A 72,089-nucleotide genomic window follows, 5' to 3' on the forward strand; every position below is an offset into this window, starting at 1 on the left:
AGTAATGGTGCTTCATATAACATTATCCAGAGAAACAAATGTTAATGATAAATCCCCTGTGATGTTTGTACTGGCTACTGTATACAGGCCACCAGGGCACCATACAGACTTTATTAAAGAGTTTGGTGTTTTTACATCCGAGTTAGTTCTGGATGCAGATAAAGTTTTAATAGTTGGTGATTTTAATATCCATGTTGATAATGAGAAAGATGCATTGGGATCAGCATTTATAGACATTCTGAACTATTGGGGTTAGACAACACGTTTCAGGACCTACTCATTGTCGAAATCATACTCTAGATTTAATACTGTCACATGGAATGTGTTGAAATTATGGAGCCAAGTGATGATATCTCAGATCATTATTTCGTTCTGTGCAAACTTCATATAGCCAAAATTGTAAATTCTACTTCTTTTTACAAGTATGGTAGAACCATCACTTCTACCACAAAAGACTGCTTTAGGTTATCTTCCTGATGTATCCGAATTCCTTAGAATATCCAAAACCTCAGAACAACTTGATGATGTAACAGAAACTATGGACTCTCTCTTTTCTAGCATTTAAAACACAGTTGCTCCTTTACGCTTAAGGAAGGTTAAGGAAACCAGTATGACACCATGGTATAATGAGCATACCCTAAAGAGAGCAGCCCGAAAAATGGAGCGCAGCTGGAGGAAAACAAAACTAGAGGTATTTCGTATTGCTTGGCGGGAAAGTAACCTATCCTACAGAAAAGCATTACAAACTGCTAGATCCGATTACTTTTCTTCTCTTTTAGAAGAAAACAAACATAACCCCAGGTATTTATTCAATACAGTGGCTAAATTAACGAAAAATAAAGCCTCAACAAGTGTCGACATTTCCCAACATCACAGCAGTAATGACTTTATGAACTACTTTGCTTCTAAAATTGATACTATTATAGATAAAATTGTAACCATTCAGCCATCAGCTACAGTATCGCATCAGACAGTGCACTATAGACCCCCTGAGGAACAGTTCCACTCATTCTCTACTATAGGAGAGGAAGAATTGTAAAAACTTGTTAAATCATCTAAACCAACAACATGTATGTTAGACCCTATACCCATGGAGTACCTCAAGGCTCAGTACTAGGGCCGCTACTCTTCCCACTCTATATGTTACCCTTGAGAAATATCATCAGGAAACATGCTGTTAGCTTTCACTGTTATGCTGATGATACTCAGCTCTATATTTCTTTGTGACCCGGTGAAACACACCAATTTGAAAAACTAATGGAATGCATAGTCAATATAAAAAACTGGATGACGAGTAATTTCTTACTGCTAAATTCTGAAAAAACAGAGGTGTTAATTATAGGACCTAAAAACTCTGCTTGTAATAACCTAGAACACTGTCTAAGACTTGATGGCTGCTCTGTCAATTCTTCGTCATCAGTTAGGAACCTAGGTGTGCTATTTTATCGCAATCTTTCCTTAGAAAGTCAGTTTCTAGCATTTGTAAAACTGCATTTTTTCATCTCAAAAATATATCTAAATTACGGACTATGCTCTCAATGTCAAATGCAGAAATGTTAATCCATGCATTTATGACCTCAAGGTTAGATTATTGGAATGCTTTAGTGGGTGGTTGTTCTGCACGCTTAGTAAAAAAACTACAGCTAGTCCAAAATGCAGCAGTATGACCATATTAGCCCTGTCCTATCAACACTGCACTGGCTCCCTATCAAACATTGTATAGATTTTAAAATATTGCTTATTACTTATAAAGCCCTGAATGGTTTTGCACCTCAGTATTTGAATGAGCTCCTTTTACATTATAATCCTCTACGTCCGCTACATTCTCAAAACTCAGGCAATTTGATAATACACAGAATATCAAAATCAACTGCGGGCGGCAGATCCTTTTCCTATTTGGTGCCTAAACTCTGGAATAACCTACCTAACATTGTTCGGAAGGCAGACACACTCTTGCAGTTTAAATCTAGATTAAAGACCCATCTCTTTAACCTGGCTTACACATAACATACTAATATCCTTTTAATATCCAAATCCGTTAAATGATTTTTAGGCTGCATTAATTAGGTAAACCGGAACCGGAAACACTTCCCATAACACCCTATGTACTTGCTACATCATTAGAAGAATGGCATCTAAGCTAATATTAGTCTGTTTTTCTCTTATTCCGAGGTCACCGTAGTCACCAGATCCAGTCTGTATCCAGATCAGAGGGTCACTGCAGTCACCCGGATCCAGTACGTATCCAGACCAGATGGTGGATCGGCACCTAGAGAGGACCTCTACATCCCTGAAAGACAGCGGAGACCAGGACATCTAGAGCCCCAGATACAGATCCCCTGTAAAGACCTTGTCTCAGATGTCCACCAGGACAAGACCACAGGAAACAGATGATCGCTATTCCACATCGGATCAAGTCATTTCAAACATATCATTTCAAACTTATCTTTCTGAAATGATCTGCAGCGCTGAGGTCTCCAGACGCAGAGAAACTCCGCCAGCTGGCCCGCTTTGGCCCAAGGTTTTCGTCGGGCCAAAAAACCCTGGCCGTTGGCCCGGAGGAAGTGCCGACGAGGCATGATCAAGCCCCGGAAGTGACAGTGAAAACGCGACTGGCCTGGCAGGCACTAGCACGCCCGGTTTAAGCTCGAAAGTGGAAACGCGGCTAGTGTATTTAAATTAGCTTACCGAAAACTCATCGCTATGTTATATTAGCCTAGCCTACTATACTGTCTCGTTTGATCCTTTACTGTGTTACGAGGGACAGGAAGAAATGTATGTATAAGCAGCACTTTCATACATATTGTACGTATAGCACTTGCTATTCAATTCTGTAAATGAATATATTTTAAGGAACTATGCATTTTAAATTGCATAGGCTACACATAATTATTGTCCTAACCATCTCCTTACCCAAAACAAAGCCTACTGTACCCGTTGGTTACCCTCATTAAATATTAAACCTAATTTAATTCAATATATTCCGAGTGAACTCAGATAAAGGGGGCCACTTTTTGTAAAATGTATATAGATACGTGCAAACTAAATGTTTTTTCTTCCCTTTTCTTTATTACTTTATATTATATTACTTCCCGCTATAATATTTAAATTTGAATACAGTTCATATATACGGTTTCAAATCAGAATACTGTAAAAAAAAATTAACTCTACAATTTATATAAAAATGTGACTATAACACAAGTACCATTAATTAAAATGAAAACATTTTATATGGTAATCATATGTAAAAAAATATTTTCTGTCTATGCTCTGGAGTTTGCTGACATTACTGCATTTTTTTTTTATTTTATTTTTTTTTGCAGGAACATAATATTGCTGGGAGCTGCATTCAGGACCTGTAGAGAGCCTTGTGGATATGGCAAGCTATGTCACATTTAATCACACAGGAATAGAAGTACTGTAAGGATAACAAAACTTCAGTCTTCACTTTTAAAAGTAATCATTTTTATAATCAGCAATGGCCTTCTTAAATTTTTTAAATTTAAAAACTGCAATTACAGATATAACCAGGACATTGCATTAGAAGAAGCATCTAAAAGTTTCACCACTGACACCGTATCTTACTTAGGACATTTGGAAACAAAAGCTTGCATCTCTCCAGCTGTAATTATAGTGTAAACCGTGCTGCTAGCTGTTCTGCTTTTGGGTGTGTCTGTAGAAACAACTGTAATTTACAGGCAAACACATGAACCCAAATATGAGTGCAATGCATAAAGTTGCAGATTAATAATTTTCCCAAAGAATGCCTTTATAAACAGCACATTGCATTCATATTCTGACCTCATTTGCTTGACTGTATATGGTATGCACCATCAAGGTGTACACTAAATTAAATCTTTTAATATAACTGTCTTATGTTGACAGTTGAATTTATTGAATCAGTTTGAATCTTGAATTTTATTCACACTTATCTTTGTTTTTCTTCATTTGAGAGGTTATCTAAATGTTTATGACATGAAAAAGATGGACTATTGGCACGCCATGAGTTCTCTGCAGGCTTCCGTGCAAGTCATGTGACTGAAAACCAGGAACAATGTAGAATATGAGGTCATTTTATCATGATTATGACAAGACTGTTTATAAGATGGAGAATTTGAGTGGGGGGAAAAAAAAGTTTGTAAGTGACCTAATTTCGCTCTTAGTTATTGGATTACTTACTGAATCAAAAGATACTAGAAACAAAGATATTAAAAGGGATTTATGTTTAAGCGATACAAATACAGTAACTTCATCAATGAGGAGTAATTCAGTGACGCTAATACATTGTATATATTTCACAATAGTTTAACAGCTCAGTAACTGAAATTCTTCAGTAACCCTTGCTTCTGAACCATTGGGCTCTGGCAACAACATCATTGGAGTAGTCTAGTCCAGGGGTTTTGGCATCGATATTCTCATACGAAGTGACTCTCTCCGGACCTTTGTTATAGGCTGCTATTCCACCTGAAACAGACACATAAACCTCAATCAGACTGGTAACATTATATTTAAGAGAATTTAAGATTTATTATTTAATATTATTTTCAAATCATCATTCTTGCACTTCTCTGTTCTCTGATGAATCTAATGTGCATAGTTTCTGAAACAAGACACAGTTTGTGGTTTCTGAGAGTGGAAGTCTATTACCTTTAAAGCATTGCTCTTGTGTCCAATCGGGAAAATTTACTTTAATTTTTTTTATGAAGCCAATGAGTATCTCTGTAGCTTGTGTGACATGTTGCTCACTGTCCCATGCACCAACTGGAGTGTGGTAGCGTTTGTCAACCTGAAAAAAAATAATAAAATAAAATCAAGCTTTAAACCAGCAGAAATATTTAGTAGCACTTTGCATGGATGATTATTGAGACAAACACCCTGAACCATTTATGTGCACTCATACATGTATAAGCCTTATCTTAGGTCTAATAAAATTTTAAATAGAGTAGATTTATAGTTGTAATGAACCTGCACAAGGCCAAAGCCATTGCCTTTGGGTTCCCATCCATTCTTCAGGAGGGCTCCAGCTCTGGTCTCTCTGGATATAATGGCAGCAATCACAGCCGGATCTATCTACTTTGCTTTGCCAACTTTAGTGATCATACTCTTGTATATCTCCACCCGGACAAGATCGTGCTCAGCCAGTTTTTTAGATGCTTCAACCCCTATGGTATATTTAGATCATTTTTAAAAAATATTGTAACATAGTGCTCATTGCATATATTGGCAAATGAAACAAAAGTGCCATAAGTGATTTTTATGTCGTCATGCATTCTCACCCTTAATGGTTAATTTGTCCTGTTTTGCTGTCACCTCTGATGCACCAGTGGTGTCTATTTTTAGGATGTCTCCATAAATGTATGCTAAAAACAACATGGAAAATATCAAGCCCTTTCAAGTCAATAAATAATTATTTATTCAGAATATTCAAGCAGTTTTATCTTATCACAAACTGCTCTTCATTATTGAGACAGTAACAGTCAGCACATGATATTATATGACTTACCCATGATGTTAATGTAGAACTGCTATGTAAGAGCAAATCGCTGAGTCTGATGAACCTTTTCAATAAATCAGACCTCAGCAGGGCCGGATTATATATGATCACAGAGGGAGTGGTTTCTCTGTTTATCTCAGATGTTCTTCCTCTAAAGTGTGGAGAAATGTAAGGTTACAAAATTTTGTATTTCCCTGTTTGTTTATGTCTCATTATTTGAGTAAACCCTATCCATTAATCATGAACGAACAGGTTTATAAGGTGCTTCATACACTTTAATAACGTTTATCATCACTTTTGATGAATCAGCTAGATTCTAGGGAAAGCCCTAACATTGCAGGTGCACGCACAAGAAGGAAGTGAAGAAAATAAAATGAAAGCTTGTGGGAAATCTTAGCACTTATACCAAGGTAAAACCTCCCAAATTTGAACTTCTTTAATAAAATGGTTGTAAGTTTAATAATGGCCACCATAATTGAATAGTTTTGGCAGTTGTCCTCTGAAAAGCAGTTTCAATTAAACAAAAAATAGAGAAAGCCTATTGTGTTATGTGTAAACCAGGTTAAAGAGATAGGTCTTTAATCTAGATTTAAACTGAGTGTATCTGCCTCCCAAACAGGTGTTCTACCTATGTTAGTTAGTTATTCCAGAGTTTAGGTGCTAAATGGGAAAAGGATCTGCCGCCTGCAGTTGATTTAGATATTCTAGGTATTATCAAATTGCCTGAGTTTTGAGAACACAGCGGATGTGGAGGACTGTAGTGCAATAATAGCTTGTTCAAATACTGAGGTGCTAAACCATTCAGGGCTTTATAAGTAATAAGCAAGATTTTAAAATCTTTTGTTTAATAGGAAGCCAGTGCAGTGTTGACAGAACCCGGGCTAATATGTTCATACTTCCTGGTTCTAGTGAAAACTCTAGCTGCTGCATTTTGGACCAGCTGGAGTTTGACATATTTGTGAAAATATTTTTGAAAATATTTTTGTCCCATTTGTTTGATTGGGTTCTCTTTTCCTACTTTTTAGTACTTGTGCAAAAATATGTTTTGGGTCATATCTATGCAGAAATATAGAAAATTCTAAAAGGTTCACAAAATTCTACATGTGTTACACAAAAAGACATATGATGTGAGTGAATAAATGAGTTTTACATCTCCCTCTATCTGTCATGAGTCAGGTGTGAGTTTTTCCCTTTCTCTCTCTCTCTCTCTCCTGTCATTACTGCCACTTTAGCTCAGCTGTTCGCTACTGCAATCAGTGCTTGCACTGATCATCTACACACCTTTTCCTTCTATACTCTAAGGGTGCTTTAGTGCATCCTTGTTTCCTTTCTTTGGTTCCTTTCCTCGTATCTTAGCTCCACCACTTCAGGATGCGAGGGAAGGATGCAAGGAAAAGACGTGAAGATGGAGGACTTGAAGTGAAATGATTTATCCTCACTCCCTTCAGCGGTACTTCAAAGTGTCCTCAGCTGTGATTAAAGGGATCTATCCTTATGTTGTTAAAGTTTGTAAATTAAGACATTCATAATAGATATTAATAAAGCAAGATGCCCTGTTTGAAATATATGACATGCATGGTTTATTTGAAGTTAAAAGGTAAAATATAAATACAAATTAATACAACAGATGTGAAGGGGGAGGAGAATTTATACATGCATCACGTTAAGTTGATAAAAGACTTCCACATAGGATACACCTGTGTTTCCTCGCTCATCGCTCCTCATGAAGCCTCCTCCCTCCTCGATCCTCACCTCCTCGTGGTGCAATTAGAGAATTGAGATGTGCTTCAAGATGCTGTGCTCAAACGGTTTCCGGGTCATAGGATGGAGGACGGAGGAGCGAGGAGACGAGGAGGGATATTGAGAAGCACCCTAATTCTCACTGCTATTTCCTTCTGCCGTTACCTCTGCGTTCTTCCAGATTATTGTATAAGCTAATGTGTCATTAAACATCTCATCCCAAGCTATCCTCATACTTATTGTTAGTTTTGTCTCAGTCTTGTTTGTGCTGTATAGTCCGTGCTCGTCTTACCTGTTCTCCGTACAGTCCTCTTGCTGCCAGAGCTTGTCTGGTTACTTTCCATCTGCGATGCGAGTCTGTTGGTGTGGATCTGTGCCACCTGCTCGCCATAAGCCCTCTGACAAGCCCTGGACTCCTTCTCCCTTTGTGGACCATTTCTGTTTTGCCAGCTGCATTCACCCTCAAGAGCCGGTGCTCGGCAGTCTTTCTTTTGTTCTCTAAGTTTTCTACGGCTCTAATAAACTGTTTGTTTTCCGGTCATTCGCCTCTGGGTCCTCTGTCTCGCCCTGACACTATCAGTGAGAACCACAAGCTTTATCAAGAAGTTTTGCACCTGCATTCAATGCATGCAGACAAGAGAGACATATGGATATGGCAATCTAGGTCTCATTTAATCACCCAGAATAAGAATTACTGTGAAGACATTAACACCTGTAAAAGTAATAATTCTTGTTATATGCAATGGCATCATTTAAAAAAAATTCTCATTTCGATATGAGTAACTACATTTTGTAACAAAGAGGCTGAGGCAGAATGCGAATCCATTTGCAGGAGTTTATTAAAGGAAGATCGTACAATCAGAGTCGTGTTACCAGGCAATGTGTCAATACCGTAATGGCAGTCCGATCTTTCAACATACACAGGGGTTATCCAGTGGGCAGAGACGAGTAGGCAGGTCAACAGGTCAAACACAAACATCAGTCCAATCAAGCAATATATCCAAAGGGGCAATCCAAGAGACGTGAACGAGATAACAGGCAGAATCGTGATCAAACAGGCAGTCAAAATACTCAAGGAAAACGTTCGGTAAGACAGGTTAACTGGCAATACTTCGCAGTGAAGTGACATGCTAGCACATATTAAATAGTCCCAAACAGGAAATGACTGTAGAAGCAGAGGGAGTGGTGAACAGTCAATACTCTGGTGAGGGCTCCCTCTGCTGGCGTGGCATTACAGAATCCCCCTCCCTAGGAGTGCCTCCTGGCACTCGATGCGGACGTCCCCGTGGTCGTGGCGCTGGTCGATCCGGTTTGGCTCGACGGAAGTCCTCCATGAGAGACGGATCCGGAATTTCGCTGGCGGCTACCCATGACCTCTCCTCAGGTCCATAGCCCTCCCAGTCCACAAAATATTGGAGCTGACCCCCTCTCCTTCTCAAGTCCAGTAATTCCTTGACCGTGTAGGCCGGTGCTCCATCAATGTCCAGTGGCGGTGGTGGCTCTTGAGCCTCATGATTGGGGTTAGCATCCGTGTGGACCGGTTTCAGCAGTAAGACATGGAAGGATGGAGAGATATGGTAGTTAGCAGGAAGCTCTAATTTGTATGCGACTTAATTGATTCTTCGTAGAATTTTGAAAGGGCCAACGTACCTTGGGCTGAGCTTCCTGCTTGGTAGCTGCAACTTGAGATCCCGTGTTGAGAGCCAGACCCGTTGTCGTGGTTGGTAGGATGGATGTGGATGACGTCGCTTGTTAGCCTAGAGTTCCTGCAGCTTGTTGTATGCAGACGTGAGCACTGTCTCACACCCTCTCGCTCCGACGAATCCAGTCATTCACAGTGGGGAATGATGATGTTTCGCCAGACCACGGGAACATAGGGGGTTGGTATCCGAGGACACACTGGAAAGGGGTTAGGCCTGTTGACGAATGAGTCAGTGAGTTCTGTGCATACTCTGCCCATGGTAGGAATTCTGACCATCGATGCTGTTCTCTGCTGCAATGGGACCGTAGGTATCTGCCTAGTTCCTGATTTTGACTAGACTTTTAATAGACTTTGTGGAACATAATGGAGGTTAGGAGGGCAGTTGGTAGGAGCTGGATCTTGGATCTGTTCCCTTTGAATCTCCTCCATGATATCCCAAGTGAAATAACACCACTTGCGAGGTAAGTGTCTTAGTTTGTTGAGTTATTCCAGTTCCAATTGATGTGTCATTGATGGCTTTGATCTTGATGGGTGGGTTACATGGTTGGAAGGGTAAGTTATACTTCGTGACGATATCTTCATGAATGAGATTTAATGCAGCTCTGGAATCGACATTGCTGTTAATGAGATGGGCAGCTCTTCATGTTTCAAGGTAAGGGGAAGTTTGAAGGATTGATTATTAGGTATAGACAAGGGTTTCATATTTACAAGAATGGGTTTCTGGGCCTTGTGTGGACAACTCTGGCAACGATGGCCTGGTTCACCACAGTAGAAACAGAGATGGCATCACCATGCTCGTTCACTTTCAGAAAGTTTGGTATAGTTGACTTGCATGGGTTCTTCAGGCGTTCTAGTTTTATTTACAGTCGTGGTAACAGGCGGTATTTCCTTCATATACTTTCCTCGCGCAGTCTGTCTCATCAAATTATCCATCCTAATTGCAAGCGTGACGAAGTCAGTAAACTATGAATTTTCTCCTTTACATACAAGCTCTGCCTGGAGATCGGTGTTAAGACTTTTCTGGAATATGGCTTTTAGGGAAACGTCATTCCACCCACTCTGAGCAGCGAGGGTGCGAAACAAGATGGCGTACTCTGCGGCTGTTCTGTTTCCTTGCGACATTTGTAGAAGTTGAGTTGATATATCCTTGCCCCCTGTGGGATATTCAAACACTTCTTAAAGATGTTGCAGGAAATAGTCAAAGGATCGTCTGAATCTCATGTCAGTATCTCAAACAGCTGCAGCCCAGTCAATCGCCTTCCCAGACAACAAGGACATCATGACAGCACATTTCTTTTCGTCAGAATTAAACTTGTCCTCCTGATTGTCGAAATAAATCTTTACTTGACGAACAAAGCCTCGACATCTATCAGCAGACCCATCTAATTAATGGTAGTGCAAAACTCACCGCTCTAGGTGTGGTTGCTGGAAGTGACTGGATGTAGCTCGTCAAGTGCTCGTTGACTGCTTGAAGTTTACTGAACTGATCTTGGTACCCCTTTAAGACTTCACTTTGATAAGCGAACGCCGCTTGCATGTTAGAAACTTCCGCTGGATTCAGTTGAGGCGAAGTATTCTGTAACGAAGAGGCTGAGGCAGAATGTGGATCCATTTGCAGGAGTTTATTAAAGGAAGATTGTACAATCAGAGTCGTGTTACCAGGCAATTTGTCAATACCGTAAGGGCAGTCCGATCTTTCAACATACACAGGGGTTATCCAGTAGGCAGAGACGAGTAGCAGGCGAACAGGTCAAACACAAACATCAGTCCAATCAAGCAATATATCCAAAGGGGCAATACAAGAGACGTGAACGAGATAACAGGCAGAATCGTGATCAAACAGGCAGTCCGAATACTCACAAGGAAAACTCTTGGTAAGGCAGGTTAACTGGCAATACTTCGCAGTGAAGTGACATGCTAGCTAGCACATGTTAAATAGTCCCAAACAGGAAATGAAATAAAGGGAACAAGACATTGCATTAGAAGTAGTGTCTAACAGTTTTGGCAATGACACCATATCTTAATTTGGACACTTGGAAACAAAGCTTGCATCTTTCCAGCTGTGATCGTGTTGTAATCAGAGCGTCTGAAAACACTAGAGCTGTTCTGCTCTTGGGTGTGTCTGTAGAAACAAGTGTAGTTTACAGGCAAACAAATAAAACCAAAATTAAATGAATGCAATGCACAAAGTTTCACATTAAGCGTTTCCCCGTAGAAGACCATGGCACATTGCATCCGGCATCAACTGCTTGCCTGTATGCATCATAATTAGGTGTATACAGAATTTGATATTTAATGTCTTTGTATGTCAGGGCATTATGTGTTTTTTCATATTAAGAGTTTTCAAGTGTCTTATTCACACATTTATTCACACATCTTTGTTTTTCTCCTTTTGAGAGGTCATCTAAATATTTGGTAGGCCTGTGCATGTTTTGCTCTGCAGGCCTCTATGCCAGTCATGTGACTGAAAGCCAGGAACAATATATGAGGTATTTTTAATGTGAATATGGTAAGATATGTACAGTTCACAGAAATTTCAACCAAGTTTAATATGAAACTTAATATAATAATATTTATCAATATATTATTAATATAATAATTTTAATATAATACATTTAATATTTGAATGGCAAGTCAAAACAGAATGAAACAGTATCATTTCAAAATTCAGCAAATCAGTTAAGTGAACTGCATTAAACTGCACTTAACTCTACATTTTTATTCTCAGTACTAATCATTTTAAAATTACTTATACATACACATAGCTACTTCATGTGGGATTGCAAAATTTTGAATTCCCTTTTTTTTTTCTTATGGCACACCCTAGCTGCTAAAAGATAAATGTACGGGTTTATCAGGTGCTTCATAGTTCATACACCTTGAAAATGGTAATCATATCTTTCGATAAATCTACTAGATGGAAGTGAAAGCACTAACTTTGCAGGTGCAGGCAACAAAGGAAGTGAAGAGTGATAAAATTAAAGTTTGTGGTAAATCGAATTTTTTGTACCATTGTAAAAGGATGCCAAATTTCAAAGTTTCTTATCAAATGGTTGTAGGATTAATTCAGGCCCCCAATAGCCAGAATTTGATACAATTTGGCAGTCATCCTCTGAAAAGCACTTTCAATGAAAGAGCCTAAAACAATAAACAAACAAAAACAGACAAATTTAAAGTAAAACATATAAAAGAATAGACTGAATTTGATGACTCGATTCTAGCATGTATGGTTTGTGAATTATAAGCAATTAGGCATAAAATGATTGTGCCGACTAGTAACAGGAAGTTGTTCTTGCACTTGGCTGAGTATAAGGTAAGAAATAAGACCATTCAAATCTGATTTGTTTGTGCTTTAAACAACTGTAATATGTATCTGGAAAGGCATCAGATATACTGTATTGTATGTGTTACATGAAAAACATTTGGTGTGAGTAAAAAAACAAGTTTTATTTCATCCAAACAATTGCAATACCAAATAAAGAACAGTAAACAATGGTCAGAATGAACAAAAAGTTGAATCATGACTGTTTTTCTTCAGTAACGCTTGCTTTTAAACCACTGGGCTCTGGCAACAACATCATTGGAGTAATCACCGCCAGTGGTGCCCACGTCCATGCGCTCATATGTACGGACGTTCTTCACTCCAGCGTTGTAGGCTGATATTCCCCCTGAAACAGATATTATAGAGATATGAAATCAAGCCAAGAACCGAAATAATATTTTGAATAATGCATTTACTTTTATGCTCTGAGATATACTCAGCCTGTACATTTTTTTTCTGAAAGTTTTGTGAAGTCTTCTAAACTTCAGTTTTTTTATTTAACCAAATTCAGTAAATCAATAAAAATCCTAAAAACAGAAAATCAAGGCCTCGTGTACTTCTCAGTTAATTTTGAGAGTTAATTAAGGTCTTAATGAGAGTTGATTACCTTTAAAGCATTGCTCTTTTGTCCACTGGGGAAACTTTGCTCTGATGTCATTAATAAAGCCAATGAGTATCTCAGTCCCTTGTGTGAGATGTTCCTCACTGTCCCATGTACCTACCAGCTTGTGGTAGCGTTTGTCAACCTGAAAAGAAACATAAGCAACGAAGAGAACAATTTAATATTAACCTACAGCTAGTTAAAGGAAGCGCTGCAGGGGAACTTGTGGTTTGAAAAGGGAAGTCGGGAAAAATCCCCTTTACACAATAAATGAAAAAAGAACAGCATCTACTTTTAATGTGACACAAACAAGTTTTCAGATTTGCACATTATATGGAGGCATGGCTTGCAGTCTACACGCTCTGACATGTTGCATTCATGTGGTTTGAAACTGGCTTGTGTAATTTCTTGATCTCTCCCAACTATCCTATAATATTGTGTGTCATCATTAACTGTTCCTGTTTGCAAAAAGGCCAAAGAATGCAAATTATAACATTTAACTATATACAAAGCAATATAAAACTTTAATTCTTTCTCAGTGCCAAAAATGTTTTGCATGAATTATCTATAATAAGTGTCTCTTTTTAAAGTCCAGATTCAGACTTAACAGCCTATCATCTTATATGTGTCTTATGCACCTCATATAAAGATTATTGTTGCATTGTCTTTTCAAATAGAGTAAGTCAGATCTTCTGACCAACCTGCATGAGGCCAAAGCCATTGCCATGATCGCCCCATCCATCCTTTAGAGCAGCTCCTGCTCTGGACTCTCTGGATATGATGGCAGCAATCACAGCTGGGTCCATCTGCTTTGCTGTACCGACTTTGATGATCTTACTCTTATAGTTCTCCATTCGGGCCAGATCATGCTCAGCCAGTTTTTTGGAAGCCTCGACACCTTTGAATGGAAATTGGTGATATAAATCACGCAATGCATATAACTTAAGTAACTGGACAGACCAGTTAAACAGTCATAGGTCTACCTTTTACGGTTAATTTGTCCTGTTTTGCTGTCACCTCTGATGCACCGGTGGTGTCTATTTTCATAATGTCTCCATAAACACATGCTAGAAAATACATGGTAAGTATCGTCTGAAGGCCTTTAGAAAAGTCTGTAAATAATTTATTTAAAAACATTATTAATGTATTGCTATAATATCACAATATCCTATGAATTAAGGTATTTAGCTCAGGATAATAATCATCTTACCCATGATGACTCAAAATTGCTGGGTACAAACAATACGGAACACTGTACTCAAGTCGTGACTTCGCCCCACTGAATGTGTGAAGTCGTGATGGCAGTGGAACTGGTTTCTCTTTCTCTTTTCACTTCTTCCTTAAGGAGGGACAAGTTCAGTGATGTCATAACTAGACGTTGCGAAATTAGGGAACTTCTGTGCTTTGGTCATATTATCACATCACAGCCAAGCCAGGCTGACACTTGCATCTAGGCTATGCTGAAATTAAAAGCATGTAGGCTTACTGCAATTTTACTATATTTACATGGCTTAAAATGTTATATAAACAACGGTCAAGCATTTAAATTACAGAAGCTCAGTAAGTGATTCACATTGATTCAGTATAAACGCTGCACCTGACTGATAAGTGCTTATGATCATGAAAAGTACTGTTCATTCATAACTGACATCTCGGTTCAGCTAAAAGAATCGACTCACAAGAGTGATTCATTTGGGAATTGAACTATACACCGTGTGAGTTGATTCACTAATAAGAAACGGCTCATAAGAATAATTTGTTTTGGTTATAAGAGTATGCTGGTATCGCTGTATATTTATTATTCACTGGATCCAAGTCAAAAGAGTTGTTTTATTTTTCGGTTCGCACTGTAAGCAGCGCCACGTACAGTAGACAGTCAAGAAAAAAAAAGTGTACTGTGTCTTTAAGGTCAAACCCACCTATCACAGCCAGTCTATGAAAACCAGGAAACAAAACACTGGAAGTAGCTTAACACGTTAAAACATTAAGTAAAGATGAATCGTGATCAAACAGGCAGTCTAAATACTCACAAGGAAAACGTTCGGCAAGACAGGTTAACTGGCAATACTTCGCAGTGAAGTGACATGCTAGCACATATTAAATAGTCCCAAACAGGAAATGACTGTAGAAGCAGAGGGAGTGGTGAACAGTCAATACTCTGGTGAGGGCTCCCTCTGCTGGCGTGGCATTACAGAATCCCCCTCCCTAGGAGTGCCTCCTGGCACTCGATGCGGACGTCCCCGTGGTCGTGGCGCTGGTCGATCCGGTCTGGCTCGATGGAAGTCCTCCATGAGAGACGGATCCGGAATTTGGCCGGCGGCTACCCATGACCTCTCCTCAGGTCCATAGCCCTCCCAGTCCACAAAATATTGGAGCTGACCCCCTCTCCTTCTCAAGTCCAGTAATTCCTTGACCGTGTAGGCTGGTGCTCCATCAATGTCCAGTGGCGGTGGTGGCTCTTGAGCCTCATGATTGGGGTTAGCATCCGTGTGGACCGGTTTCAGCAGTAAGACATGGAAGGATGGAGAGATACGGTAGTTAGCAGGAAGCTCTAATTTGTATGTGACTTAATTGATTCTTCGTAGAATTTTGAAAGGGCCAACGTACCTTGGGCTGAGCTTCCTGCTTGGTAGCTGCAACTTGAGATCCCGTGTTGAGAGCCAGACCCGTTGTCGTGGTTGGTAGGATGGATGTGGATGACGTCGCTTGTTAGCCTAGAGTTCCTGCAGCTTGTTGTAGGCAGACGTGAGCACTGTCTCACACCCTCTCGCTCCGACGAATCCAGTCATTCACAGTGGGGAATGATGATGATGTTGTTTCGCCAGACCACGGGAACATAGGGGGTTGGTATCCGAGGACACACTGGAAAGGGGTTAGGCCTGTTGACGAATGAGTCAGTGAGTTCTGTGCATACTCTGCCCATGGTAGGAATTCTGACCATCTATGCTGTTCTCTGCTGCAATGGGACCGTAGGTATCTGCCTAGTTCCTGATTTTGACTAGACTTTTAATAGACTTTGTGGAACATAATGGAGGTTAGGAGGGCAGTTGGTAGGAGCTGGATCTTGGATCTGTTCCCTTTGAATCTCCTCCATGATATCCCAAGTGAAATAACACCACTTGCGAGGTAAGCGTCTTATTTTGTTGAGTTATTCCAGTTCCAATTGCTGTGTCATTGATGGCTTTGATCTTGATGGGTGGGTTACATGGTTGGAAGGGTAAGTTATACTTCATGACGATATCTTCATGAATGAGATTTAATGCAGCTCTGGAATCGACATTGCTGTTAATGAGATGGGCAGCTCTTCATGTTTCAAGGTAAGGGGAAGTTTGAAGGATTGATTATTAGGTATAGACAAGTGTTTCATTTTTACCAGAATGGGTTTCTGGGCCTTGTGTGGACAACTCTGGCAACGATGGCCTGGTTCATCGCAGTAGAAACAGAGACGGAGATGGCATCGCCGTGCTCGTTCACTTTCAGAAAGTTTGGTATAGTTGACTTGCATGGGTTCTTCGGGCGTTATAGTTTTATTTACAGTCGTGGTAACATGCGGTATTTCCTTCATATACTTTCCTCGCGGAGTCTGTCTCATCAAATTATCCATCCTAATTGCAAGCGTGACGAAGTCAGTAAACTATGAATTTTCTCCTTTACATGCAAGCTCTGCCTGGAGATCGGTGTTGAGACTTTTCTGGAATATGGCTTTTAGGGAAACGTCATTCCACCCACTCTGAGCAGCGAGGGTGCGAAACAAGATGGCGTACTCTGCGGCTGTTCTGTTTCCTTGCGACATTTGTAGAAGTTGAGTTGATATATCCTTGCCCCCTGTGGGATATTCAAACACTTCTTAAAGAGGTTGCAGGAAATAGTCAAAGGATCGTCTGAATCTCATGTCAGTATCTCAAACAGCTGCAGCCCAGTCAATCGCCTTCCCAGACAACAAGGACATCATGACAGCACATTTCTTTTCGTCAGAATTAAACTTGTCCTCCTGATTGTCGAAATAAATCTTTACTTGACGAACAAAGCCTCGACATCTATCAGCAGACCCATCTAATTAATGGTAGTGCAAAACTCACCGCTCTAGGTGTGGTTGCTGGAAGTGACTGGATGTAGCTCGTCAAGTGCTCGTTGACTGCTTGAAGTTTACTGAACTGATCTTGGTACCCCTTTAAGACGTGCACGAGATAACAGGCAGAATTGTGATCAAACAGGCAGTCAGAATACTCACAAGGAAAACTCTTGGTAAGGCAGGTTAACTGGCAATACTTCGCAGTGAAGTGACATGCTAGCTAGCACATGTTAAATAGTCCCAAACAGGAAATGACTGTAGAAGCAGAGGGAGTGGTGAACAGTCAATACTCTGGTGAGGGCTCCCTCTGCTGGCGTGGCGTTACACATTTCCATTAGAAAAACTGCAGTTGACTCCTGTTCAAAGACAACAACAGATATAATTTCTGGATACCTGAAATAAAGGGAACAATACATTGCATTAGAAGAAGTGTCTAACAGTTTTGGCAATGACACCATATCTTAATTTGGACACTTGGAAACAAAGCTTGCATCTTTCCAGCTGTGATCGTGTTGTAATCAGAGCGTCTGAAAACACTAGAGCTGTTCTGCTCTTGGGTGTGTCTGTAGAAACAAGTGTAGTTTACAGGCAAACAAATAAAACCAAAATTAAATGAATGCAATGCACAAAGTTTCACATTAAGCGTTTCCCCGTAGAAGACCATGGCACATTGCATCCTGCATCAACTGCTTGCCTGTATGCATCATAATTAGGTGTATACAGAATTTGATATTTAATGTCTTTGTATGTCAGGGCATTATGTGTTTTTTCATATTAAGAGTTTACAAGTGTCTTATTCACACATTTATTCACACATATTTGTTTTTCTCCTTTTGAGAGGTCATCTAAATATTTGGTAGGCGTGTGCATGTTTTGCTCTGCAGGCCTCTATGCCAGTCATGTGACTGAAAGCCAGGAACAATATATGAGGTATTTTTAATGTGAATATGGTAAGATATGTACAGTTCACAGAAATTTCAACCAAGTTTAATATGAAACTTAATATAATAATATTTATTAATATATTATTAATATAATAATTTTAATATAATACATTTAATATTTGAATGGCAAGTCAAAACAGAATGAAACAGTATCATTTCAAAATTCAGCAAATCAGTTAAGTGAACTGCACTAAACTGCACTTAACTCTACATTTTTATTCTCAGTACTAATCATTTTAAAATTACTTATACATACACATAGCTACTTCATGTGGGATTGCAAAATTTTGAATTCACTTTTTTTTCTTATGGCACACCCTAGCTGCTAAAAGATAAATGTACGGGTTTATCAGGTGCTTCATAGTTCATACACCTTGAAAATGGTAATCATATCTTTCGATAAATCTACTAGATGGAAGTGAAAGCACTAACTTTGCAGGTGCAGGCAACAAAGGAAGTGAAGAGTGATAAAATTAAAGTTTGTGGTAAATCGAATTTTTTGTACCATTGTAAAAGGATGCCAAATTTCAAAGTTTCTTATCAAATGGTTGTAGGATTAATTCAGGCCCCCAATAGCCAGAATTTGATACAATTTGGCAGTCATCCTCTGAAAAGCACTTTCAATGAAAGAGCCTAAAACAATAAACAAACAAAAACAGACAAATTTAAAGTAAAACATATAAAAGAATAGACTGAATTTGATGACTCGATTCTAGCATGTATGGTTTGTGAATTATAAGCAATTAGGCATAAAATGATTGTGCCGACTAGTAACAGGAAGTTGTTCTTGCACTTGGCTGAGTATAAGGTAAGAAATAAGACCATTCAAATCTGATTTGTTTGTGCTTTAAACAACTGTAATATGTATCTGGAAAGGCATCAGATATACTGTATTGTATGTGTTACATGAAAAACATTTGGTGTGAGTAAAAAAACAAGTTTTATTTCATCCAAACAATTGCAATACCAAATAAAGAACAGTAAACAATGGTCAGAATGAACAAAAAGTTGAATCATGACTGTTTTTCTTCAGTAACGCTTGCTTTTAAACCACTGGGCTCTGGCAACAACATCATTGGAGTAATCACCGCCAGTGGTGCCCACGTCCATGCGCTCATATGTACGGACGTTCTTCACTCCAGCGTTGTAGGCTGATATTCCCCCTGAAACAGATATTATAGAGATATGAAATCAAGCCAAGAACCGAAATAATATTTTGAATAATGCATTTACTTTTATGCTCTGAGATATACTCAGCCTGTACATTTTTTTTCTGAAAGTTTTGTGAAGTCTTCTAAACTTCAGTTTTTTTATTTTTTTATTTAACCAAATTCAGTAAATCAATAAAAATCCTAAAAACAGAAAATCAAGGCCTCGTGCACTTCTCAGTTAATTTTGAGAGTTAATTAAGGTCTTAATGAGAGTTAATTACCTTTAAAGCATTGCTCTTTTGTCCACTGGGGAAACTTTGCTCTGATGTCATTAATAAAGCCAATGAGTATCTCAGTCCCTTGTGTGAGATGTTCCTCACTGTCCCATGTACCTACCAGCTTGTGGTAGCGTTTGTCAACCTGAAAAGAAACATAAGCAACGAAGAGAACAATTTAATATTAACCTACAGCTAGTTAAAGGAAGCGCTGCAGGGGAACTTGTGGTTTGAAAAGGGAAGTCGGGAAAAATCCCCTTTACACAATAAATGAAAAAAGAACAGCATCTACTTTTAATGTGACACAAACAAGTTTTCAGATTTGCACATTATATGGAGGCATGGCTTGCAGTCTACACGCTCTGACATGTTGCATTCATGTGGTTTGAAACTGGCTTGTGTAATTTCTTGATCTCTCCCAACTATCCTATAATATTGTGTGTCATCATTAACTGTTCCTGTTTGCAAAAAGGCCAAAGAATGCAAATTATAACATTTAACTATATACAAAGCAATATAAAACTTTAATTCTTTCTCAGTGCCAAAAATGTTTTGCATGAATTATCTATAATAAGTGTGTCTATTTAAAGTCCAGATTCAGACTTAACAGCCTATCATCTTATATGTGTCTTATGCACCTCATATAAAGATTATTGTTGCATTGTCTTTTCAAATAGAGTAAGTCAGATCTTCTGACCAACCTGCATGAGGCCAAAGCCATTGCCATGATCGCCCCATCCATCCTTTAGAGCAGCTCCTGCTCTGGACTCTCTGGATATGATGGCAGCAATCACAGCTGGGTCCATCTGCTTTGCTGTACCGACTTTGATGATCTTACTCTTATAGTTCTCCATTCGGGCCAGATCATGCTCAGCCAGTTTTTTGGAAGCCTCGACACCTTTGAATGGAAATTGGTGATATAAATCACGCAATGCATATAACTTAAGTAACTGGACAGACCAGTTAAACAGTCATAGGTCTACCTTTTACGGTTAATTTGTCCTGTTTTGCTGTCACCTCTGATGCACCGGTGGTGTCTATTTTCATAATGTCTCCATAAACACATGCTAGAAAATACATGGTAAGTATCGTCTGAAGGCCTTTAGAAAAGTCTGTAAATAATTTATTTAAAAACATTATTAATGTATTGCTATAATATCACAATATCCTATGAATTAAGGTATTTAGCTCAGGATAATAATCATCTTACCCATGATGACTCAAAATTGCTGGGTACAAACAATACGGAACACTGTACTCAAGTCGTGACTTCGCCCCACTGAATGTGTGAAGTCGTGATGGCAGTGGAACTGGTTTCTCTTTCTCTTTTCACTTCTTCCTTAAGGAGGGACAAGTTCAGTGATGTCATAACTAGACGTTGCGAAATTAGGGAACTTCTGTGCTTTGGTCATATTATCACATCACAGCCAAGCCAGGCTGACACTTGCATCTAGGCTACGCTGAAATTAAAAGCATGTAGGCTTACTGCAATTTTACTATATTTACATGGCTTAAAATCTTATATAAACAACGGTCAAGCATTTAAATTACAGAAGCTCAGTAAGTGATTCACATTGATTCAGTATAAACGCTGCACCTGACTGATAAGTGCTTATGATCATGAAAAGTACTGTTCATTCATAACTGACATCTCGGTTCAGCTAAAAGAATCGAGAGTGATTCATTTGGGAATCGAACTATACATCGTGTGAGTTGATCCACTAATAAGAAACGGCTCATAAGAATCATTTGTTTTGGTATCGCTGTATATTTATTATTCACTGGATCCAAGTCAAAAGAGTTGTTTTATTTCTCGGTTCGCACTGTAAGCAGCGCCACGTACAGTAGACAGTCAAGAAAAAAGTGTACTGTGTCTTTAAGGTCAAACCCACCTATCACAGCCAGTCTATGAAAACCAGGAAACAAAACACTGGAAGTAGCTTAACACGTTAAAACATTAAGTAAAGATGCTGATGCGATAGTTTTAATAATATAAACTATATTCTGCATGAACATAATGTTTGCAAATTCTTGGATGTGGTTGTTTCTTTTGATTTTACACGTCTTGGAAGCAGGTGTTTTTGCAGTAAATAGCAAACAGTTCAACATTTTGTACTTAATCGCTGATGATTTGAGACCAACGTTAGGCTGTTACTCTGATCCAGTGGTCAAGTCACCAAACATCGACCAACTGGCATCAGTGAGCACAGTGTTTCATAACGCCTATGCACAGGTACCGTATGTTGCTCATCAAAAACATAAATATGCATGATATATGCTATATAAAGCGTTATTGGTAGTGTGCATTTAAGTAACAGCTGCACACTGCTGTTATGTTCTTTTAAAGCAAGCTGTTTGTGGACCTAGTAGAGTGTCTTTTCTAACAAGTCGGAGACCAGACACCACAAAGCTGTATGATTTTAACTCTTACTGGAGAGTTCATGCAGGGAACTACACTACACTTCCTCAGTACTTCAAGTCTAATGGATACACCACTTTATCAGTTGGCAAAGTCTTCCATCCTGGTAACTAATCTACCTGATGTATCGCATGCTCATGTCACAATGCCCAAAATCCTACAACTTGACTTTGCTATGTCTTCATTTTCCCCCTTCTGATGTGAAAGATGACCTGGGAATTTGCTTTTGGATGTCATATAGTCCTTTCCTGTAATAACAGTCTTGTTTGATGTTGAACTAATAATGTTTCTCTTTTACGTGCTCGTCCTCAAGGCATTGCCTCCAACCACTCGGATGATTACCCGTACAGCTGGACTGTACCGCCGTATCATCCACCCTCTTTTAAATATGAAAAGAGGAAGGTTAGTGTGTGAGTTAGTGTGGATGACGTGTGTACACACTTCCTCAGTGTAGGCTATGTGCTTTCAAACCTGTGCTGTTTTGTTTAAATGTCCCTTGGTAAAAGCCACACCAGTCCTAAAAATCAGAGGTATGGATCTGGTTTTATATCTGGGATTTATTTGGAGGGTGGAATATTGACTATATTTTAGGTTCAGAATCAGATCATCATAGACAATTCTAAACCAGTAAACCAATGTCCAACACAATGTTCAAAGGCCATTTATATCATATAATATTATCAGAACTATTGCTGTTTTTATTTTTTGTTATTTTTTGTGATTTTAAAAGAAGTTTCTAGTGCTCACCATTTTTTGATAAAAAATATTGTGAAATATTTTTTTACAATTTAAAATAACTGGTTTCTATTAGAGTATATTTGATATATATATCATATACTTTTGTTAATATTTGCAGCATTTGAAGTTAAATATTGAGTTCGTTGTATATACATATGTGTGTACACACATACACAAAATATTTAGATCTCAATATTTAACTTCAGTTATTGCAAATCTTAAAAATTATTGTTGAGTTACATTATGATCATTATTTATGAGTATGGTCTATTATATATATATATATATATATATATATATATATATATATATAATACCACATCTGTGAACCATTATGTACTGTCTGATCTCTCACACTTTATACAATTCTGACCTCTGCTGGTTAATCTGTCTCATAATTATTTGACAGTTTCTTGTGTTTCCAAAATCCGATTAGCAAAATGAGGTAGAAAAACTAAATTAATAAGATAAAGAATAATAAAAATACTGTAAGACATTATACTAACTTAAAGCGTGGATAATTTTCCAAGGTAAATATCTAACATAGAAATATCACCCACATTATTAAATATAAATAAATAACATTTCATATGTTTATAAAAGAAGAAAAAAGTAAGTTACATTGTGTGAATAAAATGCTTGAAGTACAAGTAGATTTCTAAATGACTGTAATGTTTATTTCCAGTATCTCATGTTCATCTGTTAGGTTTGCAAAGATAAAGATGGCACACTGCACAGTAATTTACTGTGTGCCGTGGATGTGTCTGAGATGCCTTTAGGAATCCTTCCTGACATAGAAAACACAGCAGAGGCCGTCCGACTCCTGGAGTCCATGAAGGACTCCCACAATCCATTCTTCCTGGCTGTTGGTTTCTATAAGCCACATATTCCTTTCAGAATCCCACGGGTGAGTGCTTTTCAATGACGTTTGACACAGTATGAGCACCTGTTAAATCAGTAAATCTGGGAAATGCTGTGTTTTTACAGGAGTACCTAAAGCTCTATCCTATTGAGAGTATGACGCTGGCCCCAGACCCAGATGTTCCTAAGAAACTTCCTAATGTGGCCTACAACCCCTGGACTGACATCCGCAAGAGGGAAGACGTTCAGGCGTTAAATCTGAGCTTTCCTTACGGCCCCATTCCTAAAGACTTTCAGGTGGAAAAATATACTGTTCATGCTTAGAGATATTTTACTAGTATACTATGTTTGTTCTGGATAATTTGAAGCCATGGTATGAAGTTATAATTTGGTTTTAGTAGTTTAGTTCGGTCCTGTCTAAAAGGACCTTAAATCCCATTTCTTGTAGAATCTAATGTTTTGTTTCCCCCTCATCCTTCAGCTGCAGATCCGACAGCACTACTTTGCCGCTGTATCATATGTGGATGCTCAAGTCGGAAAAATTCTGCAAGCCCTTGATGATTTTGGCCTTGCCAAGGACACTATAGTGGTTTTCAGTTCAGATCACGGTTTGTTTAATAGAGTTCTGTCTATTCAGCCTGTTATTAAATATTACACCCATTAGGTGGCAGTATTGAAGCACTGGTTTATATTGTAGCTCAGATTTTCAGTGTTCTGTGAGTTTTCACATTATTCTGAATTCACGTCATGTAAGGTTCTCAGAAATGATGTTTCATTCAGCATAATTGCATTTCGAATTTTCGGTTAAGATTGTGCTATAGCTCACGTGTTTTTTCTCGTTATATTGCAAACATTCATGCAGTGCATTAAGGAGCTCTTACACATAAAAATATATATTAATATGCTCTCTTTTATTGCATGAGGAATTTTGGCTCCATCGCAGAGAATGCTGAACTGGAATTGAACTGACAGGAAGATACATTTATTGAATTTATTAAACTTCAATTCAAAGAAATTTACCACTGGCAACATGAACAAAAAACGATAACCTTTCAAATATATATGAATAATGTATACATCTGTGTCTTTATATAAAGATATATTGTTATGCTCACTTTTAATGCATGAAGAATTTGTATTGAATTGGTCCCAATTGTGTGTGTGTGTGTGTGTGTGTGTGTGTGTGTGTGTATATATATATGAGCAGCTGATCATTTGCTCATTAAGAAAAAAATATATTATAGAATTACATTTATAGAAGTACAGTATAAACAAAAAAAACTCAATACTTAAAATAATGCAGTATTGTAATTAAATAAATTTAATGGATATTTGTGATTATTGGTGCTATCTTAGATATTTCAGTTATTTTTTATTAAATATTTCTCTCTATATATAATACCCAATTAGTTGTATGATAACATTTATAAATTTTTTTTACTCATTTTTAATTGTACTTGCTACCTCAATTCAAAGTTTCTTCATAAGGTCACATTTACGTTTAAGGAACTGCCAGCAAAGACTTTCTGAAATGATTATTCTGTGTGATTCTGGGTATTTTCTCACGGTTAACTCTCTCTCTCTCTCTCTCAGGCTGGTCATTAGGAGAACACGGCGAGTGGGCCAAATACAGCAACTTTGATGTGGCCACCCGAGTGCCATTGATTGTGTACAAGCCAGGTGTGACCTCACCGTTCCCTCGGCCTGGGGAGAACACGTTCCCCTTCATCGATGTGTTTCAGGGCACACGGGAGCAGTTTGGCAAAGGTAATGTTACTCAGAGCAGCCGTCAACACGCAAAGACCGCAGGATCCTTCACGAGATTCTGAGACTCCGACCGAAGTCACTCGAGCGTGTGATATCAACTTTCTGGAAAAGAGGTTATGGCTAAAGCATCGGCCCATTTAGAGCTTTGATTCTTATTTTGCTTCAGTGTTTTTTGTGCAATGTGAAGGTTTGACTGAGAGTGTACCGTGAGCACATACATATGCTGATGGTTTTCTTTCTTTCAGCTCTCAAGTGCACATTCGTGGCAATCTTTAGAAAACACGCAGCATAAGCAGCCGGAGTAATGACTGTAATGATAATGCCACAGCATAGAGAAGCTAATAAGTCCTGAGAGTTATTGCTTTCGCAGTGGGCTTTGTATTGTTACTCTAATGAACTGCACTATATTCAGTAACCATATCAGTAAATTTCATGGAAATTTGAGAACTGGGGCCTTTTACCTAAGAGAATAGTGGCTAAATTCATTGTGAGGATTTCATTGTCATTTGTTTGTATTTTATGGTGTTTGTAAGAGCAACACTTGGGTTCTCTTTATAAAAACATTAATTTAATCCATACAGACTTGATTTAGCACTAATAATGTATAACGTTTCAAAAAAGTACCTGCTATGAGCTCCTTAGAAATCTAATGTGGCTTCTGCAAAAGTATATATACAGTACAGACCAAAAGTTTGGAAACATTACTATTTTTTATGTTTTTGAAAGAGGTTTTTTCTGCTCATCAAGCCTGCATTTATTTGATCAAAAATACAGAAAAAAAATTTATATTGTAATATATTATTACAATTTAAAATAATTGTTTTTAAATTTATTATACTTTAAATTATCATTTATTTCTGTGATGCAAAGCTGAATTTTTAGGATCATTATCACATGATCCTTTAGAAATCATTCTAATATGATGATTCATTATCAAAGTTGGAAACAGTTCTGCTGCTTAATATTTTTTCAGAACATGTGATACTTTTTTAGGATACTTTGATGAATAAAAAGTAAAAAAAAAAAAAAAAAGAAGCTATGTTTTTAAAATATAAATATTTTGTAATAACAATATACACTAGTGGTCAGTCATTTTCTCTTTCTTTCTTTTTTTAAAATAAAATCAATACTTTTATTCAGCAAGGATGTGTTAAATTGATAAAAAGTGATAGTAAAGAATATATATTATTACAATATTTTTTATATTTTGAATAAATGCAGTTCTTTTTAACCTTTTATTCATCAAATATATTAGACAGCAGAACTGTTTCCAACACTCATAATAAATCAGAATATTAGAATGATTTCTAAATGATCATGTGATAGACTGGATGTGACATGTGACTGAAGGCTGGAGTAATGATGCTGAAAATTCAGCTTTGCATCACAGGAAGTTTTTTTTAAGTATATTCAAATAGAAAACTATTATTTTAAGTTGTAATAATATTTCACAATATTACAGTTTTTTCTGTATTTTTGATCATATAAATGCAGGCTTGATGAGCAGAAGAAACTTCTTTCAAAACATTAAAAATAGTAATGTTTCCAAACTTTTGGTCTGTACTGTATGTGTATATATATATATACCATCTGACCACCATGATTTCAGCTTAATTTTTATAATAGTGTTTTAATAGCACAGATCCCTCATGACTTGTATACTCTAAAATCTTTATTGAAGATTGTTTTCAAATGCCTATGGTGAAAATGAATGGGGAAAAAAAGACTGCTGTGTGGGTGGCTTCGTGTTTGGAAAAAAAATAAAAATAAAAAAATAAATAGCCAGCCAAGCAAAAGCTCTGTTTATACCAAGTGTGATGCAGTTAAACAACAGAAGTGTAAAATGTTTGGAAAAATTATGGTACAGAAACCATTCACGTGAAATATCATGCTAAACATTCCAGCTTTAGATGCATTATTGGCTCTCGAATGCTCCTGTATCTCAGTTTTCCATCTTTCAGGTCGAGGAGTTGAGAGTGTGGTGGAGCTGGTGGATGTCTTCCCCACGCTGTCGAACCTGGCCGGGTTGCGTCCTGTGCACCACTGCCCACCCTCATCCTTTAAGATCGAGCTCTGCACCGAAGGCTCAAACCTGGCCAAATTTATCCGCAACTCAGAGAGAGAGCTCAACAGAGAAGCCTACTCTTACAGCCAGTACCCTCGACCCTCCGACTCCATCCAGGAGAACTCGGACCTGCCTGACCTCGCCGACATCCGCATCATGGGCTACTCCATTCGCTCCTCTGACTACCGCTACACCTTATGGGTGGGCTTTGACCCCGTCCGCTGTCAGCCTAACATGACGGACATCCACGCGGGAGAAATGTACCTTCTGGCAGAAGACCCTGGAGAGGACAATAACGTGTTTGATGAATTCGACCACGCCTCAGTGTTGTGTAAGCTCGGCGTGCTGCCGTCGTGGACAGAGAGTTTAAAGCATCATGTAATGTATCTCAGTAGCGGGTTAAAATCAAAAGGGATTCTGTGATTCTAATTTGTCTTGATATGACAGTAAAGGGAACATGAAGGAATGTTACAAAACCAGAAAAACATGTCTGGTCACGCTTCAATTAAAACTGACAGGAAGAATTAAAAAGTTACATTTTGCTTTACAAAATACATTGCGTCAAAGCAACTGAACAACATTCATTAGGAAAACAGTGTCAATAATGCAAAAATGATAGTTAAAGGCAGTTCATCATTGGATTCAGTTATGTCATCTCTGTTCAGTTAAATAGTGTCTGTGCATTTATTTGTAATCAAGTCAACGATATCGCTGTAGATGAAGTGTCCTCAACTAAGCAAGCCAGAGGCGACAGCGGCAAGGAACCGAAACTCCATCGGTGACAGAATGGAGAAAAAAAAACCTTGGGAGAAACCAGGCTCAGTTGGGGGGCCAGTTCTCCTCTGACCAGACGTAACCAGTAGTTCAATTCCAGGCTGTAGCAAAGTCAGATTGTGCAGAAGAATCATCTGTTTCCTGTGGTCTTGTCCTGGTGCTCCTCTGAGACAAGGTCTTTACAGGGGATCTGTATCTGGGGCTCTAGTTGTCCTGGTCTCCGCTGTCTTTCAGGGATGTAGAGGTCCTTTCTAGGTGCTGATCCAGCATCTGGTCTGGATACGTACTGGATCCGGGTGACTGCAGTGACCCTCTGATCTGGACACAGACTGGATCTGGTGGCCACGGTGACCTCGGAACAAGAGAGAAACAGACAAATATTAGCGTAGATGCCATTCTTCTAATGATGTAGCAAGTACATAGGTTGTTATGGGAAGTGTTTCCGGTTCCGGTTTACCTAATTAATGCAGCCTAAAAATCCTTTAACGGATTTGGATAATAAAAGCATATTAGTATGTTATGTGTATGCCAGGTTAAAGAGATGGGTCTTTAATCTAGATTTAAACTGCAAGAGTGTGTCTGCCTCCCGAACAATGTTAGGTAGGTTATTCCAGAGTTTGGGCGCCAAATAGGAAAAGGATCTGCCGCCTGCAGTTGATTTTGATATTCTAGGTATTATCAAATTGCCTGAGTTTTGAGAACGTAGCGGACGTAGAGGATTATAATGTAAAAGGAGCTCATTCAAATACTGAGGTGCTAAACCATTCAGGGCTTTATAAGTAATAAGCAATATTTTAAAATCTATGCGATGCTTGATAAGGAGCCAGTGCAGTGTTGACAGGACCGGGCTAATATGGTCATACTTCCTGGTTCTAGTAAGAACTCTTGCTGCTGCATTTTGGACTAGCTGTAGTTTGTTTACTAAGCGTGCAGAACAACCACCCAATAAAGCATTACAATAATCTAACCTTGAGGTCATAAATGCATGGATTAACATTTCTGCATTTGACATTGAGAGCATAGGCCGTAATTTAGATATATTTTTGAGATGGAAAAATGCAGTTTTACAAATGCTAGAAATGTGGATTTCTAAGGAAAGATTGCGATCAAGTAGCACACCTAGGTTCCTAACTGATGACGAAGAATTGACAGAGCAACCATCAAGTCTTAGACAGTGTTCTAGGTTATTACAAGCAGAGTTTTTAGGTCCTATAATTAACACCTCTGTTTTTTCAGAATTTAGCAGTAAGAAATTACTCGTCATCCAGTTTTTTATATCGACTATGCAATCCATTAGTTTTTCAAATTGGTGTGTTTCACCGGGCTGCGAAGAAATATAGAGCTGAGTATCATCAGCATAACAGTGAAAGCTAACACCATGTTTCCTGATGATATCTCCCAAGGGTAACATATAAAGCGTGAAGAGTAGCGGCCCTAGTACTGAGCCTTGAGGTACTCCATACTGCACTTGTGATCGATAGGATACATCTTCATTCACTGCTACGAACTGATGGCGGTCATATAAGTACGATTTAAACCATGCTAATGCACTTCCACTGATGCCAACAAAGTATTCAAGTCTATGCAAAAGAATGTTGTGGTCAATTGTGTCAAACGCAGCACTAAGATCCAATAAAACTAATAGAGAGATACACCCACGATCAGATGATAAGAGCAGATCATTTGTAACTCTAAGAAGAGCAGTCTCAGTACTATGATACGGTCTAAATCCTGACTGGAAATCCTCACATATACCATTTTTCTCTAAGAAGGAATATAATTGTGTGGATACCACCTTTTCTAGTATCTTGGACAGAAAAGGGAGATTCGAGATTGGTCTATAATTAACTAGTTCTTTGGGGTCAAGTTGTGGTTTTTTGATGAGAGGCTTAATAACAGCCAGTTTGAAGGTTTTGGGGACATGTCCTAATGACAATGAGGAATTAATAATAGTCAGAAGAGGATCTATGACTTCTGGAAGCACCTCTTTCAGGAGCTTAGATGGTATAGGGTCTAACATACATGTTGTTGGTTTAGATGATTTAACAAGTTTATACAATTCTTCCTCTCCTATAGTAGAGAATGAGTGGAACTGTTCCTCAGGGGGTCTATAGTGCACTGTCTGATGTGATACTGTAGCTGACGGCTGAATGGTTGCAATTTTATCTCTAATAGTATCGATTTTAGAAGTAAAGTAGTTCATAAAGTCATTACTGCTGTGGTGTTGGGAAATGTCAACACTTGTTGAGGCTTTATTTTTCGTTAATTTAGCCACTGTATTGAATAAATACCTGGGGTTATGTTTGTTTTCTTCTAAAAGAGAAGAAAAGTAATTGGATCTAGCAGTTTTTAATGCTTTTCTGTAGGATATGTTACTTTCCCGCCAAGCAATACGAAATACCTCTAGTTTTGTTTTCCTCCAGCTGCGCTCCATTTTTCGGGCTGCTCTCTTTAGGGTGCGAGTATGCTCATTATACCATGGTGTCAAACTGTTTTCCTTAACCTTCCTTAAGCGTAAAGGAGCAACTTTATTTAAAGTGCTAGAAAAGAGAGAGTCCATAGTTTCTGTTACATCATCAAGTTGTTCTGAGGTTTTGGATATGCTAAGGAATTTGGTTACATCAGGAAGATAACTTAAAAAGCAGTCTTTTGTGTTAGAAGTGATGGTTCTTCCATACTTGTAACAAGAAGTAGAATTTACAATTATGGCTATATGAAGTTTGCACAAAACTAAATAATGATCTGAGATATCATCACTTGGCTGAATAATTTCAACACCATCAACATCAATTCCTTGTGACAGTATTAAATCTAGAGTATGATTTCGACAATGAGTAGGTCCTGAAACATGTTGTCTAACACCGATAGAGTTCAGAATGTCTATAAATGCTGATCCCAATGCATCGTTTTCATTATCAACATGGATATTAAAATCACCAACTATTAAAACTTTATCTGCAGCCAGAACTAACTCGGATGTAAAATCACCAAACTCTTTAATAAAGTCTGTATGGTGCCCTGGTGGCCTGTATACAGTAGCCAGTACAAACATAACAGGGGATTTATCATTAACATTTGTTTCTCTGGATAATGTTATATGAAGTACCATTACTTCAAACGAGTTATACTTGAAGCCTGCCCTCTGAGAAATCCTGAAAACGTTGTTATAAATTGAAGCAACACCTCCACCTTTGCCTTTTAGACGTGGCTCATGTTTATAACAGTAATCTTGGGGGGTGGACTCATTTAAAATAATGTAATCATCAGGTTTTAGCCAGGTTTCTGTCAAACAGAGTACATCTATATTATGATCAGTGATCATATTATTTACAAAAAGTGTTTTCGTAGAAAGGGATCTGATATTCAATAAGCCAAGCTTTATCATTTGTTTATCCATATTGCTTCTGTTTTTTATTTGTTGAACCTCAATTAAATTGTTAATCTTAACTTGGTTTGGACGTTTTTTGTATTTTCTAGTTCGGGGAACAGACACAGTCTCTATAGTGTGATATCTAGGTGAAAGAGTCTCTATGTGCTGAGAATTAACTGACCTCTAGATTTTTTTAGATTTCAGATTTCATTAAAAATGTATTATAGTATTTAGGACTAAAATACACGAATAAGAATTGAAGTCTTTTCCAAATCAGAATATATTATTAGGCAGTGTAACGCATTTATTTGGATTTGAATTACAGTCATTACAGTTTACTACATTGCAGTAATTAGAATTTCATGAGAATAAAAATAATAAAAAATAAAAAAAAATAAAAGAAGAGCTTGGGCTAGAATGTCATGTTTCCACAAGGCAAAAATAGTAAAGGTTTTAATTAAAAAAAAAAAAAAAAATGTATAAAATAAAATATATATATATATAATTTCTTTTGGTTGAAATGTGGCCAGGACATATTTTTGTTGGGTTCAGTTAAATATTGATGTACTGTATTGTGAGCAATATTACATAATTCACTAACAGTTATTTGTTATTGTTATCAGTTATTTTTAATCATAATGCTCAAATGAAATAAACTTGCACAGCACTTTTCTTAAAATAATAAAAAGGGATATTTTCACATACTGTAGCACTCGTATTAAGTATATTTGAGGTAGTATCCTAAAAAAATATTAGTCCATTGGTTTAATTTCCTCATTCCCTTCAGAACGTGATGCATGGAAATGACGTAGCCTCAACTTAAATGAGAAACAAGTTTAATTTAACTCCGAGAAACAGAAAGCTCTGCTCAGACAACACTCTGCTTTAGCAATTTATCAGGTCACTAAGTCGTAATTGTATTTTGTCTTGGAGGCCGATGGAGACTCTGCCAGCGCTAAGCTCTTGTTTTCCAAGGCAGAGTGACGAAAATCAACTTAAATATAGAATTTCAAGTCATGCGTTCCCACTGCACCGTTGCCAAGGTAATTAGATGCTTAAATGTGAAAACTTGCAAATGATGTTGCCCGGATACACCTCGGAGAATAGTTTAACACTGATGAATGTTTTAGACCACATTAAAAAAGGGGAAGCGACTGCTGCGGTATCTTCTGCGGTGACGTCAGGCCGCGTTCGCTTCCCCAGATTCATTTCATGCCACGCGTCTTCATTTTAAACACTCCTACCTGCTTTCTCTTTTCAGGTTTATTTTGGATTCGCTGCACTCTTTCGCGTTGGATGCCACATTGTTGACTCCTGCAGAGCATGATTTATTTTTGAAAGAATATATTCAATATTTATGTGGCATTATAAATATACTTTCTCGCTTTCTCTCAAAAGGAAAAACAACAAAACAAAGCAAGCGCATCATTTGTGTGTCTGTGTGTGTCCCTTTTCAAGTGTGTTCTTATAAGAGTGCAGCAGGAGTGTTATAGTGAGGGGATCCTTTGGGACCGACAATATATTCAGCTCCAGCAGACAGGCTTCATTGCCAGCTGGTCCGGAAAATTCCACTGCTGTCTCTCTCTCTTTTTTTTTTTTTGTCTACTAAAAGCAAGGTCAGGGCAGTCAGAGAAGCATCCACAGGCTGATTGAAGCTGATCTTTTAATTACTTCTAGTATACTAAAGTTGCTTTGCTTTTGTCTACCATCTGATTGTGTTGCTTGCAAAGTCTTTACCTAATTAAAACAATCAAGAATGTGAGGGGCTACATGTAAGAATTTCCATGTATTAAAGAAATGTATTTACACACTTGTGCCATCGAACTGTTAAATAAATAAAAGCAATATCACACTTGTAGCCATGAGATATGGCTGTATATCAACCACGGCTGTGATTCGGCCGTAGGTAATCAAAGTGTGCCGATATACAGCAATATTCCATGGCTACAAGTGTGATATTGCTTTTATACAACAATTCGATGGTTCGACGTGTGTAAATACATTTCTTCCACCACGGATGTCTCAGTTTGACAGTTTAACAAAGTCTCCATTACTAATTCGAAAATGTCACTTTAGAACTAGTAACGAAGGAATGCTGAGTTGCGTCATTGAAAGCTACTGTATTAAAAGCTCACTGTATTATGTAGAGTCAAGTCTTATGAAATGGACTGAGTGAGTGTGATTAGCTGCATCTGATACATACAGCATTCATTCTTCAGTCAGTCTTATATTCACAATAAAATATTAGTTTGAAGGTCGGTTGAGGAAAGCGATAGGCTCTTGCATTTGTTGTTGAAAGTAAAAATAACTTCCTTATTTACAACTCTGTTTCAGTCTCTTTCAATATAAACGTATTTACTGCTGGCTCACTCATAAAACAGTCCCTTGTCCCAATCTAATGGTGGAACAATGTAACTAATCACCACCTGTTCAATGTAACTTAACACACACACTTTTCCCAAAAATAAATAACAATGCTGGGTTCGTGAGCGTTGATTGGCCGTTGACGCCCTGAAGCCTGCACCTCCAAAAAACGTTGAAGCAAATTTTCAGATCAACTTTAAACCCTATTATACACCTGGTGCAATGTGACACCAGGCACGACGCAAGTGTTTTTTGCTAGTTTCAGCCTGATGCAGTTATCATTTTCATGTCCAGTGCCACATGTTTAAATAGTAATTGCACTTGCCCATCTGTTCGCCCATGGCCGTGCTTGTCTGAAAACGAGATGTGATCAGGCGCATTGTTGGTGGGTTTCTATTGTGAGGCAACTGAAAACGATTGCACCATTGACCAACTAAAACCTGGTCTAAAGTCAATGACACAGTAGTTATTTTTTAATATACAGGGCGTGTTAGTAATATGTGACTATAGGCAGATGCAGAATGTGCATACACTCTTATTACACACAGGAACACGCAGCATCACACAAACATGCCTAATATTAAAAATGAAAGGATTACATTGCAAAAGATTATTATTGTATACATCTGTCTTAGAAGGGAATGCGAGATGAGATTCTATTGGATCTACTGAACATTACGCCCAAAACACACCCATGACTCATTAACAGAATAGGTACAACCTTTTTGGACTATGCGTCTGGTGTGCCAAGGTGTTTTTTTGTTTTGTTTTTGTTTTTTCTGCAGTTAAACTAGCAAAAGTGGATTTGGACATGCCCAAAATACACCAGCGCTTCAGACCATGTGCTTAGAACGTTAAAATAGGACCCATAATCCTTAACGAAATGCATTTTTAAAGTCTAAACAAGTACATTCTTGCCTAAAAAAATATTGTTGCTCTTAAAACTACATTCCGGTACACAAAAACAGTATTATTTATAAAATTCAAGTTGATTTGGGCCCAATGGTATCTTGAAACTCTGGGTTGCCAGTTGGTGTAAAAAACACAACGTATTGCAGCCATGGAATCCTGCAAACAAACTGGGTCAGATATTGTAGATTCTACCCGACCCAAAAAAGCCTTAGCATCCATCTAAAAAGCTGATCATATTACAACATGGACAAATCAACACACAGTGCAATTCTCATTGCTTTCTATTGTCAAATGGGCTCTTTCTTTTTGCGTGTCCGCAATTTGCCTGCGTGTTTGTCAAGTCTGATTTGGAGCTTATTTTTAAGTGCTTTTTATTAGTATAGGACAGTAGAAACACAACAGGAAATCATTGGGTTGAGGGGGAGCTGGATTAGCAAAGGACCTCGAGATGGGATTCAAACTCCGGTCAACGTGAGCACAGTTGCGCTGTATGTCGACACACTAACCATGAGGCTATCTGTGCTGACACAGCTATTTCAGTATTTTGAATTTGTTGATTGTTTTTTGATGTTCAGTAATTATTTAAAAAACTATCTGTCAGTATTACATACTGCACCTTTAACAGTGTTGCTGCAAAAGTATTTTTAACTTATTTTTACTACTAAGCAAAGAATAAAAAATTTGTCATGAGTATATCAGGACACCGGATCACCTTCAGTCTCTTTATGTGTACACAAGCACAATAATTTTTGGCTGCAGTTCACAACATCGACTAATGTTGAAAATAACGAAGTACATATTGCCCCTTTAGTGTTTTCAAGAGGAGTTATGTACTGTTAATGAAAAAAAAAAAATTGGATTGCTAAAAGCTAAGTAAAATGAAATGTCCTATTTTAACCCTGGTTGCCTAACATAAAACTATCAAAAAACAAACATCTTGAAACAAAATTAGAGAGGGGGATGATAAATGGTTTGTATTAACTCCATTATGTTGGGTGATTTCAAACACAGAATCAATGGACACATGGTTAGGGATCACTGCTGTAGATAATAAACATTGATTTCCATAAGCAGAGGGTGAATGTGAGTAATTATGTCGGGTGATAATGGTTGAGTGTTTGATGGTGGATTTTGTTGTTTAAATTGTTACGATTTTTTCCCCCCTAAATTTACAGTGGCTAAAGTACGTTGAAAACACCAACCAAAAATGATACATAGCCCAAACCAAAACAAAATTGAAAAAAGTAAACTGTCACACAGATGTTGCATTAATATTATTATTATTATATTTTTTTTTTATGTAAAACAAATACATTTTAATTAGTTTTTTTTTGGTTAGTAAATTTTCATATTATATTATATTATATTATATTATATTATATTATATTATATTACTGTATATTATATTTTCTATACAATTATTTATTTTTAGGTGCACTTTAATAGTAATCAATTGATTAATTCAAAATAAAACTTTAAATTCTATTCTATTCTACATATTTTTGTATTTGAATCAACAGATTTAAATAATTATTTCTTAAGTGGCATTCTTAATACCTCACAATCACAAGTCCTGCTGTCGTACCTGTTGTTTTACAAGTGCCAACATGGCATTCAATTGAACAAGAGTGATGCCAGTTTGATGAAGTTAAAGCTCCCACCATGACCTCTGGAAACAGAGGTGGAAAAGTTGTTGTTGGAGAAGTAACAATGCCATGCTTGCTGTAGCTCTGACATGGGAGCAATAAAAGACAGCTGGACTGTATTATGAAACAGTCTGTGACCTATTACTCTTGCAGTTAGATTTGTGCATATGAGCACTTTTGTAATGAACTTGGAGATTCTTTAGAGGACTGTCTTCAGAGATCTGATGGTCTGACAAGACTCACAAACAGCCAGCAAAACAGACTGATTTACCAGAACCTCCGAATCAGAGCACCTCATTTGCTTACTTGGAACTGTGTAATGATGTTTATCAGCTCAGGGTCAGAGGGGACAGACTGAACTGAATTAATCCCACCAAAGATAAAAAATGAGAACATAGTTAACAGTTTTAATATAACTCATCATTAGTGGTGTTTGCAGAAAAAACAAATACTCTTGCTCACACTGGGGTTAAAGATTGAAACCAACCATTAACAGTATTTGACACATCATAATGCTTCAGATCATGCGGCTTGTTGAAAAGAGGTGTGCTGTTATATTTCTACCCTAAAAATTAATTAGATAATCATAATAATAATAAAATAGCAATTATTATAAATAATATTAATACATGACTTATATTTAATATTGAATGTATTTATTATATTATTATTATTATTTTGTTATTGAATATTATTTATATTAATTTGTTCATTGTCATTATGCCATTTTCATGGTTTTCATGATTTTCATGTGATCTATGGTAAAATTATTTTCAAAACTAAGAATAGAATATGCAGCTTTTCCAGTTTATACTTACGTTTGTATTAAGTATATGTTTTTATGAAGTTAAATATTTGAACATATTTATGCCTTTTATATTAAACCCTGTAATAATAATCAGAAAAAAATTACTTTACACACACACACACACACACAGACACAGAGAGAGAGGCAAACTCTGAGTAAATATATGCTATTTGGTGAAGATGTTGATATTTATATGACCATAAAGTCATTTTTTCAACAATGCTTTTTATTATGTTGATAATTCAGAGGCCTTAGAAATTGAGTTATCATATATGATGCAGTAGGCTTGTGAATATCTGTATTAAACTGCGCTAACAGCTACTATATTCTCATCTTGTGCACTTTGTCTGATTGTGCTTTAGGGGTTACACACAGTCTTTGTTTCTCATATGAGTTTAATGGTGCTAGTCAGATTGGGGCCAGATTTCTTGGCCCTGAGGTTTAAGTGTCTTGGTGGGGAAGCTGTTGCTGGCTGGCTCAGTGATGTCCGCCCTCAGGGCCAGTGCCACCCCCATAATGTGCCCAGATCATATCGCACTGTGTGCTGCTCTCTGGCATGGGTAAACAGACCAAAAATCTTGCTACCATACTCTAGCTTTAAAATCAATGTGAAATACCATTCACAACCAATTATACTTCTGTAGTCTGATGTATTACATAGTGAAACAGGATATGCAACGAGATAAAAAGTCCCATATAAAGTTCCTTTCTGATCAAATCACTCTCTCTTATTTGCTTCCTGTCCAAAAAGGCAAAAAAATAAAATAAATAAGCATAAAAACCTTAGATATATTAACAAAAATTCTAGAAATGGGTATGAAAATATCACAGTAAAAAAAACAAAAAACAGGAAAAAGCATCAAAAAGACTTTCACATTTAACTTAATATATATATTTCAATCAAGACAACTATTTAAATCACAATCAGCTTACACTAGCTGCGTTTCAATTAGATTGGGCAAAAACGTTAGCAATATTTTATTATTTTATACATTTTTCTCTCACACGGAGCCCCACACACTGTAAAAAATGATTGTGATCTTAACAGTAAAAGACTGTAAAAATTCTACAGTAAAAACCTGTTAATTGGTTATCAGTAAGTTTCCATACTATATGCGGTGGATAACTGTAATTACATTTAATGTAAACAGTAAAATAACGTTAAAATTAAATTTTTTGGAAGTGAAAAAGAAAAAGTCTGTTGAATTTACAGTGAAAAACTGTAAATTGACACTCCCAGAATTCCCTGGATGACACTTCATATTTTATGTATTTTCATTGAAATAACTATGTTTCTTCTTAATTTTTTCTTATCAGGGTTTATTACATTAAAGTTATTAAATTAATGTTTATTGCATTATTTCAGTATCATGTGTGTTACCATGATGATGTTAAGTGTTTGTGTGAATGAAACTGTGCACCTTCTATATATATCTCCCTTCTCAGCTAGCGGAAGAGCTGTTAGTGATGAGCTTTGATTCATCATGTTACTTTCTCATCACCACCAGTTTTTGGTGGTTACCAGTGCATTACAATGATTCAAAACAGATATTAGTACTTCATTATGTTTGTTTATTAACATTAGAACATTAGATCAGTTAATGAAATATGGTATTTTATTGTGAATTTAAGTTAAGTCTGTAAAATCTAAAATGTTGCTACCATATTTTTTACGGTGAAGTTCTGGCAATCACAGCTGCTGGTTTTTTACCGTAAATGTAAATTGTGTGCATGATTTACTAATTTGTTTACTAGATTTGCTAAATAGTGTACACAATTTATACATCGAGAAAAATAATAAGTAAATTGTGCGCACAATTTAGCAAATCGAGGGAACAAAATAATAATTGTGTGCAGGTTTTAGTACATTGAGGGAACAAATTAGTAAATTGTGCGCACAATTTATTTATTTTTTTTTGCATGTCATGGGCTCCATACTCTTGCGATACGTCATGGGAGGATTTGGAGGAACTCTGCATCCTGCAGGACCAGCTTACAGTGAACAAATCTTCATGAAGCAATCTCACTGGCTGTAGAATTGTAGATTCAGCAGAGGCCAATCAGATTGTGCATGTAGTACATTATGTGATTGCCAGCAGATTGCATGCACAGGACCTAAAGGATCAGCCTGTGCCATCTACAGCTTCATGAATGGACTAGATATATACACTACCATCAAAACGTTGGGGGTTGGCCTTTGTGTGCGTGTGTGTGTGTGTGTGTGTGTGTGTGTGTGTGTGTGTGTGTGTGTGTGAGAAAGAGGTCTCTTATACTCACCAAGAGTCATGTTCTCTATAATTTATTTGATCAAAAATACAATAAAAACAGTAATATTGTGAAAAAGAATAACAATTGAACTGCATTCTCATATATTTTAAGATGTTATTTATTTCTGTGATGCAAATCTGGATTTTCAGCATCATTACTGAAAGTGTCACGTGATCCTTCAGAAATCATTCTGTATGGTTATTTGCTGCCCAAGGAAACAACAACAACAACTTCATATCAATGTTGAAAACAGTTGTGCGGTTTAATATTTTTGTGGAAACTGTGATACATTTTTTTTCCTGTATTCTGTGATTAACCCTCGCTGAATAATAAGGATTCATTTATTCAAAAAAAAATCTCTCTCTATAAAGCATATTCTGTCATGGAGCATGCCAATGCTCAAGAGTGATTAATCACATACCATTTAAGATGATTGGCGGAAAACCTTCCGTGGCTTCTATAAACAAAAATGGCAGGATTGTATGGGGGTTATGTGCCAGCCAAGCAACTGCCATTGAGACAAATAGGAATACGAATGTATTCAAGACCACCTTGTTCTTGATCAAAAAGAAATGAATTTCAAAAGCATGTTGATAAAAGATAATAAAAACAACCATTTTATTACCTGGAGTAACATGTTCCAATGAATCATGCACAATCAGATGAGGACAAAAAAAACACATAAACCAATATATTCATGGAATCTTCACAATGCGACACAGCATCCTAACACTACACATACCTACATTAGGATGTTGTCATAGCTAGAGCCATTTCCTGTAGGAACTGCAAAGTTGGAGCCGCCACATGCTCAATAGTGTTCGGCAGCTGGGCGCCTGCTAATGACTGTGCAGCTCCGCTGGGAAATGAGCAGACAAGAGAAAGAGAAAAGGCACAAGAAGAAAAAAAAAATGCAAGGAGACAGAGTGATGCACATTATAGTCCAGGATCTGATGTCCTCCATCTGGCGCAGTCAGGGAGCGACTCCAGCGGCAAGCTTGCTCCGAACTGCGGGCATGGGTACTCCATCATTATTTCCCCCTGATGCTCCCATGGCACCACGCTGGCATTTAGGAATGTCACTCCACAAGCCAGAGTCTTAGTTGGATCGGGCTAAGCAAGCTTGCAGAGACAGGGCAAGTCGGCTTGCATCAGCAAAATATGTGTTCGGGGGGACGGATGTTCATTATCTTCTTAATATATCCCATTTGTGGAACTAGCATTGTGTGGGGAACGGTTAGAAAGTGTCATTCTAATGGCCATACAGGTGTTCAGCCGAAATTACATTGATGCCACCTGACATCAGACATAAAGTCATGCTGCTTCTGAATTAGCCCAACACACTCTAGGTCTGACAGCAGAAAAGCGTTTAACAAGTAATTCCTTGGGAGTTTTGCAGGAACTCTTTCTCCATATTTCCAGTTTCTTTCGCAATTGTTCTGCGCATTAGTATAAAATAAGAGAGGGCAAATTACTTCAAACAGCATATTTATTGGTCACTTTTCAGAAATAACAGCCCCCCCCCCCCACACACACACATCAATCTTGGAACATCTTGGTCTAATGAGCACTAACTTCAAAGACGCGTATTTATCTATTTTGACCTCCTTTTCAAGTGACAGCTGGCATATGTCGCATTTCTGTTGCAATTATTTCCATGGAGACACAGTGAAAAGAAACACAAATACAGTCTTGGATTGCAGATAACATATGCAAACTGAAATAAAGCAATCTAATGCTGATATGTATCTATAAAGAAAGAAATATGATTATCTCCTCAGCAACATTTTATTAACATCATGGTTTTCAGATACAAGTATTTTCGTGGCACATTTTAAGTGCTGATTTTATATGAATATTATTGGAAAGTTAAAGTGATAATTCACACAAAAAACCTGACTTTCCTTCTTCTGTGAAACACAGGATATTTTGAAGAATGTTGGTATTCAAACAGACGTCTATTGTATGAAAAAAAATCATACATTTCAGTAAAAGTCAGAAATAAGTTTGGAAAGAATGTGACAGAATTTCATATAATATTCATATTAAATAAAATAATAAAATAATTGAACAATTTAACCATTTTTGCACCATCAAGGGTGAAATTATATTATCCATTAAAGACAAAATATTAATATTAAATTATAAATATGCATACAAATTCATAAACAAATACATATGATTAAATATACAGTTTGGCTTTTTAATAATTTTACTATAATCTTTAAACTGTCCACTCTAAATTTGATACATACAGTGCCCTTCACTAATATTGGCACCCTTGGTGAATATGAGTAAAGGCAACTGTGGAAATAAATCTGCATTGTTTATCTTTTTGATCTTTCCTTAAAATGATAAACAAAATTCTAACCTTTCATTGAAGTAAATCAACTGAAAATGGGGGGCAACTCACATTATGAAGTTTTTTTTTCCTCCAATGCATGTTGGCCATACTGTAATTATTGGCACCCCTGGAAATTCTTATGAGTAAAATATCTCTAGAGTATATTTCCATTCATATTTACAAGTTTTAGCACACCTGGGTGACTAGGAGCATGACATTGTCCAGCCATGACTTATAAATATGGTTATATAATATATATATATATATATATATATAGATAAACTGTAAACCCTAATAAGTTGAGACTACTCAAATGATTTGAGGAAAGTGGTTGCGTAAGTAAAATTGAGTAATGGCAAAATTGACAACTCAATTCAATTGAGTTGACCTAATGTTGGTCCCGTCATTGAATTAACTTAAATGTTCAAGTACAGATAACTTAAAAAGGCAAATAGACTTAACTTAAATTTTCGAGTTTTATATGGTTTACTTGTTTTAATGATTTAATACAAATATTGTTTTTCCATTAACAGCTTTATTTGGTTTATACATTGACATTAATTTAAGAAACATTACTAATATCAAGCTCATATTTTTAAGTCACATTAAGACACTTGAAAAGCACTTAACACTTAAGCTCACATTTTTAGAAAACAGTAGCTCATTTTTAACAGAAAGCTGCATTTTTAAGTCACATTAAAACATTAAGCTCATGTTTAACAGTAAGCTTACATTTTTACAAAACATTACACTCACATTAATAAAAAAACATTAAGCTCATATTTTTAAGTCTCATTTTCAGAAGACCATGTTTAATGTAAATGTGTTGCTATTAAAAGTGCGCCAAGCAAAAAACAGCTGGTTTGCCAACGATTTTGTTTTAGGCTGCAGTTCTTTCTGCCCCAAGGAAAGTAGAATCCGCTGAATGAAGTCAAATGTGTATCCCAGCGACTTTGGGTAACTCAGGTGCAATGCATATATTAGTCCGAACAGAAGGCACATTGCTTCAGGAAGATCATGTAGATTGTCCATCTCTAATTTTCCCTTGATTACGATTCCAATCGAAGAGGGGGACCCATCTTGTCCCATCTTGAACTATCACAATCCCCACTGGCACATAAAGAATTGAGCTGTGATCATCAGACATCTAGTGAAAAAACATTAACAAATTAAAATTAATTCACATACATGCCACCTCATTTACATTTCAAAAAGGTGCCACCTAAAGGGTTAGTTCACCAAAAAATTAAAATTCTGTCAGTAATTACTCACCCTCATGTTGTTCCAACCCAGTAATACATCATCGGAACACAAATTAAAATATTTTTGATGATCCGAGTTGTCTCACTCCTCCATAGGCTTCTCTGTAATTTAAACTTGCCAGCCCAGAAAGTTTGTAAAGACATGTTAAAATAGTCCAAGTGACCACAGTGGCTCAACATGAAGTTTATCAAGCGTAGCGTTACATTGTGTAACAGCGCAGCGCCTCTGGGTTGTACATCAGAACGGAGGCTCACGCTGGTCATGTGTATGATGCTGGCCAATAGTGAGCCTATGTTCTGACGTGCAACCCAGAAGTGCTGAACTGTTACACTACTTGAACTCACTCAGAGAAACAAAGAGGAAAATTAATAGTTGAATAAAGACGTTATTTTTTTTTATTTTTTTTTGCACACAAAAAGTATTCTCATCGCTTGATAAACTTTAGGTTTAGGCACTGTAGTCACTTTGACTATTTTAATGTTTTTAACTTTCTGGGCCGGCAAGATACAATTACAATAGAAACCTATGGAGGAGTGAGACAGCTCTCAGATTTCATCAAAAATATCTTAATTTGTGTTCCGAAGATGAACGAAAGTATTACAGTTTTGGAACAACATGAGGGTGAGTAATTACTGGCAGAATCTTCATTTTTTATTACAAATTCACACGATCTCTCACAAACACTGCATCAATATCAATCTAAAAGGGTTGGTTCACCCAAAATTAAAAATTCTGTCATTAATTACTGACCCTTGTGTCAGCACATCTGAAAGACCTACGTTCATCTTCGGAACATAATTTAAAATATTTTTAATGAAACCCATGAGGTTTCAGTCACTCCATACTAGAGATCCAATGCAATTACCACTTTCAAGGTCCAAAAAGGTATGAAAGACATCATTAAAGTAATCCATGTGATTCCAGTGGTTTAACCTCAATTTCATGAAGCTAAACAAGTAATCTGTTTGTGCAAAAAAAAAAAAAAAAAAAAGTACAACTTTACAAAATATAATCTCCAATGCACGTTCACGCAATTACGTCTGCTCTCGCATGAATACAAAACTCAAACGTTTTGGTGCTATATGAGATACTCTCTTGAACGGGCGTTGCAGATAAACATTTTCAAAATTACACTGGTAAATTATGTTTTTTTTTGCACAAACATAGTACTCGTTTTGCTTCATAAAATTGAGGTTAAACCACTGGAGTACAGTAGTACAGAGTACTGTAACAAAGTCTTTCCTATCGTCCTTGAAAGTGTAGTTGTGTTGGATGTCAATGGAGGGACAGAAAGTTACAGAATATCATTTAAAAAAAAATGTATTGTGTCTTGAAGATGGAATGACACAAGGGTGAGTCAATGAATTACAGAATTTTCATTTTTGAGTGAATTAACCCTTTAGATTGATACAGTGTGTGTAAATGACAGAGATTGTGAATGTGTATAGAGGGTGAGAGGGTGTCTTTTGGACATTTTCTCCTTGGAACACTTACCAAACACGTCTTAAAGAAAGCAGGAGAGTCATCTCCAAACCAAAGGGGTAGTCCTTGAAGCACCAAAGTTCAGTTGGCTCTGATAGCTTGTGTGGAAAAAATAAAATTTTATTAAATCCAACCACTTGATAATAATACTTTATAACAGCCTTTAAACATTTAATCAGAGATCAACTATGAAGTCTATATTGCAGTTTATACAGTTTTCAAATCGATCTACTATCTTCTAAGATATATCTAGGATAAATTATTGGGACTTCTAACTAACCTTTGTTGCTTCAGAAGGTTCATCAAGAGCTGACCAGCAACTCCCTTTCTGGCTCTGAAAATGTCCAAGAGGCATGTACTATGTTGGTCAAGGGTCTCGTAAAATTCCCTTTTCAAGTTCTTACCAGCAATCCTATTCAACTCCACGTAGACCTGAAAAAATTAGGAAGGGGAAAGTAACGACATGCATGCATGGTGTGCTTGATTATTTTTTAAGATATCATCAAGTTCATTCCAGTCAAAGGTACAAAAATGTGTTGACCTAAAAAGAAAAGGTTAATTATTTATTTACTTACATTTAAAAGGATTTTTCATTCATGAATAAAAATTTGCTGTCAATTTACTCACACTCAGGCCATCCAAGATGTGGGCGACTTTATTTAGCAGAACATTAAAGAAGATTTTTAGCTGAAACTGTTGTCTTTGGCTATTCATATAATAAAAGTCAACTGTAACCAACCCTTTGATTGTCAAAAAACGTGTACAAGCAAAACAAAATCAATAATTGTGGTTCCTGATGATATATTTGTGTCTTATGAAATGAAACGATAGGTCTATGCAAGCATTTATTGTTATTGTTATATGTTAAGCAAACATTATTTATAACATTATTACCTTTAACTTGTACAACCAGCCCTGAGTGTATTTTCTACAGTCTGGTGTGAGTGTAAAGAAACACTGAGTAATCCATTTGCACACTGAAATATTTTCAATAAACTGTACTGTCCATTGCACTAGTGTAAATTATGTTCATAGTTCTGCCTATAGTATACATACACTTTTACATAATCCATCTGTATAGTATGTTCATAGTACACCTACCTATATATCATGCTTATAGTATTTAAAATCTGTAAATTATGTCCATAATACTTATCTGTATAGTTATTGTACATATTATAGACCTTGTATATTCTGTACTTACTGCTTATTGCACTTCTGGTTAGATGCGAACTGCATTTCGTTGCCTTGTACCTTACATGTGCAGTGACAAAGTTGAATCTAATCTAATCTAAAGATATATCAAACTTTGGGAATATGTGAAAACTCAATCTTCCCAATTTGAGATCACGAATGTGAACAATCTTACTTTTTTTATACAGGTTGCAGCATCAAGGATAGTAGCAAGTACCATTTTGCACATCCTGCTAGTTGTAAAAAAAAACACACATCAGGGCGCTTGCGCTCCAGGCTGTCAGGAGGAGATGGGTCTGTTGTGTTGTTCATCAAAATGATACTTGCTGCTATCATTGATGCTGCCACCTGTTTAAAAAAGTAAAATAACATTCACATGCGTGATCTCAAATCGGGAAGATTGACAGATTCCCAAAATTTTATATAAGTTACATCTTTACGCTTGTGTTCCAGACTGTAATAAACAAATACAGCTTTGTTTGCAGAGGCTGTGGATTAAAGGTAATGATGTTTAGTTTCTTGCATAAACCTATCATTTCATATAATTTAATTCCACATAACTATTAATTAATAATATCTCTGTAAATGTGTCGCAGGCGGGGAAAGGTCTGCGGTTTTTAGTGAACATACCGGCCAAAGAAATTCTTAAAACGATTAACGTTAGGCATAAGTCAGTATTCACGCGGCAGCCCAACTTTACACCAAATAAAAGAAACGTCCTTTCACAAATTACACAAAGAGACATTTCAGTGTCTGGAAATAGATTTTTCTCGAAGTTCCAGCCGCAATATCACGCTTAGGCCTATTGTAAACAACAGCGCTAGTCTGTAAAACATTGGCTATGTTTGGAAGTTAGGGGATTTTAACTTAAACGCATTTATACCTTGTCCATTTGTATAAAAAAATAAAACCTTTAACAGACGATAAAGCAAAATTTACCAGCATAACGTTACTCCAGTGGCCTCGACTCTTCGCCCTCCTCGTCTGCTTCATAACCACCTGCCTGCTAACGTTACTGTCCCTGCGGGAGGAAAACGGGAAATTCAGATGTTCTTACACAAACGTGTTTAGAACTCAAAAATACTCAAAGGCAACTAAGCAAAATGTAAATATATATTTTACCATTATTCTACCTACCAGCGTACTCTGGGTCTTTCACGACGACTCTCTTCCCGCCTGCTTTAACGCCTGTCTTGGCTGCTTGTGCAGCTGCCAGCTGGCCCGCTGCCAGAGTAAAACGGTAAAGTATTTTCACCATGCAAATAACATGACAATAAAACGTATAAGGAAATAAAAAACAATGTGTGTATATTTATGCGTTGCGTTTAAATCTTTACTTACCTATTTAACTTTAAACTTTATTATTTATTTCTTCTTTCAGGTTGTCCTTCAAATGAATGTGACCTGCAGTCAGTGCTGCGTCTTCAGCAAATTCGACAAAAAATTCCCGCCTTGTGTTATATTGGCCAATCGGCGCTGTTGTCAAGGCAGAATTTCAAGCGCGACCAATCATTTTTAAACAGAGACGTAGCGAATAATTTAAATAAATGGAAATTCTGAGTTTATAACACTTAAAATCTTAATTCAAAAGATGTTTACTGCCAATGAGTAATTTAAACACACCTGTTTAAGTTTTGATGGCAAAACTTGGTGTTATAAGTAATGTGAAGTTATGTTAACTTGATTTCTTTATTAATTACAACATTAGGGTTTACAGTGTATATATATATATATATATATATATATATATATATATATATATATATATATATATATATATATATATATATATAGTTCTGATGTGCAGAACAAGATTGTTGAGCTTCACGAAATAGAAAGTGGCTGTAAAAAAGCATTGAAAATCCTCTTTTCCACTATCAGGCAATAACTAAGATGTTCCAATCAACTAAAGATGTTTTAAATACGCCTGGAGCCAGTAGTGGTTTTGTAGGCAAACATCAATGCCTTGAATTTGATGCAAGCAGATATTGGTAGCCAGTGCAAATTGATGCACAGAGGTGTGACATGCGTTCTTTTCGGTGCTTATGGCAGCCATTACTTATGATCGATCATAAGTGGAATTTATCGTTTTCATCATGGCCTCAGGTGCTACACTTTACTAACTTTATTAAGATACATTCCAGTTCATTTTTCTTTGTCTTATCAAAAATTCGTATTTGACTTTTTTTTTTTTAAGATAACGCATAACAGGAAAGAAACTTTAACCTCAAACCAGTTGTTTGAGGACTGAAGTCTCCTGCTGGGTGTGATGCTGCTTGTGACACATTACCAATGGGCCACTCTCTGTTAACAAAAGGACAATAAATTGCAGTACAGAGATGCTACAGCGTATCATGTGTAAAGTCTCGCTCCGGTGACAGCAGTGCTCTCTCTCACTGTGTGGATCTCGAGGTTGGTGCCCTTTAGATTGCCATCTGCTCTGATGGGCTGTGTTCTTGGATGGTGCACAGCCATCTGTTTAGTCTCCAAGTCAGGCCGTATCCTTGGTGTGGAGGAGGAGAGGAAAACAGGTCTGGTAATGACCTCTGAGGTTTGGAGTTCTGAATGAACTCCGCTAGCATCCAGCACCCGCTAAACGATAAAAGAAAAAAAAAATATGGCTGCCGTGGTGATAATAATAATAAGAGGCTGAGGAATTAGAGTGATGGTTTCCCTGGGGCATAGTTCAATTCATTAAGGCACTGGAGCGAGTTAACTGTGATAAAACAGTCATACATCACTTGCTTTTAAGGCACAACGACCCACTCCGTCTTTAAACAAGGGTTGTAAAAATTACAGCATTGCAGCAACCCAATGATGAAACTGGCTGAAATGCCTCATATATTTTACTCCAAGACAAAAAAAGTGGATGAATATCTAATGAACTAATCGAAATAAAGCTATCTGATGCTCTTGGAGAAACACAATGTTCCCTGATAGTTGTTTAATATGAACTGGCACTGAAAGTCAGATTATAATGGAAGACTACAGGTGTAAGATTAAAAAAGATAATTTGTATTTCATGCAGATTGAGTGATGAAGACGACAAAAGGATTAAATTGGTACATGCTGAAACATCCTGTTAACTTGATTGGGTTAATAGGTCGTCATTAGGCTTTGCAGGCTGATTGAATATGAACTGAATAATTGAAATCAATAATGACCAGTCAAAATGCTTGATGAAGGTGAATTCTTTAAACAACTTTCCATCATTAATGTTACAGTGCCTTTATTCTGCATCGCTGTTTGAATTAACTGGACACTTTTAACCTTACAAAAGACTATATGAATACATTATTTATCTTGTCTGATTGACAATTTATAAGTGCCCACACAATATAACACACACACACACACACACACACACAAATTTTATCTTACATTTCTGACATTATAACAAGCAACTAAATTTTGTGTAATTCACAATGTATAAACTTGCAATTGTGAGGTAAAGAGTCACAATTATCTTTTTTTATTATTTATTTAGTCTTCCATAATACTCAATATAAAACACAATACACAATCTGTCTTCCTTTTTTAATATTTTGTTTAAAGACTATTATTTCATATGTCAAGCTTCACAGCATTTAATAATAACCTTGATTGGTTTTCTGGGAAGACTTACTAATTTTAAAAAAGTTTGCAAGATTCATGGTATCAGATGTAAATGATACCAACAAGCAAAACTGTATATTTTAGTTTGTCTGTGGAATAATGCATAATTATCATTATTTATTAACAGTGTTGCAAGTTCCTGACCTAACTTGTTTTTCCAGTACAGCCTAAATACATCTGCTAGACAAAAAAGGTTATTGGCTACTAACTTAGGTTAAACATGCAAAAGTAAGACATGCAATACAATAATAATTACAAAAACTTCAATATCTTTATGTAGCAAGTGAGTCTTCATAGAGTCCCACTCCACTGTAGTGACCTATGAGCAAAGTGAATTTGGACAAAGTGCCCGCAGGTCAATAGAGCAAAGGGATGTTTATCACTCAGCTGGACATGAAATGGGCCTGGAGACTTTGGGTGACTGGGTTTCTTTTTACCCTCTTGAGGGGGTTTAATTGCTGGCTAATTGGCTCTTCCTCTCAGTGGATGTTATTGACCCATAGTAGCTTTTCTGGCAAATATAATTGCCAGTGGTGAGATGGGACCTTTCCTTTTTTGCACTTAGGACCTCTTTTTCTTTCTGTCCTTAATATTTCATGAATCTGTCCAGTATTTCTTAATCGTGTTAAACACAGAAGCAATAGCCCGTTGAAACTGGACAAACAAAAAGAGTTTTACTATCAGTAGCTTTCATGGTGTTAGTCTCTGGTCAAAATATCCCCCCCACCCCACTTTATTTTACCATTACTGCAGTGTTTTAGTGTATTGTGAATAGCCATGAAGAAAAAAATTATAAAAAAAATAAAACCTTTTGCACAGAAAGCCCCAAATTTCATTTACTTTCAGTGTAATAGTACATGTGAATTTCTTATCATTAACTAATTATTTTATTGGAGACAACTGGATGAATTCATTCATTCATTCATTCATTCATTCATTCATTCATTCATTCATTCATTCATTCATTCATTCATTCATTCATTTATTCATTCACTGGACAATTTTATGTTACATAACAGACTGGCCTGAGACAAGGCCAGAGACATATAATGAAGCATGTGATGTCATCTCTGTTCAGTTAAATAGTGTCTGTGCATTTATTTGCAATCAAGTCAATGATATCACTGTAGATAAAGTGACCCCAACTAAGCAAGCCAGAAGCGACAGCTGCAAGGAACCGAAACTCCATCGGTGACAGGAATGGAGAAACCAGTGGTTCAATTCCAGGCTGCAGCAAAGTCAGATTGTGCAGAAGAATCATCTGTTTCCTATGGTCTTGTCCTGGTGGTCGTCTGAGACAAGGTCTTTACAGGGGATCTGTATCAGGGGCTCTAGTTGTCCTGGTCTCCGCTGTCTTTCAGGGATGTAGAGGTCCTTTCTAGGTGCTGATCCACCATCTGGTCTGGATACGTACTGGATCCGGGTGACTGCAGTGACCCTCTGATCTGGATACAGACTGGATCTGGTGGCTACGGTGACCTCGGAATAAGAGAGAAACAGACTAATATTAGCGTAGATGCCATTCTTCTAATGATGTAGCAAGTACATTGGGTGGTATGAGAAGTGTTTTAATAATACAACAATATTTTAATAACAATAGATGTTTTTTGAGCAGCAAATCAGCATAATGATTTCTGAAGGATCATGTGATGTGAGTCATGCTGAAAATTCAGCTTTGCATCACATGAATAAATTACATTTTAAAATATATTTCTATAGAAAACAGTTATTTTACATTGTAATAATATTTCACAATATTACAGTTTTTATTGTATTTTTGATTAAATAAATTCAGCCTAGGTGAATGTAAACAATGGAACTTCTTTCAAAATCACTAAAACACACATACATTCTGCATAGTTTCAAAACCGCTGAGTAATGGCCAAAAGTAACATCTATTATAGTTTTAGAAAATGTGAATCATCGTCACAGTATGTGATCATAGAATACGTATGCACTTTTACATTCGATAGATCCTGGAATCTCTCAGTTTCAAGCTATTTGGCGTGTCATGTTAATGCCCTTGCTGAGATCAAAGAAAGCCAAGCTAATTGTAACATAATATATTTTGGAGGGTTGACACAGAACTTGTTATTAACAACCAGAAGAAATTAACCTTAAAAACTCCTTGTGGACTCATATTCACTGGATGAGTGAGCTCTGACAAGATTTGGACCTGGAAAAGATGTGTGAAATCGAAATATGACATGTTAAAAAATCATTTTGTCCATGTTTACAGTAATTTATTTCAGTGATATATAACCTCATGAAACCCTTTATGTTTCCATTCTCCATACTGTGTCGTGCAAGGACTATTTCCCATATTTTTTAAGGGGTAATTGCTTAGACGTTTTGAGGTTGTGGGTTACCAAGCTGTTGGAACAGCTTTGTATTGCCTGATTTGGATTCAGATTTTATGTGATTGCTGGATGGGTTTACTGGAAAATGTTTCCTTAAGTGATCACTTCAGCCTTGAGGTCTGGAAGAGAGGAGGTTTGCCAGGGTGAAGCTTTGTTATTTCACACAGTCACTTTCTCTGTAATCTATTATGCTGATGGTATGAACCAGTGTTGTACTTCACCATTGACTCCAACAGCACATTGGAATTTTATCGTCCATACAGGACCACACAAAACAGCGAATTACGACCACATTATGCTCTTTCTTTCTTTCTTTCTTTCTTTCTTTCTTTCTTTCTTTCTTTCTTTCTTTCAATAGGGTCAAGCACAGGCCATGTACACTTGTGTTGCTTTCAGTCTGATTACAAGTGGCTTCTTATTATAGATCTGATCACGGGGTGAAGGTTTGGCGACAGGCCGGTGTAGCTTGGACCCATTTACTGCTGCGCTACCATGTCCACCTCGGGATTCTGCCATGAAGCCAGTGCGGAAGCAGTCTCATATGCAATAGCCCTAGAGGTGTAAGTGCTGCAGCAGCTGCCATATGCCCAATGAGCTTCTGAAATATTTTCAGTAGGACCGCTGTCCTGCCCCTGAATGAATACAAGCAGCTCAGCACCAACTGAACACATTCCTCTGAGAGGCACGCTGTCTACTCTACTGAATCCAGTTCCAAACTGAGAAAAGAGATCATCTGCATTGGGAAGAGTTTGCTCTTTTCCCAGTTGACCCAAAGACCCAACAGGCTGATATGCCGGAGCACCAGGTCCCTGTGCTCGCGGGACTGAAGCCAAGACTGTGCTAGTATGAGCCAATTGTTGAGATAGTTGAGGATCCGAACACCCCGCTCTCTTAGGGGAACAAGACCCCCTCGGTGACTTTTGTGAAGACACAGGGAGACAGGGACAGCCAGAAGGGTAGTACCTTGTACTGATATGCCCGTCCCTCGAATGCGAACCGCAGAAATGGTCTGTAAGGAATGGTCTGGCCACTGAACCTGAGGAAACACCGGGTGAACTGAATCGCATAGCCAAGACTGAAGGTCTGCAGAAGCCATCGAGATGGGCTGGGTAGTGCTAGCAGGGTGTGATAGTTGGCTGATAGACCAAGCTCTCAACAGTGTCGCCGAAGAGGCTGGTCTGGGACACAGGGGCATTAAGGAACAGAACTTCATCTGCGTCCTTCATTTCAACCAGACACAGCCAGAGATGGTGCTCCTGGACTACAAATGTGGACATCGCACAACCCAGAGAACTCGCAGTGAACTTTGTTGAGGTCAGTAGCGGTTCAGAGCTCTTTCAGAACTTCAGTGCCTTGGCCTGATGAATCTGCAGCTATGCCATAGCGTGTAAGGCGGAGGCATCTTCTTCACAGGTCGTATAAGCATTACCGGACAGGCCAGATCAGTACCTAATGACCCGGAAGGGGAGGCATGGTTCGCCCTGCTGGGTGGAGGTGGTATTAGGACAAAACTGCATCACAACTGACCACTTGACCGGGGGGACCCCCATATACTCCCTAGACATCTATGGATCAGATTCAGGTCTTGCCACTGCCCCGGAGGGCGGCAGCACAGCCGAATCTTCCTCTCCAGAGTGCTCTCCTTCTGATGCAGTGATCGACATTTGTTCATTGTAAGGATGACCAAAGGATACTAGTGGTACACTCTTTGAAGTGGGCCCAGTGCATTCCTTTGGTGACTCAATTGGTTACAAAGCGCTAGAGGAGCATTGGTCCCCTTAGGGTTGGTTCCCAACTTCCCTGAATTGCCCTGAATCTGCTCTGAATGATCTAATATCAACCAATTGCCGATGTAGTTGATTATGAGGATGCCCTGGAGTCACAGAGGAGCCAGAGCAGCATCCACACTCTTGGTGAAAGTGCGGGGTGAGAGTGCAAGGCCGAAGGTAGGAACCCGATACTGGTAAGCATTGCCCCCAAAAGCAACCTCAGGAACTTCTTGTGTTGAGGAGGGATGGATATATGGAAGTACTTGTCCTTCGGATCTGAGACACAACTTGAAGATTGTGAACATTCTGAACTTCAGTTTCATGACTAAGCAGTTCAACTTACACAGATCTAGAATAGGATGCAGCACCCCATCCTTCTTCAGAACTATGAAGTTCCGGCTGTAGAACCCGGACTCTCTGTAGTGGGGAGGGATCACCTCGATGACCTCCTCCTTCAATGTCAATGTCAATGTCACCTTTATTTATATAGCGCTTTAAACAAAATACATTGTGTCAAAGCAACTGAACAACATTCATTAGGAAAACAGTGTCAATAATGCAAAAATGATAGTTAAAGGCAGTTCATCATTGGATTCAGTTATGTCATCTCTGTTCAGTTAAATAGTGTCTGTGCATTTATTTGCAATCAAGTCAACGATATCGCTGTAGATGAAGTGTCCCCAACTAAGCAAGCCAGAGGCGACAGCGGCAAGGAACCGAAACTCCATCGGTGACAGAATGGAGAAAAAAACTTTGGGAGAAACCAGGCTCAGTTGGGGGGCCAGTTCTCCTCTGACCAGACGAAACCAGTAGTTCAATTCCAGGCTGCAGCAAAGTCAGATTGTGCAGAAGAATCATCTGTTTCCTGTGGTCTTGTCCTGGTGCTCCTCTGAGACAAGGTCTTTACAGGGGATCTGTATCTGGGGCTCTAGTTGTCATGGTCTCCGCTGTCTTTCAGGGATGTAGAGGTCCTTTCTAGGTGCTGATCCACCATCTGGTCTGGATACGTACTGGATCCGGGTGACTGCAGTGACCCTCTGATCTGGACACAGACTGGATCTGGTGGCCACGGTGACCTCGGAACAAGAGAGAAACAGACAAATATTAGCGTAGATGCCATTCTTCTAATGATGTAGCAAGTACATAGGTTGTTATGGGAAGTGTTTCCGGTTCCTGTTTACCTAATTAATGCAGCCTAAAAATCCTTTAACGGATTTGGATAATAAAAGCATATTAGTATGTTATGTGTATGCCAGGTTAAAGAGATGGGTCTTTAATCTAGATTTAAACTGCAAGAGTGTGTCTGCCTCCCGAACAATGTTAGGTAGGTTATTCCAGAGTTTGGGCGCCAAATAGGAAAAGGATCTGCCGCCTGCAGTTGATTTTGATATTCTAGGTATTATCAAATTGCCTGAGTTTTGAGAACGTAGCGCACGTAGAGGATTATAATGTAAAAGGAGCTCATTCAAATACTGAGGTGCTAAACCATTCAGGGCTTTATAAGTAATAAGCAATATTTTAAAATCTATGCGATGCTTGATAGGGAGCCAGTGCAGTGTTGACAGGACCGGGCTAATATGGTCATACTTCCTGGTTCTAGTAAGAACTCTTGCTGCTGCATTTTGGACTAGCTGTAGTTTGTTTACTAAGCGTGCAGAACAACCACCCAATAAAGCATTACAATAATCTAACCTTGAGGTCATAAATGCATGGATTAACATTTCTGCATTTGACATTGAGAGCATAGGCCGTAATTTAGATATATTTTTGAGATGGAAAAATGCAGTTTTACAAATGCTAGAAACGTGGCTTTCTAAGGAAAGATTGCGATCAAATAGCACACCTAGGTTCCTAACTGATGACGAAGAATTGACAGAGCAACCATCAAGTCTTAGACAGTGTTCTAGGTTATTACAAGCAGAGTTTTTAGGTCCTATAATTAACACCTCTGTTTTTTCAGAATTTAGCCGTAAGAAATTACTCGTCATCCAGTTTTTAATATCGACTATGCAATCCATTAGTTTTTCAAATTGGTGTGTTTCACCGGGCTGCGAAGAAATATAGAGCTGAGTATCATCAGCATAACAGTGAAAGCTAACACCATGTTTCCTGATGATATCTCCCAAGGGTAACATATAAAGCGTGAAGAGTAGCGGCCCTAGTACTGAGCCTTGAGGTACTCCATACTGCATTTGTGATCGATAGGATACATCTTCATTCACTGCTACGAACTGATGGCGGTCATATAAGTACGATTTAAACCATGCTAATGCACTTCCACTGATGCCAACAAAGTGTTCAAGTCTATGCAAAAGAATGTTGTGGTCAATTGTGTCAAACGCAGCACTAAGATCCAATAAAACTAATAGAGAGATACACCCACGATCAGATGATAAGAGCAGATCATTTGTAACTCTAAGAAGAGCAGTCTCAGTACTATGATACGGTCTAAATCCTGACTGGAAACCCTCACATATACCATTTTTCTCTAAGAAGGAATATAATTGTGTGGATACCACCTTTTCTAGTATCTTGGACAGAAAAGGGAGATTCGAGATTGGTCTATAATTAACTAGTTCTTTGGGGTCAAGTTGTGGTTTTTTGATGAGAGGCTTAATAACAGCCAGTTTGAAGGTTTTGGGGACATGTCCTAATGACAATGAGGAATTAATTATAGTCAGAAGAGGATCTATGACTTCTGGAAGCACCTCTTTCAGGAGCTTAGATGGTATAGGGTTTAACATACATGTTGTTGGTTTAGATGATTTAACAAGTTTATACAATTCTTCCTCTCCTATAGTAGAGAATGAGTGGAACTGTTCCTCAGGGGGTCTATAGTGCACTGTCTGATGTGATACTGTAGCTGACGGCTGAATGGTTGCAATTGTATCTCTAATAGTATCGATTTTAGAAGTAAAGTAGTTCATAAAGTAATTACTGCTGTGGTGTTGGGAAATGTCAACACTTGTTGAGACTTTATTTTTTGTTAATTTAGCCACTGTATTGAATAAATACCTGGGGTTATGTTTGTTTTCTTCTAAAAGAGAAGAAAAGTAATCGGATCTAGCAGTTTTTAATGCTTTACTGTAGGATATGTTACTTTCCCGCAAAGCAATACGAAATACCTCTAGTTTTGTTTTCCTCCAGCTGCGCTCCATTTTTCGGGCTGCTCTCTTTAGGGGGCGAGTATGCTCATTATACCATGGTGTCAAACTGTTTTCCTTAACCTTCCTTAAGCGTAAAGGAGCAACTTTATTTAAAGTTCAAGAGAGTGTTTACTTCTTGTTCCATTACCAGAGCCTGCTCGGGGCCCACCAGAGTGGGAAGAAACTAGGCGTTGGAGAACCGAACTGGATTCTGTGGCCTCTCTCTACAGTGTACAGGACCCATTGAGACACATTTGGCAGAAAATTCCATGCTGCCATATAGTCTACTAAGGGAATCAATCTCTCGAGACATGCTAGATCTGTGCCCTTAAACGGCGTTCTGGCAGTGAACAACTGCTCTAGAGCCCAACTCGGAGGTTGCGAGCACCCCTGCACTGCTATGCTTACTGAGATACTGAGGTCAGCCCTCAGAAGTCTTGGGCCATAGGCATCAGGAAGATTAGCCAAAGACTATCCAGTGAGAATGACGGTCCGCAGATTCTACTTCTGCTAGAAGCTTTCAGCCCAGGAGCGCCACTTTGACTCCAGAATCCTGGGGAGTACAAAAAGTGATGTCCTCTGAATGAGGAGATGGAACACAGCTTCGGTAACTTACAAGCCACTCAACTCTAATGCATAAGATTTTCTTCCCTTGAAAAGAAACGTCAGAGGGAGCAGAGCTAAACATCCAGTGTAATGTACGTTTTATTAGGGACATTTATAGAATGAACACAGCCAGCCCTCTCAAGGGCTGACTCCAAAACAGACTACACATAAATCGCATGCATCCCCACCCTTTATTTAGCAAGGGCAGGGAGAACGAGCAATCCAAAAGCAGTCTGCTCGTGCACATGCAGGGTATAGGTGGTACTTTGGGGGCTCAAGCCCCTGCCCTTGTTCAAAATTATTCAAAAGTGCCCCGTTCAGACAAATAGACAAATCAGACAAATGATATTGTGGTCAATAAAACAAAATGCATTTGAATTATAATTAACATGAGAATGTGTACAAAATATTAGTTATTTGTTCAAAAGTTCTTAAAAAGTACCGTTTATTTTTACATATCTGTCAATCTGAGGCTTTGCTATGTGTTGTGTGCATTTTGCTTGACTGACTGATATTCTACTGTCTGTTAGACCAGGGGTTTTCAAACTGTGGGTCGCGACCCACTCGTGGGTCACGGAATGGAACAAGGTGGGTCGCACAAAGTCACTTGGCTGCAGCTAATTTTGCGTTTCAATGACACACAGACACTAACACAGTTCAGTCTAGGGCTGCACGAATGTGACGAGTGGGGCGGGGCCTAGTGCCATGGGAACAGAGCTAGGCCGGTGGAGTGATTGGGAAATGAGCAACACTCACCGGTCTCAAGAACCACGGAGGAGATCGGAAAGATACAAAAGAGGAGCGATGACAGTGAAGGACGAGAGAGGACCAGGCCTGGGTTTTATTTTGTGTTTGTTTTTTATTTGTGCACGGCAGTCATCCGAGAGGGGCTGTCGCGCTGTTTTGTGTTTATTTGGTTATTAAAACTTTGTTTGATTGTCCGCCGGTTCCCACCTCTTTCCACGAAGGAGTCATCGAGGCGGTGGGCTGGAGTGAGTTCGCCCACCCCCCCCCCCCCCGGCAACTCACTCCAGCCCACCACATCGAGCACCCTCGGCGGCAGACTCCTTCGCCCTGCTCGATGGCACTGCGGATTCACCCCAGCGGCGAAGGATCTTCGGCAGCGCGCCCCTCCTTCCTCCCTGGCTTCGGCACCAGTGTAAAACATTAAAATCTTCACAATCACAGGAAGAAGGAGGCGGGAACTGGGAACCCACTCATCACAACGATATAGCCCACCAACATTAATAATGAACTGCAATATCCTTAGTGTGATTTTCAAATTGCAATTAAGTCCGTGTGCGTTGCGTGTTTTGAAGGTCTCAGAGCAATGTCATTAAAAGGTTCAATCGGTCTTTTTTTACCTATTTCACAATTATTTTAATCTCCAAACTGTTTTAGATAGTTCTGCTTTGCTTCTTATGCTTTTCTAAAAAAGTGTTGGATTGTGCTCCGTTCTCGCCGACACACACGGAAGGATCATGAATGCAACAAAACACAGCAGCGCAGATCACACTTCACTGGAGTGAGCCTGCTTCACGTTTTTATGGACACTACATATTTTAACGCCAGTAAACAAAAATTAAAACTTGTAAATTTGTAGTGAAATTTTCAGTTGTACTCTAAAATAAAATGGTTATTTTTCTTAAATACTTAATTTCTGTCATAAAAATTTTAAGTAAGATTAGGTTTAAAGTAATTTCACTCGTTGTTTTTTTTTTTTTTTTAATATTTTGGTGGGTCGTGAAATATATTACACTTGTCTAGGTGGGTCGTGGAATGGAAAAGTTTGGGAACCACTGTGTTAGACGAGCTTACATTTGTGGAGAGATCTGGATCTGCGGTTTGTCTCATTTTATAAATCAAATTACATTGCTGAGAAAATGTATGCTAAATGACTACAGTAGCACTGTGTAGTGCTAAAAGTCGAAAATGGTAATCAGGCTGTTAAATTCCATTATATTTATGTATGGTACACTGTTTACTATTTCATGAAACTATCATTAATAATGAAGCCCAAGTGCTACCTACAGGCACTATTATGTGAAGTGTGGGCTGGTGAAATGGTGACATGAAAGGACTTTATTATATTACCATTTTTGATCATTATGCAGCATTATGAAAGTGTCTTATGCTCATCAAGCCTGGATTTCTATTATAAAAACATATAGAAAAATTAAAAAAGAATGATTAAATTGTACTCAATTTAAAAGAATGTATTTCTATTTTAATATACTTTAAAATATTTATTTCTGTGATGGAAAGCTGAATTTTCAGCATCATTACTCAGTCTTCAGTGTCACATGATCCTTCAGAAATCATTCTAATATGCTGATTTATTATCAGTGTTGGAAAGAGTTGTGCTGCTTAATTAAAAAAATAATAAATTTTCTTGTAACCTGTCATACCTTTTCGGGGTTCATTGATAAATGAAAAGTTAAAAAGAACATCTTTCTTTAAAAATAGAGATGTTTTCTAACAATATCAATCTTTACTATTACTGTTTCTATCAATTAAACAAATCCTTGCTGAAAAAAATATTTTCTTTTAAAGAGAGAAAAAAAAAACTGGCCTCAAGATTTTGAATGGTAGTGTATATGGTTAAAAAGTTATATTTTAAATAACTGCTGTTCTCGTTTAACTTTTTATTGATCAAATAATCACAGGTGTCAATAGTATCACAGGTTTCCAACATTGATAATAAATCAGCATTGCATAAAATGTATTTTAAAGTATATACAATTTTTGGTTGCACTTTATTTTACAGTATGTGTACTTACATGTACTTAAGCCGTGTTTCCACCGCTGGAACTAGGGACTTTGGGCTGGTACTCGGGGTGTTTCCACCGCAAGAACCAGGATCTAAATAAAGTTCCGGGTAAAAAAAACGCCCCTCAGAAATTCCCTGCTGGCGAGGTAGTACTTTTTCAAAGTTCCGGAACTTTTGGGGGCCGGATTTGGGCGCTAAACATGCTGACTGGTTGAGTTCACGCAGCATTGTGATTACAACCACCATTTATTTGGATCATTTTCAAAATGTTACTGTTATTGTGTCATGAAATGTAATTTTCAGTATTTCAGTACTATTTGAGAAAGTATTTCAGACGAGAATGTAGTTGTTTAAAACAGTATGCTGCTGTTTGCAGAATTTCACGGACATCACACTCCCGAGTCAAATGCACAAAGTCCGAACTACAGAGGAAGCGATTTCAAAATTTGCTTACTTTGTATTGAGAAACGCACGCAGACCTATGTCAACAGACTTTTTGCCTAATCTTCATGGTGCTTTAGACCGCGGTGGAAACGCAGAAAGCAACAGGTCTGGGGGGAAAATAGTTCCCTGCCCCTGAGGAACATCACGGGAAAATTCGGACCACGTGCTTGATAAGATAACATATGATTTATGATACCCCAAACAAAGACGATGTCTAATTGGTCAAGAAAACATTTGAGGTGTGGCCAAAAGGCCAGTTAAATACTCAGGACACCATCAAATTCTGCTTTTAGCTTTTGCTTTTCAGCTGCTGCTTTTAGTCATCCCTTATAGCGTTCTTTGAGCGCGGTTCCAGAGTGCGTCAGCCTACACGCTTGCTGCTACTTAGCCACGAAGAGAAGAAACGCCACCTAGTCTCGTCAAACTTTACTTCTTTTCTTTTACTTTAGTTTCTTTTCTTTTCCGTTTGAGAGTTTTGTGTTCTGAGTTAAGGTTTGAAATGCTGTGTCTCCGAGTCTGACCTCGAGTCTCTGTTCAACTTCAACCAGCCTACACAACTCCGTATCGTCAGCCAACGCCCAACCACGGGCTTCCCAAGACGTCACTTCAGCGATTACTGAACTTCCAGCCAATCAGCAACATCGGGAAACCCCCATTACACAGATGACGCAAGTAACCTCCAGACTCTGATCTGTACTGGTGTATCTAATATAATTTTAACCTCATTGAGGAACTCAATGCGAGGGTTAATTAAGTGATTGATGGCTGTTCATGTCTATGCAATTTAACGTATTGCTGCAAACTTGGGATTCCACATTTTCATTCTTTTAAACTCATTCTTCCCTAACGTTCTATCTTCCTGCAACTTGTGTGAATGTCTGAGTGAGTGTGCTTATGTGTTAGATTAGTTTATATGTCTTAGATTTATCGAATAAAGCCTTATTCATATTGAAAAGAGAAGTATCTTGTGTTTTCTGCTTACAAGTTAATGTCTTAAACTGCCGATCTTGTTACTGTGCTAATTAATAGTGTTTTCACAATACTTTGGATATTAATATCCAGTGCAGATTTGATGTAATACGGCCCATTCAATGAATCGCAGGGCGTCTCAGTGATCAGCCGTGAAACAGTGTTTCTGCTCAAATTCCCTTTAAAATCTTAAATGATTCTCTTTGAGCAAAATTGACCTGTTTCCCTTACACATGGCAAAAATGAATGCACTTTTGGAAGTTGAATGTAAGGGATATGTCATTTTGGTATTTCTGTGGTTTAATTTGATGTTGTTCATATTCTTGTTCATGATGACATTTTTTTTATTGCTGTAATTAATTTATAGCATTAACAAGATGACCCAATGCAAAGCTGATTGAATATATTTTTAGTCCAGTGCCTGTATATAAGTATTGACTATGATATAATATAATTAGTATTGACCAAGTTCAGAGGCTGTCATATGTGGATCAACTTATTATGTTGTGTATTTTCAACAGTTTCAATATGAAAAATAACTTTCATATTGATTCAATGGATTTATTGGATTTTAATAATAATAAATAATAACATTTTACAATAAATCAAAAAAAAAATGAAAACCTGTATTTTAATCTTTAATGTTATTTTAACCTAAATATGCTATGTGAAGGTTTGAAACAGAAAATAGTGATTTTCATGTTGCCACTTTCTTGGTAAAGAAAACTCATCTTTACAAAAATTAATATATATATATATATATATAAATATATAAATAACGAGCTGAGTAGCCAGAAACTTCTCAGAAGATTATAGATGTTTCTGAATATACATCCAAATGGGAGCACTTCATTTAACATGAAAGGAGCTGAGAGCTGTTTCATGCTGCAGTTGAAGGACTCTTTGAGATCAATAAAGTCAGAACAATCTCAGTCCTCAGCGTGAAAAGCAAGATCTTCTCAGTAATGTCTCAAAGGATGACCTCTTGACTGAAAATGGGTTAATTGTCACCTCTACTCAGAAAGGTGACATCCCACTGTGCCTGGACCGCACCAGCGCTCTTCAGCCAGATGATCTGGGAGGTCAACATAAATAACAATGACCTTACAATGATCAGTCGATCTGGTGAACGGGTCAATCCCACATGAAATAATCTTTTCAGGGACCACTGCCGCCATCACATCCAGGGTATGATCATTACTTAGCTTGTAGAGTTTCTCTCAACACGCATTTAGCTCAAACAGTAGAGCATGACACTAACAACAATAAAATATTTATGTAACACAATGTAGCCTGCTTTTGATTAAAATGTCTGCCCAATGCATAAAATGTTAAGTTAATAATCTCAGTAGTTTGATTTGGAAAAGGGGATAACAAGCTTCAGCATTTTCCAATTGTTTTGACTATGGGAATAAACCTCCTCATTACAGCAGAAAAGAAAAACAAAGAAAAAGTTTAGGGAGAGGTCATCCAATAAATTCAAATGCCCTGGGAAGTGCTATAACAGCTCTCAAACTCACAAACACAAAATCACTTTAGCCATGCAATGCAGATGCTAAGAAATTAAAAGTCAGGACTAACAGTGAACCACCATATTATGAAAAAATATGTAGGCTATATATTTTTAAGGTAAGCAGTTAATGATCTTAATTTAATGATACAATTAAAATATATGTACCAATAGCCTAACCATAAGCTCTACTCTTTAGCACAGGTAACCACAAAACTTCAACATAAAAGAAATTCTTTTTAATGTCCAACATAACTGAACATTTAACATTAACATTTTTTTTTTACTTAATGCCAAAACACATGAAATAACACTTAATTTCAACAAATACTCTCCTGATCCAGGCTTATGCAAAGCCTGCTGAGTATTAAAAAATCATTGCCCAGTTTCAGTTAATGCTACAAAAATGATTCGTGTTTGTAGTCCAAACACAGATGGAGCCTTTATTTAAGTGGATTAAACACAATTAAATTAAATTAGGACAGAATGTATAAATGTGTTGTTTTATTTTTACTTAGTAAAATGAACAAGCAGTCAAAATAATTATTCTAAATGTATGGTATCATAATCATCACCTGATGCCTGTAACAAATGAAAGAAAACAACCAAGAAACAACTTCAAAGGTACTGATCACATGCAGGGCCGCATTAAGACCTCACTGGGCCCCGGGGCTATGATTTACTGCAGGGCCACCCATCACAATAATTATATACGGTATTTAGCTTAAAATAGGATTTTTATCCAATACATTTTTTGCTCCTCCCGCCACTCTCTCTCTCTCTCTCTCTATATATATATATATATATATGGCGGGAGGAGCAAACGACAGACACAGTGGGGGTGGCATCAGGCCTAGGAGAGGATTTTATTATCAAAAATAACCAAAACAGGGAATAAAGGGGGAATTGTTCTAAATAAATACACACACATATACATACACACACACACACACACACACATATATATATATATATATATATATATATATATATATATATATATATATATATATCATAGATGGAAAAGTAAAGTGCTGGTCTTACTAGACACAGATGAATTGCTGGCAATACAGTCTAAAGTATGCTAAACAGTTGCTATAGACATGACTGGGTTACAACTGGGAATGGGTTTTCTATTCATTTTGTATTAAAACATTCTATGATATTTATAGATAAGAATTGAGAGCCAAGAGTCACCTACTGCGGAGAAGACAGGACATCCCATGTTACTTAAGCCCCTTTCACACTGCACGTCGGACCCGGCATATTGCCGGAACATTGTCGTGTCGCATTCTGTATGAAAGCAAACACGTCCTGGGATTGATTCCGGCATTGAACACGGGTCGGGGACCTAGTAACATTGCCAGGTTCAACCCAGGACGAGCTCTGTGTGAACAAAAGCCAGATCTAATGCCGTGTTGAAGTGATGCAAGCGTTCGCTTGCTTCAGTGAAAGTATAATGTGCCTAACGTTTTAGACTCGTACATTACACGTCACGTCCTGATGTCACGTGTCGTTACGGGATCTTTACGGGTTGTGTGTGAAAGCACGCACATATCCGGGGTAATCACTGGCAGTGTGAAAGTGCAAAATCTAGCGACCCGGGAACAATTGCCAGAACACTTTACCCGTGTATTTGCCGGAATGGCAGTGTGAAAGGGGCTTTAGGCCGACAGGTGAACGCTGAAGCTCTTTTTTATGTCTTTTCCTGCTGTGAGCAGGGGTGCCACAACGGTTTCTGGGCCCTTCTGAACAGTATATTGCAGGGTTCCTCAAATTTTGCCTTGGAGGGCCAATTTTCTCCAATTTTCTGAGTTTAGCTTCAACCCTGATCAAGCTCATCTACCTGTGATATTCAAAAGATCCTAATGATTCATTGATTAGCATGTATTTTATTAGGGTTAGAGCTAAACTCTGCAGGAAAGTGGATCTTTTGGGCCATATTTGAGGATCTGTACAGACTCTGGCCCTCCTGGGTAGAATCAAGTTTGTTGGGGTTACATTGGACCCTTTCTCTGATTAGGGCTCTTTGAATTGTCCTAACCTTCACTGCCATTACAGCATTACTGGCATCCCGACTATACTGTCAATTGATAAAAAAAAAAAAGTAATTAATTGTGATTAACTGGATATTAATATATTGATATTGTCACAATTTCGTATTTAATCTTCAAATTAGGAAGAAAGCACATCTCCAATGTGAATACTGTGAAAAAAAAAAACTTTTGAAATGTTTTACTTTACATGTAATGAATCTAGAATACTTGAAAGTTTCACTTTTTTTTTAAATAAGTTTGATGATTAGAGCTTACAGCTCATGAAAGTCAAAGATCCAATATCTCAAAATAGTTGAGTATTTTTTGTAATCAACTAGTTCAACAAATGCCTGTTAAAATGAGCATCTGCAGGAAGATTTCAAAACCGGTCATTTTCAGAGACAGGTGGAGAGATATTCTGTTGATTACTGTGCACAAAATTTTCCAAACTCAGTGGAACATATAGTTTTAATCCAAAATCCAACTAATAAAACTGTGGTAATACAAATGGAAATCCATCCTCAAAACAAACAAACAAACATGGTTACTTTTTTTTATTTTTTTTATTTAACCTTTATTAAACCAGGAGAGTCCCATTGAGATTAAAAACCTCCTTTTCAAGGGAGTCCTGGCCAAGAGGCAACAACATTTACACAATTATAAACATACAAAGAAACATTAAAATAACACAGGTTATGAAAAACAATTGCACATTATTGAGGCAGTCTCCATTGCTTTCAGCTTAGTTTTAAAAGTGTTTAAGGACAAGAGCTCAGTCAGTTTCCAGTCCTTCTGCAGCATATATCTAAGCAAAAGGAGCCGAGTGGACAACGGCTTTCTTCCCCAACTCAGTGCGGGCAAAGGAACAGAGAGCAACAGCTGATCATTTGATTGCAGGGAGTAAGAGTCAACACTTCTCTGTGTGATTAAAGTACAAATGTATGGAGGCAGTAATCCATGCATAGCTTTGAAAATAAAAGTGTACCAATGTCCCTGCCTCCTACTACATTTTTACTATAATAAAATGTACTTGGTTACTAACGTGACCTTGGTTCTCTCTGAGAAGTAGAACAAGTACTGCGTCTGCTAAGACACTATGGGAGAAAGTAATTTTTTTCTTCTAACCCAAAGCCTTTTTTTCAATCACGCAGTGTAACTTCACAACTATCGGTTCGTGCAGTAGTGTTATGAAACTAACCAATGGCTTGGTGGTGGAGCTGCACAAAACTATGGCGACGAAGCCCACCAGAATGGGCTCTTAGCCACAGGATCCTTAGGTTACTTTAACTGAAGCTATGACTGAGTCGTGCAGCTACATGGCATGGCTAGCAATGCAGTACTCGTTCAAAGTCAAAGTCAAAGTCACCTTTATTTATATAGCGCTTTAAACAAAATACATTGCATCAAAGCAACTGAACAACATTCATTAGGAAAACAGTGTCAATAATGCAAATGATAGTTAAAGGCAGTTCATCATTGGATTCAGTTATGTCATCTCTGTTCAGTTAAATAGTGTCTGTGCATTTATTTGCAATCAAGTCAACGATATCGCTGTAAATGAAGTGTCCCCAACTAAGCAAGCCAGAGGCGACAGCGGCAAGGAACCGAAACTCCATCGGTGACAGAATGGAGAAAAAAACCATGGGAGAAATCAGGCTCAGTTGGGGGGCCAGTTCTCCTCTGACCAGACGAAACCAGTAGTTCAATTCCAGGCTGCAGCAAAGTCAGATTGTGCAGAAGAATCATCTGTTTCCTGTGGTCTTGTCCTGGTGCTCCTCTGAGACAAGGTCTTTACAGGGGATCTGTATCTGGGGCTCTAGTTGTCCTGGTCTCCGCTGTCTTTCAGGGATGTAGAGGTCCTTTCTAGGTGCTGATCCAGCATCTGGTCTGGATACGTACTGGATCCGGGTGACTGCAGTGACCCTCTGATCTGGATACAGACTGGATCTGGTGGCCACGGTGACCTCGGAACAAGAGAGAAACAGACAAATATTAGCGTAGATGCCATTCTTCTAATGATGTAGCAAGTATATAGGGTGTTATGGGAAGTGTTTCCGGTTTACCTAATTAATGCAGCCTAAAAATCCTTTAACGGATTTGGATAATAAAAGCACATTAGTATGTTATGAGTATGCCAGGTTAAAGAGATGGGTCTTTAATCTAGATTTAAACTGCAAGAGTGTGTCTGACTCCCGAACAATGTTAGGTAGGTTATTCCAGAGTTTAGGCGCCAAATAGGAAAAGGATCTGCCGCCCGCAGTTGATTTTGATATTCTAGGTATTATCAAATTGCCTGAGTTTTGAGAACGTAGCGGACGTAGAGGATTATAATGTTAAAGGAGCTCATTCAAATACTGAGGTGCTAAACCATTCAGGGCTTTATAAGTAATAAGCAATATTTTAAAATATATACGATGCTTGATAGGGAGCCAGTGCAGTGTTGACAGGACCGGGCTAATATGGTCATACTTCCTACGTTAGTTGCCGAGTACATTCCCTATCAATACTTCACTTGTACTGCATCTGCTAAGATGCTATAGGAACCAGTAAAATCAAGTGCTACTGTAGAGGAATGAATGAATAATATAACTTCCTTAAGCACCCAAAGCCAATAGGGAAGTATAACAATAATCTCCAAGGCGAAAATGAGAAAAGGAGAAAAATGAACTCACAGAGATCATGCCTGGCCTGGGTGATCGTTCCAGAGGACTTGTACAGCCTCGGCACTCCATGGGTCGAGAGCCCACAAGTAAACCAACCTGAAGAGTTTGAGCATGTTATGGTCAAAACTCTCTCTCTCAGAACTGGTTCTGCATAAAGCAAGTGTGTGCCCACTTAAGCAGAAAAGACACTGGCCTGCAAGGCAGGAAGGTCTAGGTTATAAAACCTAGCAAATGTGGAAGGCGAGGCCCGGCCCACACAGATCTCTGTTATGGACACACTGCTAGACCATGCCCAAGACGAGGTGATGCCTCTGGTGGAATGGCCTCATACTCAAAGGAATTGCAGGCCCAAGGAAGAGTAAGCTAGAGTAATAGTGTCAATAATGCCCTTTGGTGCAGTTACCGAAGTTAACAAAGAGTTGTTCCGACTGCCTAAATGGGGCGGAAAGCTCAATTTAAATCTTTAGAGCCCTGACAGGTCAGAACAATAATAACTCCTGATCTTTGATGGAGGAAGCATAGAGGGTGCAATGACCTGGGCTCTGAATGGATTGGAGAGCACTTTGGGTGTGTAAGCATGCCTCAGTTTTAGAATGACCTTGGAGTCATTGGGCCCAAATTCCTGGCAGGTGGGGATTACAGAGAGCACCTGCAGATATCCTATTTGCTTGACCGATGCTAATGCTAAAAAAAGAGCAGACTTTAGCATCAGGGACCAAAGGTTAGCAGACTGTAGTGGCTCAAAGGGAGAGAGGGAGCACAGTTGGCAGATCCAATGTAGAGACAGTGAGAGGGCGAGGTGGATCTAGCTTCCTGGCCCCCTTCAAGAAACGAACAACTAAGTTGTTCCTGCCCAATGATTGGTCTGCTACAGGGGCATAGGAGGCTGGAGTGGGACTTGGACCCCTCCTATTCCTGTCTTGCAGATCAGTATGAAGGACTGGAATGGACCTCCGGGGCCGCTTGTCCAGTTAAGGAGTGGGCACGTCCAGCAAGAGCTGAAGTAGTCCTACATGGCTTGGATGTATGGGAGGCCTTTGCCTTCCAGCCAATGGCAGTGGGCGGGCAGAGATATGCGGCCACTGACTCGTCAAGGGGAGGCAGCTTCTCATACCACACCATGTGCAGAGTAGGGGGCACACCACGACATGAGCTCATCATGGCAAGGGGCCTGACGGCGCCCCGGTAGGAACCATTCATCCAGGCGCTGTGGCCATCATCAGCAATCATTGCTATCTGCAATAACGCAACAGCATTTGAAACAATGCAGATTTTATCTTTTAGAAAGCTCTTTTAGAATGTCACCAGATGGAGGCAGGGGAAGCAGGACTGCTGCTACTGCAATGCTGAAAGCAGAGCAGAGAGAGGTTCCACTGTGAGGTGTGTCAATGGCGAGCGGGCTTCTGAGATCAGCGGAAAGCATAATCGTCATCGCTGAAGGAGAAAAAGCGACCACTTATATAGCCAAATGCTATATAAGTGATAAGTGATAAAGCTCATGCAGTTCCACCGCCGAGCCATTGGTTCATTTCTTTAAACTACTGCACCATCCAATGGCCGTGCAGTTACACTGCGTGATTAAAAAAAGGTTTCAGGTTAGGAGAAAAAAAAAACTTTTTCCCATAGCATCTTAGCAGAAACAGTGTGATTGAAGTATTAATAAGGAACTATGGCAAATTTTTGTAAGGTGTTTAGGCAAATTAATTGAAAATAAATAAATAAATAGATATGAGATGTAGCCCTGTATGGGAGTGACATCCTCAGTTTCGAAATGCATACTGATCACGAATGTGCCCCTGCTTAATATTTTAGAAGGACCTTCCCACTGCATCAGTCTCATCCATGATTTCCTCAATTCGTGTTGTGTCAGTAAATTGTGAAAACTGAGGTAGTGTGTCATTGTTTAGAATTAAAGCAGCCAGGTATGCTACAGTTACACTGGTGATAGAAGAAAGAAAGAAAGAAAGAAAGAAAGAAAGAAAGAAAGAAAGAAAGAAAAGAGAGAATTTGCCAATTCGTTTTAATTGTATTGTGATGGGACCAGAAGTGGCGATACACTGCTTCACTTACCGGATTTAGGAAGTGTGATAAAGGTCTATAATGTGGAGGACTGCTGACTTGGCAATGGTCCAGAAGACAATCAGTGACACCCTTTACAAAGAGAGTAAGTCACAGAAGGTCATTACTGAAAGGGGTGGCTGTACACAGAGTGCTGTATCAAAGCATATTCAATCCTGACAGAAGGAAGAAAATGGGTAGGAAAATGTTCACAATCGACAGGGATGACCGCAAGATTGATAACTTTTTCAAGCAAAGCTGATTCAAACACTTGGACAAGGAGTGGAGTGGACTGAAGCTGGATATATATATCAAATACATGTTTAATAGCATCTTCTTACTATGTAGCCTAATATTAATGAAGGCCAGTATCATTGATACAAATACTGCTACTGATGTCTCTATTGAATGCATTTTCCCTCTATTGTAAGACTGTGTTTACTAGGTAAGTCACCAAAAATTGGCATTGTGACATAATTGTGTTTTTATCCATTGAAGTGCGAAAGAGAACTGTCTGAAGTGGCTTTCTGTACACATGCACGTGTCGGATGCCTGAGTTGACAGAGAGCATACTGAATTATGTTCTCTTTTGCTTCTTATCATGCTTGATAGCATGTTCATATAGCCTACTGTGATGCTAGCCAAAGAATACCAAGAAAAACATGGATGATGTTGCGTTAAAGTGAAAAAATTTATTGCACAATTGTCCCTTCGCAGGAGGCTTGATTGACATGCAAATGCGCCATTTTGTCCGAAAAACAAACCAGACAGGAGAGTAGATTAACGGTGGATTCAAACTTGAAAAACTGTGTGTTAATGTCTTTCCGTGGTTGAAACTGAAATAAAATACATTCTACTGTTCATTTATGTTTATTTAGTGCTTTAACTAATAAATATGAAAAGTGCCACTTAAACCGATGGACTACAGTGATCTGTCACGTTACATTAAAGAGCCACAAAATGGTATTTATTTTTGGAATAAAAAAAAAAAGGACCAAATTTGAAAACTGAAACTTTGCTTCATACAGGAAGTAACCTGCTTTTTAGTATGGGAACCAAAACTGTGTCTCTCAAAAAGATTCTAAAATCAACATAGTATTCTTCTTCTTATTATTATTTATTAGATTTTTCTAAAAATACTTTTTAAAAGAGATGTACAGTATGCATATATGTAACCATTGCAAATGAGGGATGACCGGAGGTAAATACTGCCATTTCTATGGATTGCCCACACAAGCCTGAGGCCTTGTGTAGTTATCTGGTCTGAAGAGGCAAAGAAGGTCATCCTGGTTGACCTGACAGTCTCATGGGTGGAGGGCTGTGAGTTGACCTTTAAGATGATAGCCGTCAAATACCAACCCTGACGCACGACTGTAGGGACTAGGGATGGCAGGCTTGAGTTGTATTGGTTAAATTTGGCTGCAGGGGTTTTTGGCACAGTCCATGTAGAGGATATTAAGGGAATGAGTTAGTAGAAGCATCTAGGAAAGCAGCTGGAGTCCAGGGGCCGGTTTCTCAGCTTTATGTAAGTTACAACTCAGCCTAGCTGTTATGTAAAGAGGCACTAAGTTACAACTCAAACACTACTGAATATTTTCACATTGTAACATTAAGCTTGAAATATAAATGTAACTGGTGTTTAAATATTTACAGAAGGCTCCATCTGAGTAGCTGTTGAAATAAAACAGCTGATTGATTTTATTGCATCAATAAGCTAATGTTTCACCTGACAAACTTCAGTCCATTTGGACACATATGATAATGTTGACATTTATATTTCAAAGAGAGAGAACATTATGTGAATAAATTACTTGCAGCTCTTCAACATTAAACCATCATTCCACGCATGACAGATAAAATCAATTATATAAATAAATGTAATTTTCTATGTTTTGTGTATGTGTGTGTGTGTGTGTGTCAGCATTTATTTATTGCTCCTTGTTAATTTCAAATATTATCAAATCTACCTGCTGTAGCATCCTATTGTGTCAGTGCTGTCAAGGCCTAGACATTTGGCACGCAACAACTAGTAAGTTGATTAATGAGTATATGAATGAGTGAGTTACTCAATCAATTTGTTTTACGGTTGTATGATGAGCTGTTTTTGTTTTTAATTTGCTCAATTATTATTATTATTAATTTCAATTTAAAACAGTTTTTCACCATTTTACAGATTAATTATTCTTTACACTCTCTCAAACTTGTTCAGTGATTTACTGAACTGTGGACTCTTTAAAGTAGGAGTTCACCCAATAACAATAACAAATTCTTGATTAAGGCATTATACTGTACCTTAACACCCTAACTATAAGGCCAAAATACCAAGTCAAGTCACCTTTATTTATATAGCGCTTTAAACAAAACACATTGTGTCAAAGCAACTAAACAACATTCATTAGGAAAACAGTGTGTCAATAATGCAAAATGACAGTTAAAGGCAGTTCATCATTGAATTCAGTGATGTCATCTCTGTTCAGTTAAATAGTGTCTGTGCATTTATTTGCAATCAAGTCAACGATATCGCTGTAGATGAAGTGACCCCAACTAAGCAAGCCAGAGGCGACAGC

At 38.0% G+C, this 72,089-nt stretch overlaps 3 protein-coding genes, 1 long non-coding RNA gene and 1 pseudogene across 8 annotated transcripts; 1 reads left to right on the plus strand and 4 right to left on the minus strand.

Annotated features, from left to right (window-relative positions):
- Window positions 1–4,141: 4,141 nt before the first annotated feature.
- On the minus strand, window positions 4,142–6,043 carry LOC132109947 (lysozyme g-like; annotated as a pseudogene).
- A 6,314-nt stretch (window positions 6,044–12,357) lies between these two features.
- On the minus strand, window positions 12,358–14,230 carry LOC132109942 (lysozyme g-like). 2 transcript variants are annotated; one of them, XM_059516425.1, is made up of 5 exons: window positions 14,070–14,230; window positions 13,843–13,971; window positions 13,561–13,757; window positions 12,866–13,004; window positions 12,358–12,604 (listed from the first exon to the last, which is right to left on the minus strand). In XM_059516425.1, the coding sequence occupies exons 1-5, from the start codon at window positions 14,071–14,073 to the stop codon at window positions 12,471–12,473; spliced, it is 603 nt and encodes a 200-aa protein (XP_059372408.1). In that variant the 5' UTR covers window positions 14,074–14,230; the 3' UTR covers window positions 12,358–12,470. The 2 variants fall into 2 exon arrangements, with proteins under 2 accessions (XP_059372408.1, XP_059372409.1); XM_059516426.1 differs by having other exon boundaries at window positions 13,843–13,926; window positions 14,070–14,187.
- Window positions 14,231–18,791: 4,561 nt separating this feature from the next.
- lygl1 (lysozyme g-like 1) lies at window positions 18,792–20,672 on the minus strand. 2 transcript variants are annotated; one of them, XM_059516433.1, is made up of 5 exons: window positions 20,512–20,672; window positions 20,285–20,413; window positions 20,003–20,199; window positions 19,308–19,446; window positions 18,792–19,038 (listed from the first exon to the last, which is right to left on the minus strand). In XM_059516433.1, the coding sequence occupies exons 1-5, from the start codon at window positions 20,513–20,515 to the stop codon at window positions 18,905–18,907; spliced, it is 603 nt and encodes a 200-aa protein (XP_059372416.1). In that variant the 5' UTR covers window positions 20,516–20,672; the 3' UTR covers window positions 18,792–18,904. The 2 variants fall into 2 exon arrangements, with proteins under 2 accessions (XP_059372416.1, XP_059372417.1); XM_059516434.1 differs by having other exon boundaries at window positions 20,285–20,368; window positions 20,512–20,629.
- A 546-nt stretch (window positions 20,673–21,218) lies between these two features.
- Window positions 21,219–27,686, plus strand: ids (iduronate 2-sulfatase). Its single transcript, XM_059516435.1, has 8 exons — window positions 21,219–21,534; window positions 21,649–21,826; window positions 22,034–22,122; window positions 23,165–23,365; window positions 23,446–23,616; window positions 23,801–23,927; window positions 24,913–25,086; window positions 27,048–27,686. Exons 1-8 carry the CDS (start codon window positions 21,310–21,312, stop codon window positions 27,572–27,574), a joined length of 1,692 nt encoding a protein of 563 aa, XP_059372418.1. The 5' UTR covers window positions 21,219–21,309; the 3' UTR covers window positions 27,575–27,686.
- Window positions 27,687–42,495: 14,809 nt separating this feature from the next.
- On the minus strand, window positions 42,496–47,296 carry LOC132110208 (uncharacterized). 3 transcript variants are annotated; one of them, XR_009424615.1, is made up of 6 exons: window positions 46,918–47,296; window positions 46,714–46,768; window positions 46,516–46,597; window positions 44,663–44,814; window positions 44,395–44,480; window positions 42,496–42,784 (listed from the first exon to the last, which is right to left on the minus strand). It is a non-coding gene; the product is annotated as an uncharacterized LOC132110208 (long non-coding RNA). The 3 variants fall into 3 exon arrangements; XR_009424613.1 differs by having other exon boundaries at window positions 46,714–46,792; XR_009424614.1 differs by having other exon boundaries at window positions 44,663–44,923; window positions 46,714–46,792.
- Window positions 47,297–72,089: the final 24,793 nt, after the last annotated feature.

This window comes from Carassius carassius, chromosome 29, assembly GCF_963082965.1.
Source record: "Carassius carassius chromosome 29, fCarCar2.1, whole genome shotgun sequence".
NCBI classification, from domain to species: domain Eukaryota; kingdom Metazoa; phylum Chordata; class Actinopteri; order Cypriniformes; family Cyprinidae; genus Carassius; species Carassius carassius.

Bases quoted from the DNA above. Each gene is read 5' to 3' on its own strand.
- lygl1 (XM_059516433.1), bottom strand. The intron at 20,200-20,284 runs GTAGACCTATGA...TTCCATTCAAAG, and splicing joins GGACAAATTAACCGTAAAAG to GTGTCGAGGCTTCCAAAAAA. The intron at 19,039-19,307 runs GTAATTAACTCT...TATCTGTTTCAG, and splicing joins AAAAGAGCAATGCTTTAAAG to GGGGAATATCAGCCTACAAC.
- LOC132109942 (XM_059516425.1), bottom strand. The intron at 13,758-13,842 runs GTAGACCTATGA...TTCCATTCAAAG, and splicing joins GGACAAATTAACCGTAAAAG to GTGTCGAGGCTTCCAAAAAA. The intron at 12,605-12,865 runs GTAATCAACTCT...TATCTGTTTCAG, and splicing joins AAAAGAGCAATGCTTTAAAG to GGGGAATATCAGCCTACAAC.
- ids (XM_059516435.1), top strand. From the start codon at position 21,310: ATGAACATAATGTTTGCAAATTCTTGGATGTGGTTGTTTCTTTTGATT. The intron at 23,928-24,912 runs GTTTGTTTAATA...TCTCTCTCTCAG, and splicing joins GGTTTTCAGTTCAGATCACG to GCTGGTCATTAGGAGAACAC. The intron at 25,087-27,047 runs GTAATGTTACTC...TCCATCTTTCAG, and splicing joins ACGGGAGCAGTTTGGCAAAG to GTCGAGGAGTTGAGAGTGTG.